This window comes from Lithobates pipiens, unplaced genomic scaffold (assembly GCF_037356315.1).
Source record: "Lithobates pipiens isolate NorthernLeopardFrog02 unplaced genomic scaffold, aLitPip1_a1.2 Scaffold_19, whole genome shotgun sequence".
In the NCBI taxonomy this organism is placed as follows: domain Eukaryota; kingdom Metazoa; phylum Chordata; class Amphibia; order Anura; family Ranidae; genus Lithobates; species Lithobates pipiens.
This window is the reverse complement of record NW_027507764.1, coordinates 496,942,962-497,015,050: the sequence shown is the minus strand read 5'-3', so window position 1 is coordinate 497,015,050 and position 72,089 is coordinate 496,942,962. Positions and strand designations below refer to the sequence as shown.

Here is a 72,089-nt window from a genome sequence, read left to right as displayed (position 1 = left end):
TTGTAGTTTCAAAACAGCTGGAGAGCCGAGGTTCCCTACCCCTGCTATACACATACCACCCAATTCCTGCCTATCTACACCACCCACTCTCCGGTGGCTTGATAGACGATCTTGGTGAATCCTGAAAAGAAAACACACAAACAGAAACACAAAATATATAATACACTCTTAGAAGGCAAGATCCCATCCCATTCTCAATGGGGTCCTCTCTTCTAAACTTAAAACTTTTTCTTTCTCTAAAACAATAAAACCAACTTTTTGTGCCAACCCATGCCACTTAGTGGTCAGATTCACTGAAAATACAAGTCCTTTCCCTGAAAGCAAGTACTGGTACCCAGTGAGTAGTCTTGACACGTACCTCTCTAGCAGCTAACCCTATCTATCTACCCCACAGTCCTTGTTCTTTCAAGAAAAGCAAAAAGGGAAGAAAAACTCTTCTTCCATTCAAAAGACACGCAGTTCAAGTAACTCTTCAGCAGTAAAATCTTGGATCTGGCAGAGTCAAGTCTCTTCCTTTCGCATCCACGGTTGTTATAAAGTAAACCGCACTGTCTTTTTTTGGCCTGCAAACGACAACTTTATCTGCATAGATATGCCGACCGTAGCTCCAGTGCTGTAGACAACCCACAAAGCGTTCATACATTTCTGGAGAAAATGCTTTCTTGCGAAGTGGCTTTGGAACTTTATGGTAGTTCCAGACGTCCTCTGCGTACCACTACTCACGATTCTCCTCAATCACATCCATTATTTCCCTGGGCACATATGGGAACTCTAGTCCATACTCCATTACCACCGGTTTGTTTAAAAGTCTCTGAGACCTTGCAAGTTTAGGCAGGGCTCGGGCAGTTCCATCCCCGGGAGGTATGCACAAATGTGGGGATTTATGCACCAAAGCAGCAGAGTCTCTCTTAAGTATTGGCAAGTTCATGGGTTTTGGCAATGTCACATTAACGGTGGTCGAGGTTTACACCCGTGGCGATATGCTCCCTGAAGTAAGGGCTAGCCAGCCCGAAATGTCAGCACAGGTAGTGACCACATCATGCCCACAGGCCCATAGCAACTCTTGAGACATTGTTTCAAACAACTCATCAATGGCCCCAGTGTTAGAAGAAGAGTCTGAATCAAAGTCCTGTACCTCTTCTGCTAGCAAATAACTTTTCAAAGTCCCGCTCCCCACCATTTCCCCAGATTTCTCACCGGTAGACTGTGTTGGCTACTCCAGGTAAATCGCCTCCTTCTGATGAAGTCCAGCCGGACTGGGAGGTGGTCCTCTACTGCATCAGCGGGAAGTCTTTACACGCTCCACATCCTCCAGAGCAGGCATAGCAGTAGCAGTGGTGGTGGACAAAGCCATGTCCATAACCTCAGGGGTAGCTTCTCTAACACAGGAAGAAGAAATGTATTTTTCCAGAGTACCGGCAACAGTAGATGATGCAGAAGCTGAAGGCCTCACCATCGGAGTGTAGACAATGGACTCCTCAGTGGCTACGCCCCCTGGCCCAGTCCATGTGGTAGGCCCGAGGCGACTCTGTAGGATGTTCCAATTTAAACAAATAGTCTCCGCATCTTTGGCAACGGGCAAATGGCTGGTGACTTGTGACCAGTCCCTCACATCCTCCGCAAAGCATGCCGAGGGCCTTGATGTCCCCGGAGGTATAGAGGATAAATGGCAGCAGGCGGATCACCATGTTAGTCAGCATGGTACCAGACGACCTCACACTCCTAGGACCTCCTACTGACAGCATCCTGGGTCCCGGAACAGACAATGTCCCTGGAACTCGGAAAACATTCTTTTTCTTCCAATCAAACTTTTGTCCGTACAGCAAAAACACGACTGGCTTCGTTCTCCTCCTACAATACACTCACGCGGTGCCTTGTGCAGGGAAAACGAAACAGGCAAGACTCCTCCCACTGGTTCCTCTGGCTGCGCAACTCGCAGGCTTTTCCAGGGCTCCTCCCATGCTTACGCCCCAACAGTGAATGTTTTTCACCTTTCACAAAATGGCGCAGTCCAAAAAAAACTTCTACCCTTTATCCCATAAACTCACATGTACAGTTCTTTTCGTTGCGAGGGGTAACAGTAAATCCCGGACTGCGAGCCCCCACATGTAGCACTTACCCCCGAAGGAGCGGCTGGTTATTTTCTTGGGCTTACCGTTACCTTCTTCACCTTGTGTGCGTCTAGGGGTTTCCCGAGGTAGATGGCCCAATGAACTGTAGAGACTGACACTTGATCCACTTTAGGGATTTTTATTTGCAAAACGTTGAACAGAACATAGTCTCTCAGTAGGGAAAAGAGGGTATGGGTAGTAAAGCTCAGGTACTCTTGGAACTGCTGACACTTGAATGTCTCTCTCTATGCAATCCAGGGAATTCGCCATTCGCAACTGGATATTACAACTATCGGATAAATCCCTTTTAGTGAACTTAGCAAACGACAGGTGATTTAGATAAAGCAAAGTCTCTGCCACAGACTCGGTTGTAGAACTTTAGAATGAAAAAGTCTCTCTCACAGACTTGGTTGTAACTGAAGGATGAAATTAGAGTACTCTTATATGGTACCAGTATCTTGCAGCCGGTCCGGCGATACCGTAAGAGCATGGATTCACCTGGTGTCCTTTCCAGCTTAGCTTCCAGGGTCTTGCCGAGCAGCCAGCCTTGTGCGTGGCTCTCTTCTGAAGAGTCCTCCCCTGGTTTCGTTTTCAGTTGCTGGGCCTCTCCAAAACCGAGACGGCAATGGACCACCTTGGAACCCTCCTTCCAGTTACTGTGCCTCAGGCTAGCCAGCCCCGAGACTCAGAAATGGATGGCCATGAGGGCCTCTGGGGGCTGGTCAGGAGGACCATGACCAGGGAGTCAGAACATACTTCTGGAGCAGAAACCTCGAATAACGTTACCTCAGCACCTTAAGTACCCTCTCCCAGAATACAGGGCGAGACAATGCACCCACTGATTGGCTCCGAGAAAGATTGGCACCGAATGCGTCAAACCAGACTGCGTTCCAATGCCTGCGAAAGGTGACACCCACACCTATGGCCAGGCAGAGCACAATACAGTCCAGCCAAACTGATACTGAGACCATAATTTACTACAATTAACCCTAAAACCCAACTATGGTCTTAGGAAACATTTAAATTGACAAAAACATAGCACGTGCTCTTCAGGAGCCCGGCGCTACACAGTTGTAGGAACCAGCAGCCTCAAATTGCTTTTAATGGGGCTGCCTCCAACAGCTAATCGCAGGAAATTCAGCTAACAAACCTCTGAACTTTTAACGGTGTCAAATATAGAGGTCAAAAACGCCAAAAGTAATATAAAAATATAGGAATTTTATTACAAAATAGTAAAGACATGAGAAAGAAAGAGCAATAATACATCCATAACAGAGGATAAATAGATTATTCAAACATGTGTGTATAAGGCACTACCACTCTTGACATGTTCCACTCGGGAGATTAATGGTATGACTCTTTTATATTCTGAAATAACAAAATAGAGTAAGAAATGTCACAAGGTTTTTCACCTTCCAGCCCTGTATTCTGAATTTTCTATATTTGGGATGTGGTGTCTTACAGTTTTGACGTCTTCATCTTGCTTTTTATCAAGCTAATCGCAGGAACTCCCTCTGGAGTTCTCACATTTAATTGGAGTGTCGGTTCATTTGCAGGTGTTAATTCTCCCTAAGCAAATCCAATACCAGAATCAGAAGTATTCTTGTGACTGGAAGCAGAAGTCATGTACTTCTTGCAGGATATGTTAATGGGGACACACTTGGGGCGGACTTACTCTAACATTGTTCAAAAAACTTTACAGTCAGCCAATACAGCTCCTTCTGAAAATCATCTAAGATAAGAAATATTTGTAAAAAATGTAGGCATGCTGTGTGATAGACAAAGACAAAGAAGAAGCCTTATCCCATACCTCCCAACAGTCCCGGATTGGGCGTGACTTTCCCGCATCTTCACCTTTGTCCCACGGTCCCGGTGTACAGGAGGTTTGTCCCGCTTTACTGTTTTGCCTGGCTTCTGTGTTTGAAAGTGAAAGTAAAAACTCTCCCACAGCTCCTACAACAGCCTCCTTGCTCTGCTTGGGGGACAAGTGCTGGTCTGGCAGAGTGCAGCAGAGGGGGGGAAGAGATTGGTGAGCTGAAGTGTGATTCCCATTCTCCTACCTGGTCGGGGAAGTTCTGGAGCCGACAATGAGTGTGCACTGAAAAGGAATATTTTGCTGCAGTGGATGGAAAAGCCAGAAAGGTAACCATGGGGAAGATGGTGATGCTTTGGGGAGGGTGGAGGAGCTAAAGATTAGGGCAAAGGAGAGGGGTTGTGTGGGGGAAGGGAGGGAGGGGGGTGCAGAGATTTTTGCTAGAGGGGTGTAGTAATGAGATGTGGATGGATGGCAAAAATCATGAAATTTTTTACTGACTCTGCAATAAAGTACCTACAATGCCTGATTTCAGTGCTAGACAGTGCAAATATCAATATGTAAACTATAAGGGCCAGTTCACACTGCAGGCGAGGCGAGGCGACACCGACTTGCCTCGCCGCGACCTGCCGCGACCTCAGCGGCAACTTGCAGATGACTTCTGTATAGAAGTCAATGCAAGTCGCCCCGAGGTCGCCCAGAAGTAGTACAGGAACCTTTTTTCTGAGTCGGAGCGACTCGAGTCGCTCCTCTCAGAACGGTTCCATTGTACAGAACGGGGGCGACTTGTCACACTGCGGCGAGGCGAGTCGTGTCGCCTCGCATCGCCCGCAGTGTGAACCGGCTCTAAGTCCATTCACACAGGAGCAACTTTGGATCCGACTTGAAGTCGCCCCAAGTTGCCTCAAGTCGCGCAACATGATAAAATCAATGTAAGTGAATGAGAGCCGTCTTAATGTACACTACTGAAGTTGCTCCGACTTCAGAAAAGGTTCCTGTACTACTTCAATCCGACTTCTAGGCAACTTGTTCCCATTGATTTCAATAGAAGTTGCTTCCAAGTCTGATCCGTTGTCTTAACTGAAGCAACTTTCCAGGAAGTAAAAATAGTTTTCTAGGCAAACCCCTCCCTCCCACAGAGCTGATTATTATGTGATTGGCCACTGGTAAAGTCCCCTGTCCTGGAAGCAACTTCAAGTTGCCTTGTAAGTTGCCTCAAGTCGTGCTGTGATTCATACTCAAGTCGTGTCCAAGTTGCCTCCCAAAGTCTCGCTCAAAGTCGTGTTGCCCCTGTATGAATGGACCTAACCATATAACTAGTGCTATTAGCAATGTGTTTAAGTTAAACAAAACTCAAAAAACATATTTCTTATTTTTTCAGAGTACAGGGGTCAGAGGCTGTGCGGACAGACTACAGGGGTCAGAGACTGTGTGGACAGAGTACAGGGGTCAGAGGCTGTGCGGACAGGGTACAGGGGTCAGAGGCTGTGCAGACAGGGTACAGGGGTCAGAGGCTGTGCAGACAGGGTACAGGGGTCAGAGGCTGTGCAGACAGGGTACAGGGGTCAGAGGCTGTGCAGACAGGGTACAGGGGTCAGAGGCTGTGCAGACAGGGTACAGGGGTCAGAGGCTGTGCAGTAGGGTACAGGGGTCAGAGGCTGTGCAGAAGGGTACAGGGGTCAGAGGTGGCGCTGACAGGGTACAGGGGTCAGAGGCTGTGCAGACAGGGTACAGGGGTCAGAGGCTGTGCAGACAGAATACAGGAGTCAGAGGCTGTGCAGACAGGGTACAGGGGTCAGAGGCTGTGTGGACAGGGTACAGGGGTCAGATGCTGTGCGGACAGGGTACAGGGGTCAGAGGCTTTGCAAGCAGAGTACAGGAGGGGGTCAGTCTCTGCTCCTGCTCAGTCACTCTATCTGTCCTCCCTCCTCATCCATATTTGGCTCAGTATAGCACAATACATCTGAGGGAACGTCTGACTGACCTGGATGGATGGATGGATGGAATTTGAAGCAGCTTTCATTTTCTAGTCCTTATGGATGCTCTGAGCACCAGGAAGCACCTCTGCATTGTGACATCAAGATCCTTCATGTTGTTTTGCTGCCAAGTAGCAGGACAGTGACCCTGCAACATGCTGACCCAGTGGGCACAACGCACTGAGATCCCAGCTGAAGATTGTGCCCACTGACACATGCCATGTCTAGCCAATAGATGGTTGCAGGCTGACAGAGCTATTGCGCATGCACCGTTCTGAAGCCTGCCGGGTTTGGGAGTTTTTGAATAGCTGGCACTTGTTTTTGGTGGTACCTCACCACAGCAGGGGTCCAGGGATGTCTATGATGCCTGTGCCTGCTGATGTCACCCTCCTCCTCCCCAAGTTTCATTTGAAGGGGGGGGGGGAATTGTGAAGAATTGTTCTTGCCAAACCAATCTATTAACCTTCTATGAGGAGGTGAGTTGCCATCTAGATAAAGGAAGGCCCATAGATGTAGTGTATCTGGATTTTGCAAAAGCATTGGGCACAGTTCCCCATAAACGTTTGCTGTAAAAAATAAGGTCTGTTGGCATGGACCATAGGGTGAGTACATGGATTGAAAACTGGGTACAAGGGCAAGTTCAGAGGGTGGTGATAAATGGGGAGTACTTGGAATGATCAGGGGTGGGTAGTGGGGTCCCCCAGGGTTCTGTGCTGGGACCAATCCTATTTCATTTGTTCATAAAGGACCTGGAGGATGGGGTAAACCGTTCAACCTCTGTATTTGCGGAAGATACTAAGCTAAGCCGGGCTATAACTTCTACGTAGGATGTGGAAACCTTGCAAAAAGATCCAAACAAATTAATGGGGTGGGCAACTACATGGCAAATGAGGTTTAATGTAGAAAAATGTAAAATAATGCATTTGGGTGGTAAAAATATGAATGCAATTTATACACTGGGGGAAGAACCTCTGGGGGAATCTAGTACGGAAAGTGCAAGCTCCTGAAGAAGCGCTTAAGGGCACGTAACATGTAGAGTTTTCTTCACTACGTCTCTACCACCAACTAGCTGCTCCTTCCATTTGACATCATCTCATTTTGAAACATTCTTGATTGATCTGTTCCACTGTGGTAATGGTTGTGTTAGGTGGTTTCCTTCTTTTGAATACATTTTGCAATATATTTAGGATGTTGGCACACTCATTCCTATCTGCATCCACAACACTATCTTGTGGTGATACATTTAAATTTAAATTTTTAATAAAGCAGCAGTGCCCAACCAATTGAAGAGCAAGGGCCACTTAAGCGACTTAGTAACCAGTCGGGGGCCACAATGAGCAGATGACAGTTCTGCGTCCACTCTGCGTATGCAAAGCAGACACAGACACAGCCCACTCTACTCTATGGGCCCTCTCATCTGATCAAATGGAAGGGGACAGATCCACTTTTTTTTTTTTTTTTTAGCAGATCGGATTGGAAGGAGGCAGGTATAAACGGACACAAGTCTGTTTACATCTGCTGCTCCATAGAGGTGAATGGAGGGTCGGATTGGCTCAGACCAGGGGCGGAATGACCATTGGGCCACTCGGGCACTGCCCCAGGGCCCTGTGCCACTAGGGGGCCCCATCAGGATTGCCAGCCTCAGTAAAACCAGGGAAAGTATGTAAAAATCTGTGTTTTTTTTTTACATCTGTCTCTGAAATGTACCTTATCCTTTTGGTCTAAAAATCCAGAGATTATAGCTGCCCCACCTCTCCAGTACCTTCTCAGCCAATAGAAGCATGTCTGTGTATACTGTGTGTACATGTATGTGTATACTGTGTGATTGTATACTGTGTGTGTGTATACTGTGTGGCCCCATAATCTCGGATTGCCTGGGGGGCCCATAATCTCCTATTGGCCGGGGGCCCCATAATCTCCTATTGCCTGGGGGCCCCATGAGTTGTCAGTCCACCCCTGGGTCAGACAGATCATGTTAAATGGGCCTAAGGCTACTTTACCTGTGGCTTTCCTGCAGGTTAGCTGTACTTTGCCATAGAATTCTATCATATCCTGCAGGTGTGGTGCACTTTCTGAAAACCAGAAGTCTATGGCTCAGTGCAGGTAAGCCGCAGGTACACAGCGCTACACCTTTGGATCAGTTTAAAAGCAGCCCAGTAACCACTGCAGAACAGATATGTCCATATATGCACTGTGATTTTAGTAATAAACTTGCTGTACCAGGCAGAGTGCATTTGGTATCACTCCATCTATGACAGGAGCTGGTGCTATACAGTAAGCATTGGCTTATGCAGCTCTGCTCCGCAACTGCTTGCTTCCTCTGCTGCTGGCTTCATTCACAACACGAATTCTCTGACATAGCGGATAGGCAACCTGCAATCTGGGCTTGCCAACCCACTATCCCAAAGCAGGAGGTTGCGGGCCACATCAGAGGGCTCCACGTGCCATATGCGGCCCCCGGGCCACTGGTTGGGCATCGCTGTAATAAAGGGTCTGGAGGATATTAGTTATGAAGAAAGGTTGTGAGCACTGAACTTATTCTCTCTGGAGAAGAGATGCTTGAGAGGGGATATGATTTCAATTTATTAATACCATACTGGTGACCCCACAATAGGGATAAAACTTTTTTTGCGGAAGGGAGTTTAACAAGACATGTGGACACTCATTCAAATTAGAAGAAAAGAGGTTTAACCTTAAAATATGTAGAGGGTTCTTTACTGTAAGAGTGGCAAGGATTTGGTATTCCCTTCCACAGGCGATGGTCTCAGCAGGGGAGCATCGATAGTTTCAAAAAAACTCTTAGATAAGTACCTGAACAACCGCAACATACAGGGATATACAATGTAATACTGACATATAATCACACACATAGGTTGGACTTGATGGACTTGTGTCTTTTTTCAACCTCACCAACTATGTAACTATGTAACAACTTTTGCTTCTCAGGCACACCTGGTTGAGTGAGGGCTACTGCAAGCATTTATAGGAACACAAGTGTGGATATCTTTAACTCTTCTGTGAATTAATATCAGGAAATAGACACAAGGCTGTTTAGTGATAAATTACCTTAATGTTTTGGTAATAAATTAGAATAAATGGGGATTTGAGCATAAATTAACACACATAACAGAAGGTAAGTTCAGGCACAATCCGCTAGGCAGTAGAGCTGCACGATTAATCGTTAAAAAAACAGGATCTCAATTCACCCCCCTGAGATCTCTCCTGCTGAGAGTAGGCGATTCTTTCATATAAACAAGTGGAGAGATTATCTGCTCACTCAGCTGTCAAAAGAAAGCATCCCGGGCAATCTGCCATGTTTAGAACTTGAAATATTGTAACTAGAGCTTACTTCTTAGATCAAAGGGATAGAACTTCTTGTGTAAAAAAATATTCTGGGCAGTCTGCCAAGCTTTCAAGTGTAAATGCAGGAAGTTTAACCACTTAAAGTCCAAATCTTTTTCTCACACTTCTTTCTTAAGTTAAAATCAATATTTTTTGCTAGAAAATTACTTGGAAACCCCAAACATTATATATATATATATATATATATATATATATATATATATATATATATATATATATATATATATATATATATATATATATATATATATATAAAGATTTTAACAGAGACCCTAGGGAATAAAATGCCAATTGCTGCAATATTTTATGTCACACTATATTTGCCCAGCAGTCTTTCAAATGCGATTTTTTGGGAAAATGCAATTTCGCTCTCCACCTTCTCTGAGACACACAATAAATAGCAGCTAGACCTAAAATCAGTTTAGTGTATCAGATCAGGCAGCAATTGCGACTGGTTGCCAGAGGTTACAGCACACCATTACTGCTTACTGACTAGTTGCTAGAGGTTACAGCACTCCTTAAGGCTGACTGATTAGTTGCTAGAGGTTGCAGCACATTTCTGCTTGTTGATTGGCTGCTAGAGATTGCTGTACAGTAATACTGCTCACTGGTTGCTATAGGTTACAGCACATCTTCTCCTCACTGCAAGGGGGCATGATAAACCTATGAATGCCACCTTTATTTACATATCAATGCAGTTGGCCTCAGCTATTTACATATGCATGTCACTGCTAATTACATATGAATGTCAGTATTTACATATAAACACAGGTCTGCGGGTGAGTCATCTGTACACAACAATAGGGCAGAGCTGGGCAGTAGTAGCAGCACAGGACTAAAACTTCAAGGGACAAGGGAATGTAAACTGGGATAGTTGGCAAGTATGAGGCAGCTGCTTTGGGCCCCACAACAATGACAGGGCCCATGGCAGCTGCCCCCTTTGCCCTGCCTTAAAGACGGCCCTGCTGGTAGGTTAATTGGCTTCTGTCTAAATTGGCCCTAGCATTTGAGTGTGAGTTTAGGGACCTTAGATTGTAAGCTCCTTGAGGGTAGGGACTGATGTGAATGTAAAGTGCTGCATAAATTGACAGCACTATATAAGTATGTTAAATAAATAAATAAATAATACAGCATTTATATAGTGCCAATAGTTGGCACAGCTCTTTACAAGGGGAGACAGTACAGTTTCAATACAGGAGGAATCGGAGGGCCCTGTTTGTTCTAGGAATGTTAGATTGAGAGCAATAATTCCAGCGCTAGACCTCCTCTGTAGCTCTAAACAGGTAACCTGTAAAAATGTTAAAGCGTTGTCTATGGAGATTTTTACATATTGTAGTTTGTCGCAATTCTACGAGCGTGCGCTATTTGAAAGCGTGACATGTTAGGCATTTATTTACTTAATGTAACATCATCTTTTATATTTTACCACAAAATTGAGTTATAAATTGTGTTTATTTTTTGCACTAAAATTGATTAAGCCAACATTCACACTGAGGGTGGGTTTGAAATGGTGTGAATTCATCTGAACTCACACAATTTCAAACCGGCATTTCAGTCCAACTGAGGGGGTGATTTGACAGACTTCTACATGGGATCATGCACAGATGTCTATTAAAAACGCTCCCAAAGTCAACAAAAGTGGTGCAGAAACAACTTTTTTGAAACGGTGCGGCATTGCAAAGTTGGCGTTGCATTGCTTCAGACGGTGCCCATGCTCCGATTTGGCATTCGTTTTGATATGTCAATGTGAACATGGGCGAAAGTGTATTTTTTACAGCATTTTAAATGCAGCTGTGAACATACCATAAAACATAAAATATTGCAACAATTGCCATTTTATTCTCTAGGGTCTCTGCTAAAAATGTATATAAAATGTTTGAGGGTTGTAAGTAATTCTCTATCAAAAAATACAGATTTTTACAAAAAAAAAGTGCCAAAAAAAGCCGGAAGCTGAAGTGGTTAAAAATCATTCCAGGACAGTTTTCATTTACATGATCCCACCAAAAACACGGCGGTAGCTTCTCCAGACCGGCGACACTTTCCACAAAGGGGCGGTCCCAGACCAATCCAACATCGGATTGGATTTGCTTTCGACTCTCGCTCGGATGTGATTCCCACTAAGCGGAAACCACGCCCACTCACCTGCCCGCCCACACCAAACATGGCGGGTGAGGCCGCAATGGAGCTGCTGTTTTTAGATACCTTCAAGCACCAGAACACGGAGGTGAGAGGAGGGAGCGGGCCGGGGACGGGTCCGGCGGTCTCGGGGGGGATGGCCGGTGTTGCCTGGGAGCGGGGAAGGCGTGTGTAGTGTACCGGGGCAGGCGGGGAGGGCCTGAGGCCTTGATATCCTGAGAGTGCTGCCTCCTCCTATGACATGGGCAGGCTTGTGCTGTACACCCATCACTATACCTGGGGGGGGGGGGGGATCACTAATATCATATACACATCACTAAGGGGGGGGGGGGTACTAAGACTGGAGCAGCTGAGCAGAGTAACCAATCAGCCTATAGCTTTTTAAAGGATAAGCTTTAAAAATAAAATAATAAATACAAATCTTTTTTGCAGGTAAACAAAGTGCATTTCTTATTTCTTTTATTGGGAGCCTGGAAAGCATTGCAGCCACTATCAGCAGATCATGTGTGCAATGCAGAATCATACATACGTTACACCATAAGGCTGCATTCACACTTCTTTCATTTTGAATCGCGGGCAGATTTGTCGCAATTCTACCTGCGTTTTTAAAGCACCGAGGTGTAAGCGACAACCCGTAGATTGCACATTCTGAGATGCCATTTATTTAAATTGAGCTGTTCTGCCGAGCCATAAATCGCGGTAACCCACATCACGTGAAGCATGGCACCCAAAAGTAGCTTCTGAACCTTTTTTTTTTTTTGGGTGACGCTTCACACAATTCGGGTTTTCCAGTGATTTATCACGCCAGAGCCACACTGCGACTTTTTTTTTTTTTTTTGCCATTCAAGTGACTGGCATCTCAAATGTGCGTTCTGCAATTGGTCATTCACGCCGTGTCGTTTTGATATCGCGGGCAGAATCGCGGCATATCTCCCAGATTCAAAATGCCGGAGGTGTGAATGTAGCCTCACAGGAAGCGTCAATGAACTACAAGCCAACAGCTGCCGGATCTTGTAGGTTTCCATTCACAGGACTCTGATGTGGGCGGAGCCACGCACAGCCACATTAATTGCAGATTGTGACAACGTGCGGGGACAGAAGATCCCCCGCTGCATGTCACAATGGGGAGTTGGAGGGGTGCGGGGGCGAGTGGATTTGTAACGTGTTTCAAAAGGTGAATGTGTCCTTTGAGTTTGAAAATGAATGCTAGAAGCTGATTGGTTGCCACGGACAAGTGATCCTGTTTGGAATTTTTAAAGGGATTGTAAAGTCTCGTATTTATTTTTATAGGAAAAAAAATGTTATACTTAGAGCAAGTTCAAACAGGGGCGACTTGTCAGGCGACTTACCTGTTCTGTACAATGGAACCGTTCTAATCGGAGTGACTCCAGTCGCTCCGACTTAGAAAAAGGTTCCTGTACAACTTTGGGGGTGACTTGCATTGACCTCTATAGAGAAATCATTTTGCAAGTCGCCACTGCTGTCGTGTCCAGGGCACCTGAGGCAGTCGCGCTGCAAGTCGTGATGCCCCTGTGTGAACCGGCACTTACCTGCTCTGTATAATGGTTTTGCACAGGGCAGCCCGGATGTTCCTCTTCTCAGGTCCCTCTTCTGTGACCCTGGCCCCTCCCTCCTGTTGAGTGCCCCCACAGCAAGCACCAGGAGCCAATGGTGCTGCTGCTGTGTCTCAGCCAATCAGGAGGGAGAGACAGCTGACACTCGTGAACATTGCTGGATAGAGATGGGGCTCAGGTAAGTATTAGGGGGGCCGAGGAGGGTTGCTGAAAACAGAAGACTTTTTATCTTAATGCATTAAGATAAAAAACCTGACTTTACAGCCACTTTAATGTAGAAGAGACACGCTATGTCTTGCCTGCCTCTCCTTCCCCTAACTAATCACATGTGCAGCACCATGGTAACTGTGGATCAAACTGAGGCTAAGATGACCGCTTCCTTGGCTGTAAAGGATAAGAGTTTAGATCCACCTTAAAGCAGAGCTCTGCCCAAAAGGGCAAGCTCCACTTGTCTGCCGCCGCCGCCTCCTCCTTTCTGCTGCCACGTTTGGCACCTTTGTGGGGGAGGGGTACCAGGTTTTGACAAGTACCCTCTCCCACTTTTGGCTTGGTTTGCTGCAGCAATGTGATCCGGAAGTTCAGAATCTTACATTTTGAAATGCTACTATAGGTTGTTCATGTGAATACAGATTTAAAGGATTTGTTCACCTTTCATAACATGTTACGCCCATATTCAGGGTGTAACATGAAATGAATTCACTGCCCCCCGATCCATGCTGTGACAGCAGATCAGGGATCTTCTCCCTGTGTCTGCTGCCACAATAAAAAAAAAAAAACGTGGCTGAGTGGGGCTCCGCCCACCCGGCTGCGTTATTCACAGTTCTCTGTGAATGGAAAACAACAAGGTCCGACAGCCTTTGCGGCTGTTGGCTTGTGGTTTTCAATGAACTATCATTGAATCTTCCTGTCAAAATGTATCGGCTTGCAAAGGACGCACAAGCCGATACACTGACAGTCTGCAGGAAACCTGCATGGCATCAATGATATGCTGATCGCTGCTGCAATGCTTTCCAGGTTCTTATAACAAAAAAAATAATAAATGCACTTTTTTTTTTTTTTTTTACCTGCACATAAATAAATAAAAAAAATGCATTTATTTTTTTCAAAAGGTGTACTTATCTTTTAACCACTACAGATCCGCGCTATTGCCAAATGACGGCATTAGCGCGGACCTACATTTCCGGGACTACGTCTATTGACGTCGTCACCGGATACGAGCGGCCTGCGCGCCCCCTGAGGGGCGCGCGCGGCGCGCTCTGTGATCGGCGAGTCCGTGAGACTCGCCTGATCACCGATCCGTGCAAGGGGTCGATCCCGACCCCTTATCACGTGATCAGCTGTCAGCCAATGACAGCTGATCATGTGATAGAACGGAGCCGGTAATCGGCTATTATTCCTCCTCGCGCTGACAGCGCGAGGAGAGAAAAAAAAAGCCGATCACCGGCGGCCGTGATCGGGACATCAGTCCCGATCACGGCCAGCAATACAGCTGACCACCTGCCCCCTGCCAGTGCCCACCTGCCCACCGCCGTGCCATCCTGAATAAAAGTAAGTGCCCCCCATCAGTGCCCCCCATCAGTGCCCATAGTGCCACCTACAGTGCCACCCACAATGCCACCCACAGTGCCATCCAGCAGTGCCACCCACAGTGCCCACAATCTGCCTCAAAGGTGCTGCGACCCAGTGCCGCCCATCAGTGCCCAGCAGTGCCGCCCATCAGTGCCCAGCAGTGCCGCCCATCAGTGCCCAGCAGTGCCGCCCATCAGTGCCCAGCAGTGCCACCTATCAGAGCCACCTATCAGTGCCCATCAGTCCCATCTATCAGTGGTACCTATCAGTGCCCATCCGTGCCACTTATCCGTGCCACCCATCCATGCCATCTTATCTGTGCCCATCTTTGCCCATCAGTGCCGCCTTATCTGTGCCCATCGGTGCCGCCTTATCTGTGCCTATCAGTGCCCACCAGTGCAGCCCACCAGTGCAGCCCATCAGTGCCCACCAATGCAGCCATTAGTGCCGCCTAATCAGCGCACTTCAATGAAGGAGAAAAATGACCCGTTTGCAAAATTTTATAACAAACTATTAAAACATGATTTTTTTTTTTTTTTTGCATCTTTTTTTGTTTGTTTAGCAAAAAATAAAACTCCGAGCTGTAACTAAATACCACCAAAAGAAAGCTCTATTTGTGGGAAAAAAATGATAAAAATTTCATTTGGGTACAGTGTTGTATGCCCGCGCAATTGTCATTCAAAGTGCATCAGCGCTGAAAGCTGAAAATTGGTCTGGGACTGAGGGGGGTTTATGTGCCCAGTAAGCAAGTGGTTAATGATGGTTATGGGATTTTTTTTCAAAATCTAGGAATGGTTTGTGAAGAGCAGCTGCATGTTTGTGTTCAGTAGTAAGTCTCTGCCTGTGTGTAATCATGCACTAGAATGTCTGAGGCTCACTCTTACAATGTTTTTCTTATTTTTTTTATTAAGATATAACCTGCTTGTTTATTTGCATTTGTAGCAAAGCAACAATGTTGACGTGGTCCGATTTCCATGTGTAGTCTACATCACGGAGGTTCGGGTCATCCCGCCAGGAGTTAGAGCACATAGCAGCCTGCCAGACAGCAGAGCCTATGGGTGAGTTAAGTTTTCATAGAACAATGAAATATGTCAAAATTACATTTCTTGTTAAAAATCGGGCAGATCGAATACAATATGTGGTTGCCTTGTATTAAGAATTTATAAGTTGGAACATGTACATTTTAAGTGTAATTCCACTTTTTTTTTTATATTGAATAGCTAGCATAGAGAAGGGTTAACACCCCCGTAAGGTTTGTTTTTGCTGTCTGTGCCCTTGTTCAGAAGATTTCACCTCACTTTCTGTCCCTGTGACAATTGGATTTTGAAGATGTTGGGTTGTCATGGAAACAAACATTAAAGCTTCAGTGGAGGCACACTCTATCTCTGCTTCTTTGGGATGGGACCTTCCCTTTATGCCTGGCCGGTCCACTGCTAACTGCCCTTCAATCCCATTATCAGTTGTTTGCGTTGCTTAGCTGGCTGCAAGGAAACACATGTGCATGCTAGCTCCCTGCAGGTGCTGTGTGCATCCATTGGAGCACATAGCACCCAGGAGTCTTATCCCCGCTCCCTCCCCCCAGTCCTGACAAAGAGTTGCAACTCACTTCTCCTCTACAACCAGGAAGTTTGGGAGAAATGTGTAAATTGCGAAGGACCCAGCTGTGGTGACAAGGACAACAGGTAAGTGATTGGGGGCTAGTGTAATTGTAGTGGAGCATTTTTTTTTTAGCTTTTAAATGCTGTGATTGCATTAAGGTAGAGAATGCTGAGCCCTTAGGACTACTTTAAAGGAACCCATCAGGATAGAAAAATAGTTGCTGACAAGCCTTTGAAACTGGAAGTTTCAGAACTGTTATTCTTATCCCCTTCCTTCCCAGGCCTGGAGCATGTACTTCTAAAAATGAATCAACGATAGTTAACTCTTATTTTACTGTTAACAGAGATTCTTTTCCCATTCTGAATTCATTATCGCTGTATAAATCAGTGAACAGGAAATCTCCACAAAAGTTAATCGCCTCTAATATTCTTACGGTTACTTTCACACTGGGGGGGGGGGGGGGGGTAGCGCTTTTCAGGTGCTACTTTTAGCCCTTTGAGGTGCTTGAAAAATGCCTCCATGTGAAAGGGGTCTAATACTTCACCTGCAGGATGTCCTAGATTTCAGTATTTGTTTGCATGTGCAGTTGTAGTGAGGACACAGATCCTCTGTGGCAGTTGGTGAGCACTAAAATAATTATTACAGATGTCTTCCTTATCTAAAATTGTACAGTAAAAACTTTCTACCTCCACTGGTTATTTTCCAGGTTTGAATCTGATTGGTAGCTATGAGTTGCCCAAGACAGCTGCTCACTCAAATCATTATTACTAGCAAAAAAAGGCATATATGGTAATTTGTGATATGTATATCTCTATCTATCTCTACTATATCTATATATATATATATATATATATTTTTTTTTTTTGTTACAGTGAGACCTCTCCACACACGTTTCATTTAGACTTTTTCTTCAACAATGTCAGCAAGCCAAGTGCCACCGTATTTGACAGACTCGGAAGGTGGGTGGTATTATTATTTCTTATTTTGATCTTGAAGATCTTCTAATTTTATCAACAAGAACCTGTCAGGTTTAAAGTGAACTTCTCTAACTTTTTAATTTAATCCAAGCATATGAAAAAGTGTGTAAGCAAAGGTGACCTGTAGTGAAAACCCAGAATCAAAACTATCAGTAGATCCAGAGAGGCAACTGGTGTATTTCCATGCAAAACTTGTGGTATAAAAAAAAAAAAATCATGCTTGGCTGTGCTCCGTTTTGCACTGGGGGAGCTGAAAAGTCTGCACTGGTAAATTTCTTTTAAATGAGGCCAAACTCCAGGAAGGCCGATTCTTGTACATTGAAAGTGAGTCTAGGCACGGTGTACTCCTTGAACCAATGTGAATCTGTATATACCATACCTGGCCAATGCCCCTTGATGCTGGAAATCGCTGAAGTAGACATCCCTTCTCCAGTAATCCCCACTTGCTTCTGGGACCCTTGCCAAGCATCTGCCCTGCTGCGTTCTAAACACAGTAGATCAGCTGCTCAGCAAGGGTGCCACTTAATTTTGTATATAATATTTATACTTCTTTTCTTTTGCCCCGTTAAAGTTTGCTTTAACCACTTTCTATGTGTGTGTATGTATATATTTGGCCTCAAGGGCAAGTGGTTATATCAGGACCATCGCTGCAGCTATGATCCTGTAATCATTTTCAGATAAGTGATCCAAGCAGCGCTACAGCCACCCAATCACTATTACATGACTCAGCAGGGCCCCCCCCCCCCCCCCCACCACCACAGGGGAGCCCTGGACCGTTTTAAGCGGTTAGGCTGCCCGCATATGAGAGGGAGGAATAACCACTCTTCCATCTCCTCTCTGATAAAGCCAGAAGTGGCATAGATCTTGTCCCTTTTTATAGTGCAGTGTTTCTCTGGCTGGTATTGTGTGGGTGCCTTGGAGGGCAGAAAAGGAATTGAGGGACCCCAGATCTCTCCATAAAAAGTACCTGTCACTGCCCAAGCTATCACGAGGAGTGATGTTCACCCCTTGTCATAGCAATAAAGCTGAATGAAAGAGAATGTATATAAAAAAAAGAAAAAAAGTTAAGTTTAATTCTAAAAGATTGTAAAGAACCCCCCATGCTCACACGCAAATGCAAACAAACACGTAGATCAAGCACACATATGTAATCTGTGATTGCACCACACATGTGAGGTATTGCTGCAAACTTCAGGGTTTCGTGCCAAATTACAGCAGCCATGATTTTAATCTCACGGGCCTTTGCTTTCAGAAAATATATAACGTTAGGAGGTACTAATTCATTTTCTAGGAAAAGAAATGCTGATTTTACCATACATCAGGGAAATGTCAGATTTCTACTATGTAACTATAGGGGATATGATTTAAATTTATAAATGCCATACTGGTGACTCCACAATAGGGATAAAACTTTTTTTGCGGAAGGGAGTATAACGAGACATGTGGCCACTCATTAAAATTAGAAGAAAAGAGGTTTAACCTTAAACTACATAGAGGGTTCTTTACTGTAAAAGCACCAAGGATATGGAATTCCCTTCCACAGGCGGTGGTAAAAATCTATTAGATAAGCACCTGAACGACCGCAACATACAGGGATATACAATGTAATACTGACATATAATCACACACACAGGTTGGATTTGTCTTTTTTTTTTTTTTTTTTTTTTTTTTTTTCCAACCTCACCTACGATGTAATAATTGCTCTAGATGGCAAGTAATTGAGTTTTTCTAACGTTTGCAGGCTTGCATGACGCTTAGTAACTCTAAGTTTCAGCTCCCTCCATTTTTCTATGGGATTAAGGTCTTGCCACTCCAGGACCTTAATGTGCTTCTTCTTGAACCACACCATAGTTGCCTTGGCCATGTGTTTTGGGTCGTTGTCATGCTGGAATACCCGTCCACGACCCATTTTCAATGCCCTGGGGAAGGAGGTTCTTTCCCAAGAGTTGACAGCACATGGCCCCGTCCATCGTCCCTTTGATGCGCTTAAGTTGTCCTGTTCCCTTAGCAGAAAAACACCCCAAAAAGCCTAATGTTTCCAACTCCATGTTTGACGGTGGGGATGGTGTTCTTGGGGTCATAGGCAGCATTCCTCCTCCTCCAAACATGTCGAGTTGAGTTGATGCCAATGAGCTTGATTTTTGGTCTCATCTGACCACAACACTTTTTCACCCAGTTCTCTGAATCATTCAGATGTTCATTAGCAAACTTCAGACTGGCCTGTACATGTGCTTTCTTAAGCAGGGGGGTACCTTGCGGGGCTGCATGATTTCAGTCCTTCACAGCGTAGTGTGTTAACAATTATTTTCTTGGTGACTATGGTCCCAACTGCCTTGAGATCATTGACAAGATTCTCCTCTAATTCTGGGCTGATTCTTCACTGTTCTCATGTTCATTGAAACTCCATGAGGTGAGATCTTGCATGGAGCCCTAGACCAAGGGAGATTGACAGTTATTTTGTTTTTCTTCGATTTGTCAATAATCGCACCAACTGTTGTCACCCTCTCACCAAGCTGCTTGGAGATGGTCTTTCAGCCCATTCCAGCCTTGTGTAGGTCTACTGTCTTGTCTCTGACATCCTTGGACAGCTCTTTGATCTTGGCCATGGTGGAGAGATTGGAATGTGATTTGCTTCTGTGGACAGATGTCTTTTACCCGGGTAAAGATCCTTTTATTTGGGCGGTCCACACAGGGGATTGCTCTGCTGATCCCTGCAAAGCAGTCGGATAATACGTCCGTCTCCACTCATCCGCCAGACGGAAGGAAAATAGGGTCACCATCCGTCTGGATTTAATGGACAAAATCGCATAGCGGGTGTCGGCGGACATATCACCACTGACATCCGCCACTCTATAGGAGTGAATGGACTGTCTGATCAGGTTTGCCTGAAAAAAACTGACAGGCGGACTTGATCAGAAAGCCCATGTGAAAGAAGCCTAACCAGCTGATGTTAGGAGCACTCCTAATCTCAGCTCTTTACCTGTATAGAAGACATCTGGGAGGCAGAAATCTTGCTGATGGGGGATCAAATTACTTATTTCACTCATTAAAAAGCAAATCAATTAGTAACTTTTTTGAAATTAGTTTTTCTGGATTTTTTTGGTTATTATTCTGTCTCTCACTGTTGTAATAAACCTACCATTAAAATGTTATATACTGACCATTTCTTTGTTGGTGGGCAATGTACAAAATTGGCAGGGATCAAATACTTTTTTTAAATAATGTATTTATATTATTTAGCTGTACTGTGTCTGAGCCTTACTGTTTTCGTTTGCGTGTCATGGGTGAGTAGTTACAATGGGGGTTATTTACTAAAGGATAATCCACTTTGCACTGCAAGCGCACTTGGAAGTAAAGTCACTGTATATCTGAGGGGGACATGCAAGGAAGCATTTTAGCTTGCACATAATTGGATGATAAAATCAGCAGGGCTTCCACTCATCTCAGATCTACCCCTTAGATTTAGAACGACTGCACTTCCAAGTTCACTTTCAGTGCAAAGTGGATTTGCCTTTCGTAAATAACCCCCAATGTCTCAAAGTTCTGAGAGTATATAGCAATGTCACATAAACACAAGCACATCTGCCAATCCCCTTTTGGATTGTACAGTGGGCTCTACCTCTTCAATTTTTCCTGTCTTGTAAAAGGCAGATAATGCAGTCAACTTTAGGCTGTTTTTTTTTTTTTTTTTTTTTAAGTCAGATGTGCAACTGCTAGTATAGATATGATGTAGGTCATATGTAATGTTAACTTTTTTTGCATTTATTAACAGTTTGGAATATGATGAAAACAACTCTCTTATCTTCCGACCAAGTACAAAAGTAAGTTTTCGATTTTTGCTTGCCACATTCTTCAAAATCCTTCATAAAGGAGCAAAACCTTTTCAGTTTCAAAAATTTGTTAGAATAATGTACAAGCAATTCCATACAAAACCTTTCACAGTCTGCTGCTTTTCCATAATGGATAAACTTGATAAAGATGTGTTATGTGATTATAAACTGACCTGTCTGCGATGTATCTCTATCCAGCATCACAAGTGCCTCGGCCATCCAGGACTCTGTCTTCTTATTGGCTGAGCCGCAGAAGCGGCACCATTGGCTCCCACTCTTGACAATCAGTCAGTTGGCCAGTCAGGAGAGAGAGGGGGCAGGGTCGAACAGCAGCTCTGTCTGCATGTTCACACAGAGCTGCAGCTTGGCTTGAGTGCCCCCATAGCAAGCTGCTTGCTGTGGGGCCACTCAGCAGGAGGGAGGGGCCAGGAGCACCGAAGACAGACCCAAGAAGAGAAGGATCCAGGCAGCTCTGTTCAAAACCATTTTACAGAGCAGGCAAGTATAACGTGTTTGTTATTTTTATAGAAAAGAAAACCCGAGACTTTTAATTTTAAGCTTTAAACCTTCTATGAAAAAAAAAAAAAGGTTTTGTATGGAGTTGAGCTTTAAAGTGGACTCAACTCAAACAGTGATGATTTTCTGTGATATAGTGACCTTTTTTAAATGTTAGTAGTGCTTGAGAGACTGAAAAATTTACCTTTTTGTCTGCGATTCCTCCTTAAAGGGGTTGTAAAGGAATATTTAACTTATTTGTTATTTAAAAAAAAAAAAAAAAGTTATACTTACCTCCACTGTGCAGCTCGTTTTGCACAGTGGCCCCAAACCTGGTCTTCTGGGGTCCCTCGGCGGCTGTCTCGGCTCCATCCTGCAAGGACTCCACAACTTCATGCAAGCTCCCTTGCATGATGTGGAGTGCTTGCGATCGCGCTCCCGTGATACAGCCGGTGGCGATAGCCGCTCACTGTATCACTCGGCCACGCCTCCCGGCGTGCCTCATCATTGGATGTGATTGACAGCAGTGTGAGCCAATGGCTGCTCCGCTTTCAATCCATTCACTGTAACCAATCAGCGGCCAGGCTGCTCGGCGAAGAGCATGTCGGGGACGAGGGTGGGACTTGCGGGGGGGCTGGGGCCAGAATTGTCAGATGTTTTTTCACCTTAATGCATAGAATGCATTAAGGTGAAAAAACTTATAACTTTACAACCCCTAGCAGTGCATTACCTGGTATATGAGGATCTCTAGGAACTTCTGTGCTTAGAGCCTCATGTGGCTACCAGTGTTAAGAGATTTAGTGATGTCACTACTGTGTTGCTCAATGTTCTCCTTGCTGGAGTCTGACATGATGAACCAAAACCCTGCTTCTACCTAAGATGACCGCCTCCACACCGACACAGCACACACTGTAAGTCATGTAGAGAGATCAGCTTAGGAAAAATCAGAAGGCAATACTGGTGACTAATAACCCAAACAATAATAGTGTGCTTGGTAAAAATGTTGAAATCACCTTAATGAATGAACTAAGTAGCAAATAATGTTAAGGACTGCTGCATCTAATATCAGACACTCGGCATATCTGTACATTGAGTGTCATAAGCTGATTAATTTGAACTTATGTGCGATAATTTGGTCAAAAATACATGAAGATTGAGAAGCATTTTGATAATGTTAGATTTAGAATGACAAATGAATGCGGGGGACACCCTATAGAGATACGGAAAATACCAACAATATCCTCAGCAGAGACCCCCAATTGAAGGAACGTACCTTGAAAGAGATGATCCTTTGTTCTGCATAAGTTTGGATAATTATACATTGCGTTAAAGCGGAGGTCCACCCTAAAATGGACCTCCGCTCATCGGAATCCCCCCCCCCCCTCCGGCGCCACAATCGGCACCTTTCAGGGGGGAGGGGGGGTGCAGTTACCTGGATAATCCAGGTAACTGCACCCACTTCTGGGCTAGCTCTCTGCGGAAAGGGGCGTACGTTACGCCCCTTTCCGCAAGCGCCCGCCCCCTTCAGCAAGTGCCCCGCTGCCTGCTGGGAAACACACAGCTCCCAGAGGCAGCGGGGACCGTCCGGATTGCGCCGCGCGGCTCGCGCATGCGCAGTAGGGAACCGGGAAATGAAGCCGAAAGGCTCCATTTCCTGATTCCCATACCCAAGATGGCGGCGGCAGGACCTGACAGACGAGCGAGCGATCGGCTTCGGGTGCCGACATCGTGGGCGCGCTGGACAGGTAAGTGTCACTATTTAAAAGTCAGCAGCTGCAGTATTTGTAGCTGCTGGCTTTTAAAAAAAAAAAAAAAAAAAAAAAACGCGGAGTCCCGGTGGACTCCCGCTTTAATTTATAGTGTACGAATTCATAGTTACGCACTTGTACTCCTTTTTGTGAAAATTTGAATAAAAATTATTGAAACAAAGCACTGCTGCATCCAAACCACCAATCTAGGTAGGTTGTGTAATAAACTTAAAACAATATTCTAGAGTGCTCTAACATTATAAAAAAATCAATGCATCTCTTAATAAACACAATAAAAGTGCATTATCATATTAGGAAATGCATAAATCGGGTACATGTGTGATGTGCAGAAATTGTGCAAAGTTTAAGGTGCAATAATATATTGACATTTCTTTTATCTTGTGGTGAAAAAATGTACACCACCACGCAAAGTGCTACCCAAAAGGGTTCGTCACAAATGGTTAAATGAGCTCCTTACCAGCTGCTCTGATCCCACAAGGCGATCCCACAAGGCAATCCCTAAGCGCCTTGCTACACAGGAGCCACATACACCACGATCCAGAGTACAAAAGCTCCCCAAATTCCTAAGTCGAAATAGACTCCAAGGAAGGAATTAAGATGAGGGAGATCCACAGTGTAGTATTTGACCAAATATTTAATAAAACAATGAAATTATAATTGCAATCAGCAAGGAATTATACAGCATGTGATACAAACTGCCAGCAGTTCCAATTGTTTGGCCTGACTTGTGAATGTCACATGCGACGCCCCACCCAACGCGGGATGTCTAGGAATCAAAAATTGCTGTGCAAATAGTGTGACATAAAAAATTGCAACAACTGGAATTTTATTTCCTAGGTCTCTGCTAATATAAATAAATTGTGTGTGTGTGTGTGTGTGTGTGTGTGTGTGTGTGGGGGGGGGGGGGGGGGTCTGAGTAATTTTTGAGCAAAAGATATTTTTTTACAAGTAGGAGAAGAATGCCAGAATTGGCTTGGGCTGGAAGTGGTTAAAGCGCCCCTGTGCATACATGCGAACGCATATAATTCCCCATTTTTTTTGTAAAAGACTTAACACCAAATAAAGAGGTACCCAACGTGTCACACTTTAACATTGCGTCCCCCCATGGGATGGCGCCAAACTATGGTACTTAAAATTCTGCATATGCATCTCTTTAAACGCCCTTACAGGTTAACAGTTAAGTGTTACACAGGAGGTCTGACACTAGACTTAATGCTCTCGTTCTGCCGTTTATATATATATATATATATATATATATATATATATATATATATATATATATATATATATATATATATATATATATATATATATATATATATATTGTCCAAGTAATTTTTTAACAAACTAGATTTTTACTTGTCTGAGAGGAGTGTCCAGAATTGGGGCCAGTATTGAAGTGGTTAAACTCATGTAAACAATATGCTTATGATCATGAGCCTTTTCTCAGTTTTCTTTTGACATAAGAAAACAATTGTCTGATTTGGTTGCAGTTTAAGAAAAATATGTATTTTTCTTTTATGCATGAAATATGCTAAGAAACATTCATCTTTATTTAGTGATGTGTTTGTTTTCCTTTTAATTAGGTTAATACAGATGGACTTGTGCTGAAGGGATGGTACAATTGCCTCACTTTGGCTGTCTATGGAACAGTTGACCGAGTGATCATAAACCATGAGCGGGATTCCCCCCCTCCCCCGCCACCGCCTCCACCTCCCCCACAGCACCAGCAGATTGGACTGAAGAGGAATCCAAAGCATGGTTTGAATAAACTTGTATATTCTTATTGTTTTTGTATGTGTTTTAATAGTGAAGCTTTTGTTATTTTGCTGTTGTAGTTTAATTTAGTAAAGTCACGGTATATGCATAATCTTTTTCATCTTTCACCCCTTTTTATTTATTTTTTGTATTGACATTAAAGTAAGTAAGCACTCCCCCCCCCCCCCCCCCCCCCCCCCGTTAAATCAATCTCCGTTAATTAATTACACCAAAAGTAACATGACCTTCCTATTGGATAGTTACCTTCAGAGCTGACAGTCATTTGCTCTAACTGAACTCTGCACTCCCATTTACAGAGATGTCCAATACATTTATTTGGCAACGTTATTAGTCATTCTATTATCATTTTTGTATACATATTTAAATGTGCAGTAGGAAGACAAAATCTACCTATTTGAAATGTATCCAGCTAGTTTTGCAACTTTGGTAAAAATATAATCAAAGCCTATTGCTTTGCTATTTCATTGTAAATTGAATGCCTGTGGCTCCACATTGGAATGTTTTTATTTTGTTCTCATTCTCCATTGTTAGTTGAAGAAGAGAAGGAAGACCAATACAATGGTAGTCCACCAAGACCACAGCCAAGAGGCCCACGGACTCCACCAGGTCCTCCCCCACCTGATGACGATGATGATGACGAGCCAATGCCAGCTGCAGGTACTGGCCCAGTAATTGGTTCATTAGATTTTACTGTTCTTTTCACCCCAGACTGGTTCCTGTGTTTGGAGTGGGGCGAAGGTTGATCTTTTCTCTGTGTCCTTATTGCTGTTCAGCATAGGAGATCTTCCTCAAATCCTTTTTGGTCTGTTGCTTAAGTGAGTTCTTTATATATTATATTGCTTGGAGTTAGTGGAGGGTCACTGAGTGCCCTGTAGTGGAATTTATATGAGAATATGTAAAGAATTCAATCTTGTGATTGTGTTCACTGAAAATCCATGCTTGGCTTAAAAAATGTGTCAAGGAACTAGCAGAGGTCTTCCTTTTGAGGTGCACATGAAACCTTGGCTGTCCAAAATAGAGGAGAAATCCTTTTTGCGTAGACTTATTTTTCTCTTCTCTCTCAATTTAGAAAAATTAAAGTGGTTGTAAAGGCAGAAGGTTTTTTTTTTTTTAATGCATTCTGTGCATTAACCACCTCAAGATTGCCCGCAGTACATGTACATCATTATTTTGATGTTAAATACTGCTGTTATGGCAGCAGCTAGCTGCTATAACCCCTGTATTTTCTTCTGCAGGCGATTCAGTGCCGAATAAAAGTGGTCCTGGCAGCAGATTCGCCACGGGATCACTTTTATAGGCACTGGAGAGGTGAACTCTGTCCTTGGAGAAACAGAGTGACGTCACTGCCACCTTCCGGCCTTGAAGGAATTATTTTTTTCATCCTTTTTTGCTTTTAAGTGTAAATGTGACATCAGGTCTTTTTGACCCCAGATCTTGCAATAAAGAGGCCCTGACATGCCTATTTCTATTACAAAGGATGTTTACATTGTAAAAAAATTAAGGGACCGTGTAAAAAGTAAAATGTACAAAAATGTAAAGCGCCCCGTCCCTCCGAGCTTGTACGCACAAGCGACCGCATACATAAATCGCGCCTACATATGTAAATGGGCTCCGGCTTCTGTTAAGTCAGTCAATGAGGAGAAAAAGGGGGCTGGGCCTGACTGAGGCTCCGTGTCTGAAAGCACACCAGGAGCTGTGGCTCAGCTCGGGTGCCCCCATAGCAAGCGGCTAGGAGCACTGAAGAGGGAACCAAGAAAAGGAACATCTGAGTTGCTCTGTGCAAAACTACTGTGCAGAGGAGGTAAGGATTAACATTTGTTATTCTTAACTTAAAGAAAACTAGACTTTTTAGTATTACTTTTAAGCCCTATTAAAGTTTTTTTTATTTTTTTTTTTTTTTTTTTACTTTTTAATATATTAACCACCCATAAAACCGTTTCTTTAAAAGAAAAGTATGGCCAATGTTTTCTTTTGGTCATACATCTCTTGTGGGTCACAGGGAGTGTACTTTTGTTCTCCTGTGATCCAGAATCAGCCCATAGTGGGCTATTGCCTGCTATCGGCAGACGAGGCAGAGCCATTTCAGGACCTGGACGGATCCTAACAATGTTGATTGCCAGATGCCTGATGGGTAGCCGGCTTAGCCTCTCAGTATGCAGCTGCTTCCTCCCCCTATCCAGCACAGAGCTCCAGTGAATTCTGGAGGAGCAGAACTGAGAGCGGTGATGCACCACTCTCCACTCTGAGTAGACCGAGAATTGAGCAATCCGGCAGTCATGTGATTGTTCAGATCTTGGTCTTGGAGCCAATATGGGACAGCTGCAGCATCATACCAATGCTGCACCATAGAGGTGAGTATGTGGTTGTGTTTTTTTTTTTTTTTTTCTCTTCAAATCTCACACTTTAACCACTTCAGCCCCGGAAGGATTTTCCCCCTTAATGACGGGCCATTTTTTGCGATACGGCACTGCGTCGCTTTTACTGGCAGTTGCGCGGTCGTGCGGCGGCGTACCCAAGCAAAATTGATGTCTTTTTTTTTTTTTCCTACAAATAGAGCTTTCTTTTGGTGGTATTTGCTCATCTCTGCGGTTTTTATTTTTTGCACTATAAAAAATGAGCGACAATTTTGAAAAAAACAATTTTTTTAGTTTTTTCCTATAATATCCCCAAAAATATTTTAAAAACAAATTTATAATTGGGCTAATATGTATTCTTCTATATATTTTTGGTAAAAAAATCCCATAAAGTGTATACTGATTTGTGCAAAAGTTATAGCGTCTACAAAATATATATTTTTTAGAGGGACTGTGACATTGCGGCGAACAAATCGGACACTTTTGACACATTTTTGGGACCATTGACATTTATACAGCAATCGGTGCTATAAAAGTGCACTGATTACTGTGTAAATGTCACCGGCAGGGAAGGGGTTAACACTAGGGGGTGATAAAAGGGTTAAATGTGTTCCCTCGTTAGTGTTTCTAACTGGGCGGGCATGGGACTGACTAGGGGAGGAGACATGTTGCTATTCGAAATTGCTGCAAACAGCAGATCTGGCTCTACTCCTGTCAAAATCCCCATTCTGGCTCTCGTGCTCACTATCGCTGGTGGCCCACAGCAATTGTGCCCGCTGGCCACGCGCATCGGGTGCATGCCGGCTACGGCTCTTAAAGGAGCCGCTGTACATATTCGGCGATTTTGCGTGAAAGCCATCTTGCCGCCGTATACAGTATGTACAGGAGCTCGTCGGCAAGTGCTTAACTATGGACAATAACACCTAAACATAGATGTTATTGCAGTCAGTGGCTCCACATCACTCAGCATTGCCTCCCAAAACATCCAGTTGGGAAGTATAAACTGAGCATGTCATATGAGTGGCAGCTGTGCTGTTACATTGGAGGGCAGGGCTTGCATTTTTAGGCTTACCGCCTGTGATTGTGCACACAGGCAGTGTATGGACTGATGCCTTTAGTTCAAGCCAAAATTGTGCACACAAGGGTGGTGGCTTCATAGGACTCTGCAAGGAAATAGAGCCACATTAAAACCAGAATTAAAAGTGTGAATTTTGAGAGGCCTAATACAAAGCAAAGACAGGCTTTCAGCATGGTAAGTGCTAATGTAAGCTGCATTATATGCAGGGTTTGACAATTCTGCTTTGAATCTAGTAGCCAGGTAAAGTCAAAAGCCAGTTTGTGCGCCTGCATGGCAGTATGTAGTGTGTTATGCAATCAACGTTTTCATGTCTCTTATTTCTCTGACTTTTTAGGCGGTGAAAAAGAAGTTGAGCGAGAACCAAGAGAAGGTTACTTTGAGCCCATATCTCCTGACAGAGTGTCTATCCACCCTGATGGTGCTTACTCTGATGAAGAAGGGGATGATGATCCTCAGGATGATGGAGAGGATGATGAGGAGGAGGAGGAGGAAGATGATGAGGATGACCTCAATGATGAAGATGAGGATGATGTTCAAACAGAAGACAGCCTTGCTGATGAAGAGGAGGATGAGGAAGAAGATGAGGAGGAAATTGAAGGTGCCCCTTATATTTATTTTTATTTTTTTGTCTAAATGTTTTATTAGATGAATAAGGAAGTACATTAGGAAAATTCCAAGTATAGTACACAATAAAAAAGAAATACATGTTGTTACATCATCAGTTCCTGTAAGAAAATGGGGGTGATTAAACGTAGTCACCGAAAAAGAACACAACACAGATTTGCATCAAGAAATGGCATATAAATTGTAAATACGTACTTAAGTATCCACTATAATAGAAGTCAGCTGACTGGTGAGGAATGTGAAGTGGGAGGAGCTGGAGGAGACCCTATCTCCTGATTTCGGCATAGGTGTCACTGCTGCAAGACACCACAAAGTCAGAGACCCAGTGAGCAACACTACCTGTGATTCTAGTTGCCATTAAAAGTCCCCACTACAGTTCTCAAATCAGCAGATGACCTTGAACAAGAGCACCTAAGTTGGCTGATCAAAACTTCCCCCAGCACTGCCACGCATCCTAATAAAAATGGAGAATACATGGAAGGGAGAGGAACAAAGGAAAAGGAAGAAAAAGAGAACAAGGACGTCTAGAGAGAGGGATGGGGGGGGGGGGGGGGAGAAATTAGGATTGAGAGAGATAAAAGGGAGAATAAAGAGAGAGGTACATCCTAAAATGTACCATAAGGGGTTTTAATCCTGTACGAGTGGAAGGGACTCGGGCAGAGCTAAATGTCTGTGGGTTAGGGGCACAAATTACTTGTCTTGCCTTGGGTGCTGACAACCCATGCTACGAAAATAATTTTACTGTTGGGGATCCTCACAACTTGGGAAAAATTTATCAAGGGGTCACGGCACTAGAGAGGTTAAGAACCACTGCTCTAAGGCATCAGTCCTTTCTGGACACCTGCCAAACACACACAGGTTATATATTTTTTTGCCTACTACTTCTGGGTCAATAACTTTGAAACCAAACCTTTGAGACAGCCAGGTAACTTGTTCTTGGGAAAGGAGAGGTCATTAATGGCAGCATACACATTTCCTTCAATGCAGGTTTTATTGAAGTCTTATTTTAGAAATGGTTCCCTAAAGAAAGAAGTTGTGTTTTATGTTTGTGCTGGTTGCCACCAGTAGATTGTGTGGCAGTTGAAATCTGAAAATGACATTTCCAACGGAAGGAAAAACCCTGGAGCTCTAAGAGAATTGGACCCCTATACATTAACCTCTACTGAAATGTAGGTTGCCATTGTTGACCTATCTTGACAATGCTAGTTGTCTAACTGTCTTTGGCTTCAGTACTTGGAATGACTGACCTTTAGCAAGCATGCACATAACTCCCATATGTAGCATATCTTTTTTTGAATGATACTCAAAATGTGTCAAGGTAGGTAGTTTTGTTCTTGCTCTTTTATTATTTAGACCTGTTCCTGACCAGAGTTGTTCTTTATTTCCAGGAGATGACGTTTATGAACAAATCTCCAGTGATGAAGATGGAATTGCTGACTTGGAATCGTTTAAATATCCCAGTTTTGATATAGATTACACTCCTGAAGACTTAGCAACTGTGCCCACCATGACTTATGATCCTTATGATCGTGATTTAGGCCCTCTCCTGTACTTCAACTGCCCATACAGAACTGCTTTTGAGAATGAAGTCGCCAAGCTGCGAGATCAGGACCTTGATAAAGAAACCTCTGGGGCTAATGAGACATCTTTAAAGCTACTGGAATTATTGGATCTGTATCAGGATGACAGAGGAGCAAAGTGGGTTACAGCACTAGAAGAAGTACCCTGCCTCATAGTGAAAGGATTGAGCTTTCTGCAGCTTAAAGAACCTGGACGGGACCATCTCAGTCAGTTAGTTGATTGGGCAATGCAAGCTTTGGATTTGCAGCTGGCTCTGCAGCAGCCTATAGCCTTGAATGTCCGACAGCTGAAAGCTGGCACAAAGTTGGTGTCCTCCCTGGTAGAATGTGGCACTCAGGCTGTAGAGTCTCTAATAAAAGCTGATGTTATTGACAAGTTGTATGACTTGCTGTTTGCAGAACATGTGTCCTCTTCTCTCAAATTAAATGCTTTTAAATCCCTGGACAGTGTAATCAGTACAACTGGAGGCATGGATGCATTTTTAAGGAACCATTCAGATATGCAAGTGAAAAGCGGTTACCAAAGACTGTTGGAGTTGATCTTGTTGGACCAGACTGTTAGGGTTTTCACGGCTTGCTCTGCTGTGCTACAAAAATGTCACTTTTATGAACTTCTTTCTGATGTAAGGAGAATGGCAGCTCAGTTATCTGACACCACACCATCAGCTCCCTCAAACGCTAGAGAGCCAAATCAGCAGACAGCCCCTGCTGCAGAGAGACCAAACCGTGACTTTGATAATGAAGCTGAAGTTCCTATGGATATGGACCATCTTTTGGAATCTACCAATGTTAGTGAAGGGGAATTGGAGAGATTGTTGGGACTTTTGAATGAGATTTTTCATGTTTTGGAAACAGCACCACACACCATGATCCAGCCTCCTGTAAAGTCCTTCCCAACAACTGCCAGAATCACTGGACCTCTTGAAAGGGATGACCCTTATCCTGTCATATATCGGTAAGGTGGAGTTTTGATATCACTGCAATGTTGGATGTGATATCATTGTGCAGTGTTTAACCATGTTCTTCCCAGAGAAGCAACTTTTAGCTTCATGTGATTAGTAGGCAGGCAAAACCTTTGTGTTGTAAAGATCACAACTGCATATTTAGCTTGCTAATCAAAATTTGTTACAAAAATCCATATTCTCTGTATTGTTATACCTCCCAATACAACTGTTTGCCCATAACGTAAAACACCTACGCTATTAATGCAAAAACAGGCAGCATGATGCATGTTAGGAAATAAGCTGAAGGCAATGTGATCCAGGTTTTGCTTGCTGTAGTTTGAAGGTTGTGCTGGTGGCTTCTTCTATCCTGAAATTTAAGGTTATAGGTTTTCTATTATGACTTATTTGGCTGGCAGTAGGATCTTCCAATTTTTTCTGGAAACTGCCATTTTAAAATAACCATTGACTTCTATGAGTCTTTTTGCTTGTGTTACCTAGTGTGCAGAATTTTTTTTGTGGCATCCCTTTTTCTATATAAATTCTTCTTAAAAAGGTGCTTCAGTTATATTTTGAAAAACTTAGTCAGCAGAGCCCAAAAATGTAGCTGCTGATTTTAATAGACACTCCTCTGTCCCAGGATCCTGCATTGTCCTCACCCGGCCAGTTTCTTTTACAGGCTTCGGGTGCATGTGCTGGCATACTAAGTGTGAGCAGCCGGCTGTGACTGCTTGCTGCTTCACAGCCAACTGCTCACTGCACATCCATGAGCCAGCCTGCACCATCTGATTGGACCTGCAGTTTTCTGTGTGTGACATGTCCCAGAAGACTGCAGGGGAAGGAGGGGGAAGGAGCAAAACTGGGTAGCCGCTCCACCTTCCACCCCCCTCAGGAGGAGGAAGAGAAAAACTTCCCCTATTGGGTGTAGTTCCACTTTAAAACCGTAGTAAAGGGGGGGGAAAAAAAGAAAAAAAGGTCCCTCTGTGGGCTAATATAATGTGCTAATATTTTGAAAAATGTACCTGTAAAGCAGATCCCTCCAGAAGTGAGCTGTCATTGCTGATGGGGCTTCATCTTCACCCAGTGGTCTTTCCACATTCATCGGCCATTTTTGAATGGCTTGGCCACAATGATGTCACTCCCACAAATGCATATGGGATTCATGATCGCAGCACAGCACTCTAAAGGGACGGCACACTCTTAAGTGTGCTATCCCTTCAGAGCACATTGTGGATGCACCAATGACGTCATCGGCTGCTACGGTGCGCGTTTTAGGAGATTTTCACCATACCTACAGGTAAGTTTTTTATAGGCTCACCTGTAGGTACAAGTGAAAAAAAATACTATTGCTACTTCTTTAAGACTGTTCCAAATACCTTATTTAGGCCTATTAATAAATGTAAGTATGTATTTTGTATTTTAGCATCCCCCCTCCTATAGTTTACTTTTTTTTACAAAAAAAAAAAAAAGTTGTGAATAGTTCTTCAGTCTTTTTCCTAGCTGGTCAGTCTACTGGAAAGCAGATGGCAAAATCTCTTTACTGGGTCCTCTATTCAGTTCTTGATGTGACTATTTGCATACCTCAATGTAGGCCAGAGATATAGTTAACTCGGCTTCTTCCCAACCACGCTCTAACGAATAACAGAGCTATAACATGGAGGTCCTCCCAGAACCACACTTTTGGACAGAGCTGATCAAAGATCGGGGTAAAGTGCTGATCACAATGTAAACACACTTGCCGGTTATAGATATTACTTTCCTCGCACGCTGTTGCGGCATGAGAGAAGAGCCGGTAACCGACATGTGTGACATGGAACATCTACGCTGATAATCATCTGGTCATCATTGTCCTGATTGTCAGTACAGCCTCGTCAGTGAAGGATAAGCATTACTTATTTGCAGAATTTGATAACAGAAGCTAAAAAAAACGCTTTGTTTTTTTTTTTTTTTTTCTGAATTTTTGGTCTTTATTCTTTTTGTTGACAAAAAATGAAAAACCCAGTGCTGATTAAATAACACCAAAAGAGAGCTCTATCTGTCTGGAAAAAAAACTTGAAAAATGTCATTTGGGTACAGTGTTGAATGACCGCACAATTGTCATTCAAAGTGTGACAGCGCTGAAAGCTAAAAATTGTCCTGGGCAGGAAGGGGGGTAAAAGTGCCCAGTAGGCATATATCAGCCAGTTTTTAACTATTTTTCACCAACCTCCACCCCATACTTTCTTTATCCTGTGTAGCCATAAAGCGCACTCCCAGATACATTCTTCCCATGGCTCAACAGTGTTTACAGGCCTTGGTGTACTCTCCTTGTTCTCTCCAGCCTATGTTTGTAGGATTGGGATGGCATGAGGGTGGGAGGTAGGTACAGAAAAATCACCTTATCGCTGCGGAAAAGGGGAACTGAGATTTTTCCCTCAGGTCCCACTCCTCTTCACAAACCTGTGTTGTTGGTTTATGCTTTTTCATGAAATATTTTATATTTATATATTTTTTCTCATTCCAGGTTCCTGCACAATCACCAGTTCTTGGAATCTGCAACGGTGCTTCTGTCTCTTCCAGGGACAAGCTCTCACCCTGGGATCGTTCATACTGTAAGAGAGATATTGCGGTTTCTGGCACAGTCACAGAAGGGCCTACTGTTTCTGTTGTTTGAGAATGAAGCAACAAACCTGATTGCCAGAGCCCTGTGCCAGGTGTCTGAGCAAGACCAAGAGGACAATGTACAGACGGAGGTGAACAGTGATGACTCGTGTTCCTTGTGGCTCCTGCATGCTACCCAGGCTTTGCAGTACATCTCTGAACTCTTCAACCATTTCCAGCATTGTACAGGAGCAGAGGAAGCCGATAATGCTAGTTTACTGGGGATCCTTCACAACCTTTACTTGATCAGCTTCAACCCTGTAGGCAGGTCTGCTGTGGCCCATGTCTTTAGCCTGGACAAGAATCTACAATGTCTCATAACTTTAATGGAGTTCTGCTCAAAAGAAGCACTTGGGTAATCTATTTTCCCTTTATCATATTCTGATTTAGATGGGGCCATCAGCAAGGACAAAACATGTAACTAAACATGTTTTTCTGTATATGTAGCATTACTAAGTAGTGTTCACAGCTGATGTTCATCTCTTTACTTTTTTAATTTATTTTTTTCTACCCATTTTTTGAAATCTACTAATTTTTGTGCATGATCTGTACACAATGGAGCCCCAAGGTTTGCAGAACAGCATTGACACCGGATTCCTTCTAACCTGATTCTAGCTACCAGTCCTGCCTAGTGCTGCTCGCTGCATGCAAGAAATTCTTGAAAGGAACTGAAAAGACAGCATTTCCCCCTGAACATTTGGCTGTGATTCCAGTTAGATTCCCTTTAGTTCAGCTTTATATGAAATTGGAGGGTTATCCACTCTCAGTAAGAGATTTTTATTTTTTTATTTATTTTTTGTGTGATAGGAGTGGGACATTGTTTAATGTCATGCTGGGTCATTACTTTCATCCAAGTTCTTGGTGGGGTCACCTTATCACACGTGCCGTATGGATGTCATAGACCAGGGGTGCCCAACCAGTGGCCCGGGGGCCACATGTGGCCCTCAGAGCCCTCCTAATGTGGCCTGCGACCTCCTGCTCGGGCATGGTGGTTTGACAAGCCCAGATCGCAGGTTGCCGACCCACCATCCCAGAGCATCAGTGTTGTGAATGAAGTCAGCCGTAGAGAAAGCAAGAAGCTGCAGAGCAGAGCCACATGAGCTGATGCTTCCTGTATAGCGCCGGCTCCTGTCACAATCGATACCAAATGCACTCTGCCTGGGACAGCAACAGCCGGGGAAAACTAAATGGAAGACTGTTATTAAAGGTGTGTTTGTTACTGAAATCAGTGTGTGTATATATGGGCATATCTGTTCTTCAGTGGTTACTAGGCTGCTGTTAAACTAATCCTGCACCTGTGGGTTACCTGCACTGAGCCATAGACTTCTGTTATTACCTGTGGGTTTGGTGCGCTTTCAGAAAGTGCAATATACCATCAGGGTATAATAGAAGTCTATGGCAAAGTGCAGCTAACCTGCAGGAAAGCCACAGGTGCGCAAGCAGCCTTAGGACCTAATTGGACCTTCCATTCACCTCTGTCTATTTACACCTGCTTACCTTCAATCTGATACGCTAAAAAAAAAAAAAAACAGAAGGGGAGCCGTCCCCTTCCGTCAGATTGAGTTGGAGGGCCCATAGAGTAGCATGGGCTGTGTCCATATCCGTTCTGCATATGCAGCGTAGATACAGACCTGTCATCCGCCCATTACACTTATTTTGGCCCGCGACTGGTTACAAAGTTGCTTTGATGGTCCTCGCTCCTCAAAAGGTAGACTAAGCTTTGACTATTGATGTAAGCTTATCAATCTCGGTGGCTTGGGTATGTTCCATGAGAATGCAAGTGAGGGCAGATAATGCATTTTTTGCACTATATCCGCTAATGGATTCACTTACAAATATATAAAACACTGATTAATGACGTTGACTGTCTGTAAAAAATCCAGACAAGACTTGTGACTGATGTATTTGGTTATTTTTTTTATTTTATTTTTTTATTTTTGGGCTTATTCCTTGCTTTGCCAGAAAGGTCAGTTTTTTGTTTGGAGCAGCTCTTTAGTACGAACACCTGTAAAATTACACATCACTTACTAAACTAATTGTTACAACGTGTAAATATTATTTTCAGTGATGCGAAATCGAAGAAATCTGTGGCCTATAGCTATGCCTGTCTGCTTGTGTTGCTGGTGGTGCAAACCTCAAATGATGTTCAGATGTTGGAGGATCACTCTGCATCTCTACTCAAATTGTGTAAGGCAGATGAGAACAATGCCAAGCTGCAAGGTAAGTGCTGCTTAATTCGCTCCAGTTAGTGTTTCTTTTTGATTTTGTGCAAATCTCCTGAGAAATTCTTTATACATTCCAGAAGATGGATGCATTGCATGCTTGGATTGCATGAATTGCATCTCTCATGTCCATTTTATTAAGCAAGGAGGAAAAGTAGCTATCGGCTTATTAATTTACTTCCAGCAAGAAATGCAAGGGGTAAACAGACAGATAACACAACACTTATTTTTCACAGCTAGCAAATTGCAAGTAATTTTACATGTAATGTTCTTTCTACTAGGCAGGAAAGCCAAATGGGGCACAAGGGTTAAAAAATAAAAGTGTTATCCAAAATGTGCACAGCGACGCAGCTTTGTGTAATCTTTCAGAATGAGCGATCTGTAATGTTGGACTTATACATGGCGCAGGTCCTGACATCAGTGATTGCTCATTCATAAATGGTGAAAGCTCACACAGCGCTCTGTGATCCATAAGCTGGGCTGTGTATGTGTACAAGCAGCCTTCATAGACAGAGAGCCACAGTGCTGAGTGTTCTTTCGCTGTTATGAATGAATGGTCAGTGCAACTTACTCATTCATAATAGCAAAAAATCACCCAAAGCTCAAATCTGTGTAATATATCTGCAGCTGCTTTTACACACCCCACATGCCCCATACACACTGCAAATACTTTTACTCGGAGCAAAAGCTATGAATTATGTTTCACTAATATAAATGAGTAAGCAGCACTTATTGTTCATAATAGTGACCGTTCACTCTGCTTAGAGAGGGAGTGGGGCTCTTTGCTGGCTGCGCCTTCATACTTATGAATGCCTATCATTTTGGCATCAAAAGGGAGTGGTGCTATAGCCAGAATCTAGAGGTGTGTTTAAACAAAAAGAATTGGTCGCACACTGGAACTCCAAATTATCTCAATGTCATCTTTATTGTCAAAAGGGTCAGACGGATACAGGCAATGGTAGACGTTTCACAAGAGATAGCTTGCGTGTTCATAACCCACAAGCAAGCTATCTCTTGTGAAACGTCTACCATTGCCTGTATCCATCTGACCCTTTTGACAATAAAGATGACATTGAGATAATTTGGAGTTCCAGTGTGCGACCAATTCCTTTTTTTGTTAATCTTCCATGGTGGTGAGCTGAAGTCTGTACCTGTGATCCATCCTGCACCTGATTTTGCCTGGAGCGGTGTGCTTCCCTTTGCAGAGGTGTGTTTAAAGCCTGGTGCACACTATCTGTTTGTTTTTGTTTTGTTTTCCCCATTCAACCCAGTGGGCTAAATGGGGGGAAAAAAACTCACGAGCTCAATCCAATGTTAATATTCCCCTGCTGTGCTATTTTGTTCTGACAAGAGGATGCCACCCCTCTGCCAGAACACAGTGGTCAGCTCCCCGAGCGGCTGAGGGCCCTTATCAGGTGCCGATTTGGCAGACCTTTTTCAGCCATGCACCTTCAGCTGACTTCTGTCGGACCGGCTGTCTATTCTATTAAACCAGACACTGCCGCCTGATTTATTATTTTTTTTTTTTGGCCCTTTAGGCTGTGTTCACGCTGTAACCCGCTGCGGATCGCAAAGAAGCGGTGTGCAGGGAAGAATCAGGGGCCGATTCTATGCCTAAATTCGGCCCTGAAACGGAGCTAAAAACAGTTTTTCTGTGCAGTGCTGTCCACCGCCGCAATGGAGATGTGAAGTCACATTCTCCTGCTATGCGAATTGGATGCGGAAAATCCCACATCTAATTTTTTTAGGTGTGAACCCAGCCTTAGGAACAAAGTTGCTAATCAAAACAGGACCAAGTTCTATATTCAATTGTTCTCTTGGAGTTGTATACATCTTACAAAATTGATGATAGTTTTTCTTTAAGGTTTCTTGGGTCAGGTGATGTGAAGATAGGTCATCATTGTGCAGCAGAAACGTAGATGCAGCATGTATCTAATAGTCTTTTTCTAATCAGTGCACTATTCCACATATTATTGGGGGTCAGAGTGAAGATTAAGGAAGAACGAGTAAAAATTGCCCCAACATCAATCTGGAAAGGGGAGAATCTGGACACCTGTTAGTGGTAGAAATATTAGCTTTTTTTATTTTTGTAGCGAGGTTCCTATTGATATTGAATCTTCATTTTTTTTTATTTTTTATTTTATTTTATTTATTTAATAAGAAAACAAAGTATATTTATTGTCCTTTGGAGAACACGGTCTATAACAGTGATGGTGAAGCTTGGCACCCCAGATGTTTTGGAACTACATTTCCCATGGTGCTCATGCACTCTGCAGTGTAGGTGAGCATCATGGGAAATGTAGTTCCAAAACATCTGGGGTGCCAAGGTTCGCCATCACTGGTCTATAACCTTCAGGTTATACATCTGCCTATATTAGGATTGGACACCTGCCAAATTTTTTTTTAAAATAAAACATCCTTTACCGGTTTTTCTCAGTTTTTTTTTTTTTTTTTGCTAATGTCCTAAAAAAAAAAAGTGGGGGGGGGGGGTGCCTTTTTGTACAGCTGTTGTGTTAAGACTAATGCCGCGTACACACGACCGGACTTTCCGGCAGACTAGGTCCGAAGGGATTAGTCCATCGGACAATCCGATCGTGTGTGGGCTAGTCCGATCACTTTTCGAAAAAAAAAAAAATCTGACGGACCTAGAAATAGAACATGTTTCAAATCTATCCGACGGACTAAAATTGGGAAAACCGTTTATCTGTGTCTTGGTTCGATGGACCAAATAAACCACAAGGGAAGCTATTGGCTACTTGCTATTGAACTTTCTTGTTTAGTCCCATTTACGTCATCACGTTCAAAATGAATGGACTTAGTCTGTTCATGTGTGGCCAAGTCTGTTCGTTTGGAAAGTCCATCGGGAAGACCATCGGACCTAGTCTGCCGGAAAGTCCAGTCGTGTGTACGTGGCATTATTATTATTTTTTTTTTTTTAATACAGATTAATTATTACATCACTGCTGGAACTTTGTCTGGTCGATTTTAGCTTCCTCAAATTGTAGTCCTCAGTCTGGGAGTGCCGATTCCGGACCTCACTGGACATGCAAGGTTGGCCTGTGTGTGACCTTTGGCTGCTGGGCTCCACACTTTCCAGACTCCCCATTCCTAGTGATTTTTCCACGGAAGGGGCTACACTATAGGACTGATGTCAACCATTGAGTATGGCATCACTCATTCTCTGTGCTCCTTTTCACAAGTTTCAAGGAAGTTTCTCTTGCTGCTGCTCCCACTTGCAAAGAGCTACATGGAACTTTATTAGTTTGTGCTATTTGCCTACAGTGACTTTTAGCCACCTCTGCTTGTCCGACCCTCACTGGCTATCAGCTGTCTGGGTTTCATGAGTACCTGGGGCATTGCCTCATACCCTGTGTCTATACCATGTCTGATTCCAGACTTGTGGTGAACAGTTCTGCTTTACTGGATGCCCCCAACTCACATTCTGCTAGCAGATCTGGTGGCGTGCTGTCTGACATTTGCAATGTCTGCAGCCTGTAATAAGACTATCCTCCCAATCTTGTGTTCTGTCCATGGAGTTGATGATATGGATTGTGCACATGGGCAGTCTGGCCTTTACATCGTGAAAAAAGCTGGTGGTTTAAACACGAGGAGTGCATGTGCAGAATACAGCCCGCTGTTGGCTTCCTTTCAAAAAGGCAGGCTGAATGCTGGTAATTTTGGTTTAAAGTTTTCTTGGACCAGGTAATGTTGTGTTGCCGACCCTTCAGTTGGACTGCAAACCCCTCAGACTGCTTTTGGACATCTATCCTCTCAGTCCAGGGTGAAAGCCCGAGTGCTTTCTCATTGGAGCAGTGCGCTGACAGGACGGTAAGTGTCCTGCAAGCAGCATCTTTGCAGCGCTGTAGGAGCGGTGTAGACACTGCTCCTAAAGCTCCCCTGCCCATCGAAATCAATGGGCAGCGCCGGCAAAGCAGTGCTTTGCATGCAATTGTAACCTTTTTTGGCCACTAGCGGTTGTTAAAAGCACCCGAAAACCTCAACAAAAACTAGGGTTGTCCCAATATTAGTATCTGGACCGATACCAAACTTTTGCGCAAGTACTTTTACTCGCACAAATGCTCCCGATGCCTGATCCGATACCTGAGAGACGCGATGTTTCATCAGATTAGGTGACCCAGCTCAACCGGAAGTCAGCATGTGGAACAACGGAAGTGACGCTCGTGTCCACGGCAGCTTTTGGACATCCCGATGCCCATCTTGGTACACCCTGCACTCGGCTGCAGTAAGCCAGCAGCAGACATCTTGTTACACCCAGCCTATATAGTTCGAGCTGGGTGTAATGAGATAGCCACTGCTGCTTTTATGTGGCCGAGTGCAAGAAGTACCAAGATTGGCATTGCAGGCAGCGTTTCCTTTCATGGCATTTCAGTGCCTGCCCATTGGTGCCCAATGCCCAAAAGTGCCCCTGTCGGTGCCAGCCATCTGTCGGTGCCCATCAGTGCCCATCAGTTCCACTTAATCCTATCAGTGCTGCATATCAGTGCCACCTAATCTGAATTGTGCTCTGAAAACCGTCACATGACATTAAAAGAAAAGTATCGATAAACGGTATGGGCGAATACTTGAAAAAAAGTATCGGGACAACCCTAACAAAAACGACTGTAAAGCACCACTAAAAATGGCGGCGCTTTACCGCCAATGCCCCAGTGTGAAAGTAGCTTTATGGTGGGTAAAATAGTCCTGTTTTCTGCCTTGTGTAACAAGCTTGTTTAAAGAGATGGGGTTACCACCACTCCAGGTAGGTCTGCTGAAACAACAAGGTTTTTTTTATCCAGGAAATGAAGAGACCCAGGTGTCGGCATATGAGTAAGCACTACGTTTAGTGTGAAACGCGCCGGCTTTTTTTGGTTCTGTATTACTTTGCTGTGACATATACAGTGTGATCCTAATGTTCTAATAAAGGCACGAGAAATTTCATTTGGAGTGCGGCTGTACAGAATTTTCTACTCGCCTTGATAAGCTTGTTTAAAGTGGAAGGCCCATGCTAAAGCTAAAATACCTGCTACTATGGACACCCATGGTCTAACACTAACCTGCCTAGCCCTGTAAAGAAAAAAATTTGTATACATACCTTTTTTTTTCTGAACTTCGCCAGTGGTGGAAGCTCTACAGAGGATATGGCCAACAATGGCTGTGACATGAATGGGGTGTGATATCGCCCATAGACTTACTATGCGGCTTTCGTTGTCGGACGTGTAGAGAGCAAAGCCACAGCTGACAACTCCGCATGGGATTGGGTCGGATCCGCTTCAGAAAAGGTGTATATATACTAATTTTTTTTTTTTTTTTTTTCTTTACAGGGCTAAATAGGTTAGTGTTGGATCATGGGTGTCTAGCTGTGGGGATTTTTTTTTTTTTTTTTTAGGATGACCTTGCACTTTAAGCACAGTGTGTCTTAGTGCCAGCTAAATATGTGTTTTGCATGAAGTTTGTGATATTTGTCCCTCGACAAGGATGTGATGTGTAACTGCATAATATATGGGCACATAAAATGTAGACTAATGCTAACTTGATATTATTTGGATTGGTGGTAAATACTCAAGTGTTCATATTAATATCCAGTTATTGGTTACTGAAATATATCTATTCTGTGTAATGTGTTGTTTTTTTTTTTATTTTATTTTTTTTTTTTTTTTCTTATAGAGCTTGCTAAATGGTTAGAGCCATTGAAAACCGTTCGCTTTGAGATCAATTGTATCCCCAACCTAATTGATTATATTAAACAGGTAAGTTGCATTGTTTGCTTTTGGGTTTAATACCGCTTTAACCATTGATAGAAAAAGCAAACATTTGTTATATTGCAGCTTACCAGTTCTTGTGATGGCTGCATTTATTGTTTTCTTTTAGGCTTTGTTTGATTTTTCACCTAGTGACCAGAAAGTTAGTAGTTTTTCAAGAGAACAAGCTGTCCTGTAGATATAGCAGGTACAGAAATGAGGGAAGCGATCTATCACTGACGGGTGCTTTCAATAATCGACTTTTATTCATGTAAAACCTTTACCCCAAAATGATCAAAGCTGTTTGCTGTAACTGCTTATAAAGAGTTAGCTGAAGTTAAACTTCAGTTTGTTAGTGTATCTAAATCTGCTAGACTGCCTTACGCTCTTCTAGTGTATATATTTTGTCAAAACAAAGCTTTGGATACTCCACTTGGTTTTTGTTATGCAGAACTAAGATGTTCCTGTTCTTATTATGTGTGTTCTTATTTGTTCCACTAGAATATCGACAATTTAATGGCCCTGGAGGGTGCAGGACTGCTGACTGCTCTTAGGATTCTTTGTCATGTAGCTTCCCCACCAGCTGCTGTTGAGGGTATGTACAAAACCTGTAAATGTAAACACTACTGTCACCCATACAGCTGAATATTTTCAGGATGTGTAATATTAGTCTGTAGAAACGGATGAAAAGAACAGTTGCAGTAGTCAAACAAGAATTACAGAGCAAAAGCATAAACCTTTTTATGGGATCTGGGAATAAGAAGTGAGTTTTGCTTATTTTGGAAAAGCGGTTCGATGGTTCAGTCTTTTTAGGGAAAGAGACAGAAATAAAACACTAAAGCTCCATACGCAGATTTTCTGCTGAGATACCAGATTTACCAAAACCATGTAGTAGAAGGGTCTGCCTGATTGCATACACATTTAATCTCCTAAGGTTTGACCTCATATTATATGGTTTTGGTAAATCTGAAGGAAAAAATCAGCAGAAAATCTGATGGTGTGTATGAAGCTTTATAATGGAAGCGTATGACACGGCCTGTAAACGTAAAAAGATTGTGTCGCTCGACCCTTAAGGTTACGGTGACCAGATTTTTAAAATGCAAGTAATGAAGAATATTTTAAATAGAAAATTGGTACCACGTCACATAAACACTCGTACTTTTAAAAAGCCAATTGTCCACCTCGTGTGTGTGTGTGTGTGTGTGTGTGTGTGCGCACACACACACGAGTACACCGCTCACATTTTTGTAAATATTTTATTATATCCTTTTCATGTGACAACACTGAAGAAATAACACATTGCTACAATGTAATGTAGTGAGTGTACAGCTTGTATAACAGTGTAAATTTGCTGTCCCCTCAAAATAACTCAACACACAGCCAAAAAAGTGAAAATGTCCAAATTGGGCCTAAAGTGTCAATATTAAATTTTTCCATATGAGAAGGTTTGAGCTTAAATCAGGTTTTTTTTTTTTTTTATCCTCGGTTATTACTCCAAATGTGCTAACAGTAGGAAAGACTTAAGGGGTTATGATTAAAAAAAAAAAAATGCTTAAACTGTTTGCCTACTCTTCTTTGTGTCAGGAATGTGAAACATGCAGTGCCTCCCAAGCACAAATTGTATTCGCTGCCAATTTACCCTGGTTCATAGTGCCATGACTGCCATTTATGTTTGCTACGTCACCCTGCAGTTGTTAGACTGCATGGGCAACAAAGGAGAAAGCTTGACAATCTTTGAGTAAGAAATGGGCAATTGGGAGCCATGCTGGCATGCTGTGGCCTCCTGGCCGCTTGCCATAGAATGATCAGTTAGGAGGGGCTTTACGTGCTGGGTACAGTAATAAGCAATGCAGAGTTTAGAGGTCATTAGGTGTTTTCACAGATTAATATTAACCACTTCAGCCCCGGAAGGCTTTTTCCCCTTCCTGACAGAGCATTTTTTTTGCGCTACGACACTGTCGCTTTAACTGACAATTGCGTGGTCGTGCGACATTGCACCCAAACAAAATTGGTGTCCTTTTTTTTCCCCCCACAAATAGAGCTTTCGCTTGATGGTATATAACCACCTCTGCATTTTATTTTTTTTTTTTTTTGCTATAATTTCCCCCAAAAAATATAAAAGTAATTTCTTCCTCAGTTTAGGCCGATATGTATTCATGTTTTTGGTAAAAAAAAAAAATCTCAATAAGCGTATATTAATTGGTTTGTGCAAAAGTTATAGGGTCTACAAAATAGGGGGTAGATTTATGGCTTTTGTTTTTATAAAAAATAATTTTTTATTAACCACTTCAGCCCCGGACCATTTTGCTGGCCAAAGACCAGAACACTTTTTGCGATTCAGCACTGCGTCGCTTTAACTGACAATTACACGGTCATGCGCCGTGGCTCCCAAAATAAATGTCCTTTTTTTCCCCACAAATAGAGCTTTCTTTTGGTGGTATTTGATCACCTCTGCGGTTTTTATTTTTTGCGCTATAAACAAAAATAGAGCGACAATTTTGAAAAAAACGCATTATTTTTTACTTTTTGTTATAATAAATATCCCCCAAAAATCTATAAAAAAATAAAAAAAATTTTCCATCAGTTTAGGGCGATACGTATTCTTCTACATGTTTGGTAAAAAAAAAAACGCAATAATTGATTGATTGGTTTGCGCAAAAGTTATAGCGTTTACAAAATAGGGGATAGTTTTATGGCATTTTTATTAATAATTTTTTTTTTACTAGTAATGGTGGCAATCAGCGATTTTTTTTTTTGACTGCGACATTATGGCCGACACATCGGACATTTTTGACACATTTTTGGGATCATTGTCATTTATACAGCAATCACTGCTATATAAATGCAGTGATTCCTGTGTAAATGTCATTGGCAGTGAAGGGGTTAACCAGTGGGTGGCAGTGTAGGGGTTGTGTTCCTAGGGGTGTGTTACTAACTGCTGGGGGCTGGGCTTTAATTTAGTGAACACTGATCTCTGCTCCAATCACATGGAGCAGAGATCAGCATCACTAGTTGCTAGGCAGAACGGGGAGATGCTGTTTACAATGGCATCTCTCCGTTCAGCCTCCCAATGTAGGGGGGATGGGCTCACTAGAACATGACAGAAATCGCTGCTCCCAATGACAGGGAGCAGTAAATCCCTGTCATGTTGCTAGGCAGAACAGGGAAATTCCTTGTTTACATGGGCATCTCCCAGTTTTGCCTCTGTGTGTAATGATCGCGGGCCGCCGATGGACATCAAGCCCACTGGCACATGTTGCGTGTGCCTACTAGCCTGCGATTTAAAGGGGATGTACAGGTACACCCATTTGCGCAGCTGTGTCATTGTCCCGATGTATATCATTGTGCGCTGGACGGCAAGCATTTAATGCAGAGTGCAGGGGTCAGTAGTAGTGCATAGTTCAGGGGTCCAGTAGTAAGTAATACAGAGGGCTGAGTAGGGTGGATTTGATTTAAATTGAGTTTATTTTTAAATCCGGATTTAAAATACTAGTAAAAAGGCAAAAATTTTACAAAGTTTTACAAAATTTTTAACATTTTAGCAGTCCCATTCATTTGAATTGGACGGCTGGTGATGCGGCAGTGACACACCAAGGTGCCCGCTAACAGGCGTTGCCATGAGGGATCTGAAATGACAGGTGCTTTTTAAATGTAAGGAGTCATTCTTGCTGGTAGTTAGAATCTTTAATATTTACCAACAAAATTAAAGGGGTTGTAAAGTTTAAGTTAAATGTTTTTTCACCTTAAGGCATTTTATGCCTTAAGGTGAAAAAACATCTGACAGTGCCTGCGCCTCCAGCCCCCCGTTTTACTTACCTCACCCCTCGAAAGTCCCGCGCTCGTTCTCGACTTCCTCTTCACCACTCAGCCTGGCCGCTGATTGGATGGAGTGGATGGATGGTAAGCAGCGCAGCCATTGGCTCCACTGACGCAGAGCGCCGGGGGCGGGGCCGTGTGATACAGCCGGCGGCTATAGCCACTCGCTGTATCGCGGGAGCGCGCCCGCAGATGCTTCTCACCATACGAGGGAGCTCGCATGAACGTGAGAAGCACCTGTGGGAGGAAGCAGAGACAGCCGCCGAGGGACCCCAGAAGAGCAGGTTCGGGGCCACTCTGTGCAAAACGAGCCGCACAGTGGAGGTAAGTATAACATGTTTGTTATTTAGAAAAAAAAAAATGTTTACTTTACAATCCCTTTAAGTATTCCTATGTAGAATAATAAGCTGTCGGGTTAGTAAAACAGCGATATCGGAACTGATTCAATCATACAGTTTTTAGTGTACATCGTTTAAAACAATGGGTTAGAGGACTATTGCGGAACTTTGTTTTATGTCATGGTTATTGTGAAATTGTGTGAATGCATCAATGCGGTACATGTACCAAAAATGTAAATATTTCAGAATATACAGCCTCATGCTACATAACTAATAATTTAGTTTATTCAGCATGAACTGAAGCTTAATGTATCCTAAATAGAAAACTATCCTTTTAGATATATTTTTACTCCAAAAGCATTTTATTAAAATTAAATTTGATAAAAATCAAAAATCTTAAATCATTGCTTTTTATCTACACTGGGGCTGAGGTTGGTATTCATGAAGACTTCAGAGGTCAGTAGTAATTTAACAGAGGTTAGTAGTAAATAAGACAGTTTTAGGGGTCATGAGTAACTCGGGGATCAGTACTCAATGCAGAGGGCAAATGTCAGTAGTATATAATGCATAGATCATTGTTCTGCATGCAGTCACAGGCAACCCCACCCCCACCTTGCCTTAGGTTCTCTGACCCTCACAGTTGCACACAGGCATCCCCTGGGTTCAGCAATCTGTCCATCTTATGCCCCCTTTTCCCTTGTCCTGTCCCTGCTTACTTACCAGGACACAATTACAAGTGGGAGCTGGTGTCTTGATGGTGGGAAACCAATGGATATGGATACTCCATTCCTTCCTCCTTTCTAAACAAAGGAAGTTTCCAGGCAGATTACTCTGCAGCGCATTTGGGCCACTTTGTGGATAGTCTCCTCAATTCAGGGCAGTATGGTCACACAACGACAAGATGGTACTGCACAAAACCATTTTACATCCCCAGTCTCTTTTACACTTTTTTTTTTTTTTTTTGCAGCTGTGACCTGCCTGTGTTTCAATTGATATAAAGGGTTAGCATGGTCAAATAATTTATAGAATTATATAAATTAAGTCAGTATTTTAAAAATTGACAAATTTTGCGGGCAGTACTTAGAAATATTATGAGTCCGTTTATAATATTCGTATTTCAACCAGTATTAATATACTAATACTAACCTGTATTCTTCAGGACAACAAAAGGATCTTAAGTGGAATCTTGCAGTCATTCAGCTTTTCTCAGCCGAGGGAATGGACACTTTCATTCGCATCTTGCAGAAAATGAATAGCATCCTCATCCAACCATGGAGACTCCATGTCAACCTTGGGACCACTTTGTACAGGGCAATCACGATCTCCGTGGCCCGCTGCACCCTGTCTCTCCTCAAGACAATGCTGACTGAGCTATTAAGAGGTGGCTCTTTTGAGTTTAAGGACATGCGTGTTCCATCCACATTGGTCACCCTGCACATGCTCCTCTGCTCCATACCTCTTTCTGGAAGGTTGGATGGTGAAGAGCAGAAGATCCAAAGCGATATCATAGACATCCTTCTGACCTTTACTCAAGGTGTAAACGAGCAGATGACCATCTCTGAGGAAACACTGGCTAATAACACTTGGTCATTGATGCTCAAAGACGTTCTCTCCTCTGTCTTAAAAATACCCGAAGGTTTCCTCTCTGGACTTGTCATATTGTCGGAACTATTACCCTTCCCACTTCCAATGCAAACAACACAGGTAAAAGATTTGGCCTCTGTGATCAATTAAAAGGCCAGGTGATTGTTCCCCAAAGAGTGGCTTTTGATGAGGGTCTGTATTGTCTTTCAGGCTTTTGAACCAAAGGACATTGCAGTGGCTCTGAACACCAGGAAGCTGTGGAGCATGCACCTACACGTTCAGTCTAAGCTGCTGCAAGATATTGTGAGGTCCTTCTCTGGGGCAACTTGCCAGCCTCTGATGCATATGATAAGGCGAGTCTGTATCCAGCTGTGTGACCTGGCCTCGCCTACTGCGCTTTTGATTATGCGCACAGTATTGGACCTCATAGTGGAAGATCTGCAGGGGTAGGTGTGAATTCAATCTTCTCAACGTTTTTTTTTTTCTGTTATTTTTCAATACGTCAAGTGTCTCACCAGAATTGTGGTCCAAAGCTGAACTCCAGGCAAAAAGCTTATTACACAGGAGAAAGACCTATAAGGAAGCTATTTTCCTTGACAAAGGATTTGTTTTTTGTTTTTTGTTGTTGATCCAGTCGTCAGATTCGCATATTGGTCTACCAAGGGAGGGGACCTGTTCTCTGCGGCAGTTTTACTTTAACTCACAGGTCCCACCCCATGCTGTGACTGGGCAATGAAAGTAGAAGCAGCAATCTGATGAGCTCATCTGACACTCTTCTGTCTCCTTCAATCAGCATGCTTCTTGCACTGCAGCACACCTGATTGGCTCCTCGTGCTGCTTTTTTCTCTCCCTTTCTAAACTTTGTTACAGACTGTACAGCAGACTGCAAGAAGCTTAAACCATGTAAAATTCAGGTATTTATACTGCTTGCATTACAAAAATACATTTAACAATGATGTGTTGATTACAGTGCTGCAATTATTTGTGTGTTTCCTATCTGCCTGGAGTTTAGCTTTAAAGAATGGGGGCTCAGAATGTAAAGCCCTATTGTCTTTACCAAGTTCTCTTCAGGAAACCCACCTCAAATCTGCTTCTAAAGCCTCATACACACGATCAGATTTTTGTCTTCAGATTTACCAAAACCATGTAGTACAAGGGCCTGCCTGACTGCATACAATTTGAAACTCCTAAGGTTTGACCTCATATTATATGGTTTTGGTAAATCTGAAGGAAAAGATCAGCAGAAAATCGGATAGTGTGTATGGGGCTTAAGAAGGTTAAGATATAGATATAATACCTAAATCGTAAAAATTAACAAATGTCAGACCAGACCCAATAGTATTTTACTTTATCCAGTTAATACACTGCTGTATATCCACTATTGTTTGTTTCCTTTCATCTGAGCATACTAAATAGATTGCTTTTAAAGACTGGGGTTGATTTACTAAAACAGGAGTGTGCAATATCTGGTGCAGCTGTGCATGGTAGCCAATCAGATTCTAACTTCAGCTTGTTTTCAGTGCATAAGGGCCAGTGACCACAGGTTTTGGGCTACAAATGCAGCACAATCTTGACATTCATTTTGAGATCATTATGAAATTGAGAATGAATTTCGGGTGCATTTTACCTGCAGTTACCCTGCTTCAAGCTGATCTTTCAATCCCATTGACTTGTATAGGAGAACATCTGTTCTGATGGGAACAAAATCCTTTCTACACGGGCCCTAACTATACTGAAGAGCTAATCTGATGCATGCCCCTAGTTGGCTAGTGTCTGGATTAGAACTTGAGTGCAATATACTGTAGCAGTATAGTCTCGATTCCTCGTATTTGAGGCTGCAGGTGCTCCCCCACCAAGGGACTGCTGTGTCTGCCAGTAAATGATAAAATAAGCCAATCTGATTATTTTATTTCAGTGGTCCGGAAGATAAGGAGAAGCCGTGTACAGGTCAGACAGCTCGACTACTTGCACTCTTGGACTCCCTAGCTGCCCACAGAGCTTGCAAAGTTGCTGTTCTACATCTTATTAATGGAGGTAAAGGTGATGAGCGCTATAATGAACTTTTCCAAAAGATGCTGAACATCATGAAGTCTGCAGGTGATATCGCCCACCAGCAGTGTGCAGAATATATATCCTCCATTGTGCAGTACCTCTGTGACCAGGTATGGCTCTCTGACCAATCGTTGTACTAGAATATGATCTTTACACAAATTGTTTTAATTTATAACCATAACTTTCTTCTTCTCTTGTAGGATATTGCTCTCATTGTGCCAATCTCCGGGGAAAGCCCAGTGTCCGAATTAGAACAGCTTGCCAACTCCCTGCCTAGCAAGGATCTCCTTCCCTCCATCTGTGAAAGCTTGATGGAGACTTTAGGCAATAATGACAGCAGTTACACTTCACTTCTCACCTGTATCCGCACTATGATGTTCCTCTCTGAGCATGATTATGGCTTTTTTCACTTAAAGAGGTAATGAGACCAACATACCGTTGTTTCTTTTGGGAAATCTAAAATATGCTTGCAATGTGGCGAGTATAGAAGTAGCAGATTAAGTTACAATTATTTTGCTTTGCTCTCCTGCAGCTCTTTTAGGAAACACGGAAACGCACTCTACTTGTTGTTGAAGAGAATTGTGTGTGGGTTTGGTAAGGACATGGGAGAACTGGCTTCTTCATTCTTGGATTTCATGAGACAGATCCTGAACTCTGACTCAATGGCAAGTAGACCTCTTGTTTTGCTTTTTCGCTTATTCATTTAAGATCATTTTATACAGGCAAATCAGTGTATTATGCTGTCAGCAGAAAATGGAGCACATTTTGAAGTTCCCCATATGTTTAAATTTAAACATGTCTCCCCTATTCTTTGAGTTCTTAGTCCTATCTCCTAAGCCACATGAGTTGGTGAGTACGGTACCTTTTTTTAAATGAGAAGCTCAGATTTATACTGAGTACTCGCCTAGGTGGGTGCTAATCACTCACTTCTCAATCTTCAAAAAGACTATTTTAATCTGGTAGCTCTTCAATTGCATGGATTAATTTAAAATATTTATCCTTTGGGAGAAAGATCTTTCCAGTGAACGGTTATGAGCATTGCTACAATAGGATTGGTCGGTCTTTTAGTAGGTGAGTTAAGCCCTTTAATGAGGAAGTAAATTTTCCTGTATTTGTACCAATAGGGCTTACCTATAGGTACTGTAAATATCTCCTAAACTTGCACTGTTTAGGAGATATTTACTGTATACGCCTCTGATGGTGTCATCGGTGCATGTGCACTGAAGAAACGGCCACCCGTGCCATTTCTTCAGAGCCCTATGCCGTGACCGACGTCACACGGCTCCAGCAAGTCACACAGCTGGAGTCCGCGGACCTGAAAGGAAGATGGGCGAAGATGGATGCGGCCTTCAGTGGTGACAATGAGGGCTTCGTATGCAGAGGAGTTTCACATAATGTGCTAGTATGTGATACCTTAACTTTGCAGGTCGGCAAAAAAAAAAAAAGGCAGCGTTTACTTCATTTTTAATGGGCTGTCCAGGAGCCACATACAAAGGGGATTAATGAAACTGGAATGGACCAGTGATGTCAAGTAGCAGTCTCAATTATTTTGCAAATTGCTGGGTTCTTGGACAAAAATAAAAAAAGACAAAGCTGAAGATTTCTGGTTTGGTCAAAATTCTTGCAGCAAAGGTGACCATGTACTTAGTCTGGATTTATGTAATTTTGCCTTGGTGATTTCACTGATGAAAATAACCTGCCTTGTTATAGCCTCCATGCCTAGTTTCTGAAATGTGCATTCTTCCGATTTTTTTATATAATGATGAAAAGTGCCTTCTATTGTTGGCTGACCAAATCGAAAACTGCGATATTAGTAATGTTATCATTTAAAAATACTTATTACAGCCATCCGCATAAAAATATAACGTACACTATACAGAGATTGTTCAGATATTTTTAAATGGGTTGTGATGTTAAAATGATGTCCTTTCATTGTTTAGGCTTCTGGGGATGATGGATTGATGGAAGTGGATGGATCTCACCACTCAAAGACGATAGGGCTTAGCCCTGGAGAGATGAAGCAGCTGCTTCTCAGCAAGGAAGACATGACTCAAAATCTAGTTCTTGATCTGGAGAAACTTGTCCTGGTATGCTTGGGGGAAAAAATTATTTCCTCCTCTTCTTTCTTTTATTTTTTTAAACTATATTGTATACCATTTTAGAACAGTGTTCTCCCAATGGTGTGACCTGTGACACTGTCGACCTGTGGCACCAAAAGTCAAACATGCACTACTTTAAAACCCACAGCAACTGGATTGCACAGTACTACTGTACCATGCGATCCAGTGCAAGCAAATGCACTGCGATTTTTGCTACCTGCGTTTGACGCATCGTTAGGTGTACCCTGGCACCTGTTTTAGATCACAAGTGCAGTGCGATTTGAGCGTGTTGGGGGGAAATGTGAACTGGTCCTTTTAATGTTGCTTTTTTTTTTTCACCCGGTGACTCGGCCAGTAACACACTTCCTGTGTTGGGGTACTCCTGGATGGAGAAGCAGTGTGGACAGCTTTTGCACATTGAATATTTATATGGACTTGAATAACAAATTAAATCCACACTTCATCCAACACGTTTTAGGCCACTAAAGCAGCAACTTTTGAATTTATTTTTTTAAATCTTTTGGGACACAGATTTTACATAAAAGCTGGCCATTGTAAGCATCCCTCTCTGTGTGTTTGTTTTTTATTTTTTTTAAATCTCTACCTGCCATTTTTGCTGGACAGCTTGGTTTAATTAAGTTTGCTAAAGGATAAGTTCACCTTTCAAAAAAACAAAATGTTTTATTTTTTTTTGTTTTGTTTTTTGCAGGTAAAAAATGGGCATTTAGTTTTTTTCGAAGGAGCCTGCAGAGCATTGCACCCACAATCAGCAGATTGTGGGTGAAATCTTAGGCCTCTGCAGATTTAGCATAGCTGTTCATTCGTACCTGGTCTAGGCAGACAGTTACCGGAGAGCAGGAAGGTTAAGGAACTTTGAGAATGCTCATCAGCACCCTTGCAGCTCGTGGAGAACTCAAGCCGTCGGCTGCAATGGCTGACGGTACTTGTCAGCATTTATTCACAGGCAGGAAACTGAATAAATTATGTGGCCGTGATTTTTTTCTAATTGCGACAGCGGGTAGAGGATCCCCTGCCAACTGTCACAGTGATGGGGGGAGGGCAGGCAGATGCTGGAACATGTTATGTTCCACCCTAAAAACAGGTGGAACATGTAACCTGTTCCAAAGGTGAATTAGTGAATAGTTTTAATGTCCCTTTAAATGTAGTTTGCAGTTCAAATGCACCTCAGCAGGATATTCTGCGTCCAAAGAAAACGAAAAGCAGGTCAAACACTTCCTCTGACCTCTGTCACGTGTGCTGCTCAGTCGAAAGAGTTTTGCCAACATGCATTTGACATGCCTTCCAAATGCAGGCAAAAAAACTCCTGTTGTCATAAGAAGTCTGTAGGAATGCTTTGTAAATGCATATGAAAAACTAAAATTTTCTTTAAAAGTACCTAAAAGCACGCTTCCTCTAATTTTGTACATGTTTCTGACACCTTAGTACCATATCCTTTATAGTGACAGCAAGCACTATAGGGCACATGGTGATTCCAGCATTGGTTACAAGTGTTTGCTGCTGTTGCCAGCTTGGCAGCCACCATTGTTGAGTCTGCGGAAGGACAAGCATGGTTGCCATTAAAGGGTTGGAAAGGCTTTGCAAGCATTCCAGTTGTCTGTCAGGTACAGTCTGGTACAGCTGAAACATAAAACTACCACAGTATAGGTAAGTAATGTGAATAGATTGTTAGGATTCCTTTCTAAGGTCCAAATGTCAGAATTGCATAAGGCATTCGCATGGTAAAACTCATGATGGCGCTACTTAATTGGCTAAACTTTGGGAATCATTGTTCTAACGAATTATTATTATTATTTTTTTTTCGGTTTTAGGAGCAGTCAAAAGAGGATGATAGTTTGGAGTCTTTACTGGATAATGTGGCTGGATTCAGGCAAATATTTGAAACTGTGAAGGAGCCACTGCCACTCAGTGACCAGGAGGTGGAGCCAGTTTTATCTGCACCAGACACTCTGCAGAATCTATTTAATAACAGGTAATGAGGAATAAACAATAGTACTATACTGTTTAGTTCTATGTTTAGAATTATTGAGAGCTCTCTAGTATACTAATAACTTTTCATAAAACTAAGGAAGGTTGGATTATTTTTTTATTTTTTTATCTGGGAGGTTATTGGCTACCATGGAACTTCAGGTTTAGCCCCGTTCACACCAGTGCAACTTGTCATGTGATTTCGCAGATCCAAATCCCATGACACGTTGCACCCGATTATTGTAAATGGAACTGTTCAAATCACTGTGACGCCGACTTTACGGTGCTTCAACCGATTTGAAACAAATTCCTGCACTATTTTTGGAGATTTCAGGTGTGACTTGCATAGGCATCTGGGCATGAAGTCACACAGATGTCAAGACCTGAAGTCCCATACTAGCTCATTATGAATTACTTACCTGAAATCGAAGCCCCCGCATCGGCCCTGGTTCGCCTCCTTCTCCAACACCATCTATCCCGGAGTGACTTCTGGGTATCGCGACTCCGGCACTGTGACTGGCTGGAGCCGCAATGACGTCACTCCCGCGCATGCTCGTTGGTGCCACCACTAACTGCATGATCACCATTAGAAATGGCATGCTCAGTGCGCCTGCGTCTCATGTCTACACTGCGATTTCTGCAAATGTCTCCTAAACCTTTTAAGTCTTATTCTAGGCTTACCTGTAGTTTAACCACTTGGTTCCCACACTACGTCTATTGACGTCATGGGGTTTCGGGGGTTATATCTAAATGATGCCTGAGGCCACAGACATCATTCGGATATTGCCGTTTTCAGCCGGCGATTCCCTGCACCATAAGAATCATCATAGCGGCTGTTCCGCCGCTTGATTGTTCTTACGGGCGGCGGGAGGGGATGCTCCCGCCGCCCTACGGTGCTTCTACCGACTCACCGTTTCCATCGGTGAGCCGGTCACAGGATGCGCCGGCCCCAGCAAGTAATCATAGAGATTTCCGGCGGACTAGATTGTCCCCGGAGTCTCTATGATCGTTCGGAGGCCGGGCGCGATGTTATGAGGTCACGCCCGGCCTCGGTATTCAAATTAACGGCGACGATCTGGCTAGAAAGCCAGGATCGGTTTTTATTTTATTTATTTTTTATTCTTCCCAGCCTAGAGGTGAGATATGGGGTCTTATTGACCCCATATTTCACTGTAAGTGCTCATGCACACGGACGGTTTAAAAAACTGGCTGCAAAGCTAGCTCCGATGCCTGGAAAAATCGGCGTTAAAAACTTGATTTTTACTGCGTTTTGCATTGGCGTTTTTGCGCGTTTTTTAGCGTTAAGTAGCGTTTTTAAAGAAACACATCTCTTGGCTATAGCACTCAGAAAACAAAGAAAATATGTTGCGTGTTTATGCGCCTTTTTGCGCGGTTTCCCGCGATTCGCGTTTTTACAGCTCTAGCTCCGCGCCACAGAACGCACTGGTCCTGGTTTTCTTTTACAGCTTAAAAACGCCTATGCCATTAGCAGCTCAAAAACGCCTAGGTGGGCATGAAGCCATAGACTAACATGGACAGGCGTTTTTAAGCTGCAAAAAACGCTCAAAAAAGCGGCTGTAAAAACGTCCGTGTGCATGAGGCCTTAATATGTCCGATCGTGCCATATTCCTATTACAAGGGAAGTCCCGCCCACATATGAAAACGGTGTTCAAACCACACATGAGGTATCACCGCGAACGTTAGAGCGAGAGCAATAATTCTAGCCCTAGACCTCCTCTGTAACCCAAAATATGTAACCAGTAAAAAAATTTAAAGCGTCGCCTATGGGGATTTTTAAATACCAAAGTTTGGCGCCATTCCACAAGCGCGTGCAATTTTGAAGCGTGACATGTTGGGTATCTATTTACTTGGCGTATCCTCCTCTTTCACATTATGCAAAAAAAATTGGGCTAACTTTACTGTTTTTTTTTTTTTTTTTTTTTTTTTTAAGCATGAAAGTTCGAAAAATTGCTGCGCAAATACCGTGCGAGATAAAAAGTTGCAATGAGCGCCATTGTATTCTCTAGGGTCTTTGCTAAAAAAACATATATAATGTTTGGGGGTTCTATGTAATTTTCTAGCAAACAAATTAGGAATTTTACATGTAGGAGAGAAATGTCAGAAGTGGCCTGGGTGCGAAGTGGTTAAAGTGCTTGTAATGGGTTTACAACCACTTTAAAAAGGAGATCCAGGCTCCTTCAGAAAAAATTAAGTCAGCAGCTATAAACACTGTAGCTTGCTAACTTTTGATATAAGGACACTTACCTGTCCAGGGATCCAGCAATCCTCCCCACCCGAGCTGATTCTTCAATCGGCTTCAAGTGCAGATGCCACAATCTCTAGTAAGGGAAATGGGAAGTGAAGCCTTGCCGCTTCACAGCCTGTTTCTTACTGTGTATGCGCAAGTCACTCTGTGCCTTGTGAATGGTCTCGTCGTCTTTTGGGACCTGTGATGTGTCGCAGAAGACTGCGGGGGAAGGAGGTGGGGCAAACTTCTTACGATGCTTCGTCCTGAGACCTGATCAGGGAGCAGGTACCTGTCGAAACCAAATGTGACCGGGAGGGGGAGGTGGGGAGGTGTGTAAACAAGCGTCACTTTCCCTTTTGGGTAGCGCTCTGCTTTAAGTTGATTTCAGCTGGATTTCGGCCCCATTCACTGGACTCGGACTGTTTGTGTCCAGGGCTAATCATTTTCAGGTCATCGCTCGAATAGCTGCAAGAGCTGTCAGCCTCCAATTGCTTTTGTTGTGGCTTCCACTCGCAGCTACTCGCCAGAAACCCTTGTTGGGTCTCTTGCATCTATTTGTTAACAACCCTATTTCCAAGTGTGAATGTTGTCTTACACTGTTCTGTGTGCATTGCAGCATGTTTGGTAGTACACATGTATAAGTGTTGGGCCTGTAGATCTTTTATTTTTAAAAATACACTTGGCTGCCGCACATAGGTGTGCCATAGGATTTCTGCTTAAAACGCAGTAAAATTTGAGTTTTGCTGCATGAAATCAGATTTACTTTACATCATTACCTAAAAACACACAGCCTGTCAAGCAATCACTATCACATGCAAACACTAGTTTTTCTTTGCTTGCACAGAGATTTTCCAGCTTACTGGCAGATCTGTGTGTGGCTGTTACTTTACGTGTTCCACATTGGCCAAAATGGAAACTAGCTTAGATTGGGTTCCAACTAAACTGTGGTTGAAGAAGGGCAGATGTATTCCTACCTGTCCATGGTGACACACACTTGCCTGTCTTTTAGCCAGTCTTTAGGGGTTTTTCGTTGAATTATGACTGGACTGTTGTCTTCAAGGATTTAGCCTAATCAGCAGCTTCTTTACTTGAAGCTGCGCTATTACTAAACCATTATTAATCTATGTTCTAGGTCTGCGTATGTATTAGCAGATGTGATGGACGAGCAGCTGAAGTCTTTGTCGTTTCCACCATTTCAGCCAGAGGAAGCAGATGTGGACCTAGACATGGTACTGACCTTTCCCTTTTCTAGTATACATTTTGAAGTTATCACTTTTCAAATATTGCTAATTATTTTATTATTATTCTATAAAAGGAAGGAGTACCCCCCCCCCCCCCCCCCCCCACCATGCCAACATCCCATTGTTAGGAAAAAAGGATTAAGAGAGTAAACTAGACTCTCTCAAAAAAGAGCGGATTTTATGGGCACGATATGAGGCAACACATGTAAAAGCATGGATACAATCATAATAAGTACATCGATATGTAGAAAGTAATGTAAGTAGATATCAAAAAGTCAGGTCCACAATTCCTCCATGCGTGCTTGTCGACGCATTTCACAAACATTTACTTCCTCAGGACAGATTGGGTAAGTGCAACAGATTGACCTAGAGAAACCGAACTTGGGCGGGAACAGATCTAGAAAGGACAGATGAGCCTCCAAGTAGAAACTCTAAAGAACCCGATGGCAAAGGGTGTCCAAATCCCACTGTTGCACTAACCTCCCAAGGCGGCCAACGATTTTTGACCAGGCGCCAATGTAGGTTAAAGAGATGCCAAAAAACAGGGATTTTGAAGGAGTAAACCCAGCTATACGTCCAGATGTCTGGGGATATAGAAAAGCCCCCAAAATGGGTGCATATAAAGAGTGTTTAGCACTTGTATGTCCAAAATGGAAGTTTATCCTATATGTTATAGGGGACAAGTCTCCCATGTACTAGTCTGTTCTAGACAGTCACAATTAAGGCTGGTTGGTAACCAAATAACGATGGTGATGTACAGCGCCCATTATTTGTGGGTTCTCTATATCCCCAGACATCTGGACGTATATCTGGGTTTACTCTTTCAAAACCCCCCACTTTTTTTTTTTTTTTTTTTTGGGCCCCTCTTGAACCTACATACGAGCCCTGTTAGAGTGGTCGGACAAATTTTTGGCCACCCTGGGAGGTGAGTCTTGGCACGCCCAACAGTGGGATTTGGATATCCTTTGCCATCAGGGTTCTTTTAGAGTTTCTACTCCGAGGCGCCCATCTGTCCTTTCTGAATCTGTTTCAGCTTGAGGTCAATCAATAGCACTTGCCCAATCTGTCCTGAGGAAGCAAATCTGTGAAATGCATCGACAAGCATGCATGGAGGAATTGTGGACCTGACTTTTTGATATCTACTTGTATTACTTTCTACATATTGATGGACTTATTCATTATGATTGTATCTATGCTTCCATGCCTGTAAATTGTACCTGTCTTAAGACTGTTGAGTAGCAGTTGTCTGTGTGTTTATAGTAGTGTATGGTTTTTAACATTATAAGAAAGATTATCTGCTTTTACAATGTATTGCATCATGTGCCCACAAAATCCGCCTTTTTATTTTTTTGAGAGAGAGTGTAGTTTACACACTCAATCCCTTTTTACCATTTAATTATCTATAGCAGTGTTTCTCAACCTTTTTCCAGTCAGGGCACTCTTGAAAAGTATTTTAAGTCTTGAGGCACCCCTGTCCAAGGCTTGGTTCACGTTACTGTGTGTCGCGGAACACACGCAAAATCGCGCTCGTTTCTGTCACACAAATGCTCTGCTCTATAGGGGTGCCATTAATTCTTAATGGTACCCCACGCATTGACAAACATGGTGTGCTTTTGGTATGATGCAATTTTTAAAAAAAGGTCAGGGCTTTTTTCCCTGCATTTCTGCGGCGTAGGGAAGAGCATTGAAATGGGCTGCCCTACACGCAACCACACAGATGTGAACAAAGTGCTTGTTCACATGTCAGGTTGAAGGGGCGGTAAAACCACACGTTGAGCTGTTTTTACCACCCCAACTTCTCCCCCTTTAGCTGCAGAGGCAGCAGCTGGGGTGTACACATGCTTTGACTGCAGCTGGAGGTATAGCATGGGTGAATGGGGCTACACTGCAGCTGTGTGCATTGCCTCTTTACCGCTTGTCAAACGCCTCTGAAAAAGATCTAAGAATGGATTGCTTTTCAGAGGAGCAGAAGTCCTTGTTGCTGTCATAAACCAGCCCTACACAAGCAGTTCTGATGGTGCAGGAATGGGGGGGGGGGGTCAGGATTAAAAGTAACACACACGTTTACAAATGCGTGTACATGCACGTATGTACAAATACATACACATGTACATACACAGCACACTCCCTTATCTTTCACTTTGCTGAGGCTGACGGGGCTTCTCACAATGTGATGTACAGTTCGGCAGGAGACCAGGCTCCTCTAAAAGCCCTTCTCTCGGGGGCCTGGAGCGGCATGAGATAGGATGCTGGTGTCCTGAACTCCACCGGTTTCATATCCTGGAACAACAATCCTGAGACCCTGATAGCCACTAAACTGCCGATTCCTACAGCCAGGCCATAGAGCCTCCCTGAATCATGTCCAAGCAGAAAAAGAATACAGACGTGGCGGCTAAACTAGATAAATACCGCCAGTTTAGACCAGCTATCCATCATTACTTAATATCATGTAAGGAGGAGAGGGGGAGAAAGGATCTGAAGGTTGGCCTCGTTGAACTGCAAGTGGAGTGTTATTGATGCTCACATAAAAACCACCACTAGAGGCTGCTGTTGCTCAAATTTTGAGATAATCCTCATAACTTTAACCTGCTGCAAGGAAGAAATTTGAACCCTCCATTTATTTTAGGGACAGACCATCTTTTTATTATTCTCTATTTGTCTTGTTTCCTGGCAGAAGACACCACACCAACTCACCGAAGAGCTCACTTTTTTCAGTGAACATAGTCCTATGCTATAATTGGTTAAACAGCAGTTTCCCCCTTACTTACTACACTTGCGACCTGTGTTGGAACATATTGCTAGGCATGCTGACTCTTGCATCCTATCAACTCTTATGTATGTGCCTATTGGTTTTAGTTAGTTCCCTATGCACATTATGGCCTTTATATGCTTTTTTCACAGGTTGAACAATGGTGTACAATTGTTGGGAATTTGGGAGTTATGCCCGCACAAGTTGGGGACAGTGCAGGGTGGAGAGGGGGTTATGTATTATAAGCTGTTTAGAGACATGCACATGTATTACACGCAGGACAGAGGAAAATGGTACTGTAAAAAATCCGATATGTTGATGAAAGTTTCCACCATGCCCTTTATGTGCACACATGCGAATTAGGAAGGGATCTGAGCACCCTGGAGCCTCCAAACTTTTTATTTGCCCTATGCTCCTCCTAAAGTTCCTTACCTGGAATGTGCGGGACATGAACAACAAAATTAAAAGGATGGCTAATCTTTCCTTAACCACTTTCAGACCGGACCAATTTGCTGGTCAAAGACCGGACCACTTTTTGCGAGTCGGCACTGCGTCGCTTTCTGACAATTGCGCGGTCGTGCGACGTGGCTCCCAAACAAAATTGATGTCCTTTTTTTCCCACAAATAGAGCTTTCTTTTGGTGGTATTTGATCACCCCTGCGGTTTTTATTTTTTGCGCTATAAACAAAAATAGAGCGACAATTTTGAAAAAAACGCATTATTTTTTACTTTTTGTTATAATAAATATCCCCCAAAAATATATAAAAAAACATTTTTTCCCTCAGTTTAGGCCGATACGTATTCTTCTACATATTTTTGTTAAAAAAATCGCAATAAGCGATTATTGATTGGTTTGCGCAAAAGTTATAGCGTTTACAAAATAGGGATAGTTTTATAGCATTTTTATTAATAATTTTATTTTTTAATTTTTTACTAGTAATGGCGGTGATCAGCGATTTTTTATTGTGACTGCGACATTGTGGGGGACCCATCGGACATTTTTGACACATTTTTGGGACCATTGTCATTTATACAGTAATCACTGCTATATAAATGCAGTGATTCCTGTGTAAATGACACTGGCAGTGAACGGGTTAACCAGTGGGTGGCAGTGTAGGGGTTAAGTGTTCCTAGGGATGTGTTACTAACTGTGGGGGGGTTGGGCTTTCATTTAGTGAACACTGATCTCTGCTCCAATTACATTGAGCAGAGATCAGCGTCACTAGTTGCTATGCAGAATGGAGAAATGTTGTTTACAACGGCACTTCTCCATTCGGCCGCTCCGTGAGACGATCGCGGGGATGCCCGCGGCGATCAAGTCCGCGGGTCCCGCGACCGGACTCATGGGGGTCCCGACCAGCGCGGGAGCGCGCCACCGGCGGCGCGCTCCCGATGGCAGGGCGGCAAATTTTAAAGGGACGTACATGTACGCCCATTTGCCTGCCCGTGCCATTCTGTCGACGTACATCGTCATGCGCTGGTCGGCAAGTGGTTAAACAACGAGCTGATATTCTAGTACTGGTAGAAACGTATATTGAAGGCCGATTAAAGCTCGCTCCTAAACGCCCTTGGATAGGATGGGCATATCACTCTGTATAAACAAAATAGGGGGTCGTTTACTGATTTGTCATAGATATAATGCCACATCCTTAATCGTCATGAACAAAAAGTGAGCGTCCCCAAATTTGACTTTAAAGGCATTAATATCTATACAAAGGTTATGAGACATATTTTAAATATAGCAAAAGTATTTATTTAGCAAAACATGTTTAAGAACATGATGGTTAAGACAATAAACAGTTGTTTGGAATGTATACAAAGCTGCATATAAGACACCAAAGTTGTAGCACGCGTTTTAGTGTGATCCTTCACCCGACATTTCAGATAGTGGAGTTTGAGGTTGTGGACAGGTCTCTTTTTATACTGATAACAAGTTCAAACAGGTGCCATTAATACAGGTAATGAGTGGAGGACAGAGGAGCCTCTTAAAGAAGAAGATACAGGTCTGTGAGCCAGAAATCTTGCTTGTTTGTAGGTGACCAAATACTTATTTTCCATCAGAAATTTGCAAATAAATGCTTTCAAAAATCAGACAATGTGATTGTCTGGCTTTGTTTCCACATTTTGTCTCTCATAGTTGAGGTATATCTATGAAGACAATTTCAGGCCTCTCATCTTTTTAAGTGGGAGAAATTGCACAATTGGTGGCTGACTAAATACTTTTTTGCCCCACTGTAGTAGGACACATGACCGAAAAGGTCAGTACTTATGCTGATGACACCCTGATATACTTGGATGGCTGAACAGAGAGGCCTTACCCACCACCCTGGCCCTGATGGAACGCTTTTGCTTCTTCTCGGGCCTCAGAATCAATTGGGATAAATCCCAAATACTTCCCCTAGACAGTTTTCCAGTAACCCAGGATCAGGCCACCTTACCCTTACAAAGAGTGTATCAAATCAAATACCTAGTAATACAAATCACTCGGGTCCCATCAGACTATATCGTACTTCATATAAAACCCTTATTTGAAATGCTTAGGCACAAAACTCAGATATGGGTCAGGTTGCCGATAGGAAATATGGGACATATAAATCTTGTGAGAATGGTGGTGTTGCCCAAAATTCTTTTGATAAGGATATGCGATGCATAGTAGTCCATTATGCTTTACCTTTGCAGGGAATGAAAGAGGAAGTAAACCCATTAGGGTTTACTTCCTCTTTAAATCTCATCTACTTCTGCGGTCTAGTGGTGTTTATATTTATATTTTATTACAGATGAAAGTTGATTTGATCGATCTTTCTGCCAAATGCTGCAGTGACTTTGACTTAAAGGCGGAACTGGAGAAATCCTTTTTGTTGGAGCCATCGTCACCTGGAAGGACAAAGACCACTAAAGGGTTTAAACTTGGAAAGCACAAACATGAGACCTTCATTACAAGGTGAGTTTCTGTGTTTCTCTACACTACACTAGGCTAGTATAGTTTCTCGGTAGAATAGAATACAAAAAACTATTTCCTGCAAGCTTACCTGCTAGACTCTTCAAAACAATGTCTAAACTGTTTAAAAAATGTATAATCAAAACCAGCTTTTGTTCTATATATTGGTAAATACGGTACATGTGAAACCACGCTGTCGTGCAAAGGTCCGTATGCAAAGTGTGGTCCCTAACTTGAACAAAGCTCTCACCTTGGTACATATACTGCGTGTGTGTGTATGTACAGTGCCTTGAATAAGTATTCATATCCCTTGAAATTTTCCACATTTTTGTCATGTCAACGAAAATGTATTTCTTGAGGGGATTGTATGTGATAGACCAACAAAAAGTGGCACATAATTGTTACGTGGAAGGAAAATGATAAAGTGTTGTCTAACTAAAATCTAGTGGGACCAATTGCCTCCAGAAGTCACCTAATTAGTAAATAGAGTCCACCTGTGTGTAATCTCAGTATAAATACAGCTGTTCTGCAAAGCCCTCATAGGTTTGTTAGAGAACCTTAGTGAACAAAATAGCATTATGAAGGCCAAGGAACTCACCAGACAGGTCATTGATTAAGTTGTGGATAAGTTTAAAGCAGGGTTAGGTTATAATAAAATATCGCAATTTTTGAACATCTCGCGCATCACTGTTAAATCCATCATCCGAAAATGGAAAGAGTATAGCACAACTGTAAACCTACCAAAACCTAAACTGACAGTCATGTGGGTAACACGGCAAACTTGGAAGAAGGTGCTCTGGTCAGATTAGGCCAAAAAGGTACATTTTGGTCTCAAGGCAAAATGCTATGTGTGGCGGAAAACGAACACTGCACATCATCCTAAACACACCATCCCTACCATGAAACATGGTGATGGCAGCATCATGTTGTGGGCATGCTTTTCTTCAGCAGGGTTAGGGAAGCTGGTCAGAGTTGATGGGCAGATGTATGGTGCCAAATACAGGGCAATTTCAGAAGAAAACCTGCAAAAGACTTGAGACCGGGGCAGAGGTTCACCTTCCAGCAGGACAACTACCCCAAACCTACAGCCAGAGCTACAATGGGATGGTTTAAATCAAATCGTATTCATGTATTAGAATGGTCCAGTCAAAGGCCAGACCTAAATCCAATTGCAAATTGTGGCAAGACTTGAAAATTGCTGTTCAGACGCTCCAATCTGACAGAGCTTGAGCTATTTTGCAAAGAAGAATAGGAAAAAATGTCACTCTCTCTAGATGTGCAAAGCTGGTAGAGACATACCCCAAAAATACTTGCAGCTGTAATTGCAGCGAAAGGTGGTTCTACAAAGTATTGACTGGGGGCTGAATACAAATGTACGCCACGCTTTTCACAGATTTATTTGTAAAAAAATTTGAAAACCATTTATCATTTTTCTTCCACTTCACAATTATGTGCCACTTTGTGTTGGTCTATCACATAAAATCCCAATAAAATACACTTACGTTTTTGGTTGTAACATGACAAAATGTGTAAAATTTCAAATTTGAATACTTATATGTGTACATTCATACATGAGAGCATGTTTGTATGTCTTGCAGGTAGCTCCTTCCTCTTCAAAGGTGCAGATACACAACAGAAGCACAGACTTTCTCAATGGCAGGAGAGCTTCCGTGTGTACCTGCACCAAGTTCAACAAAGTAAAAATGGCAACTGTTTTAATTTATTCCTTTTGAAAGTAAGATGCTCGTGGACACAGCAATTTGCTGAACAATGCAAAACAATAATTCAGATGGACACTTACCAGCTAGTTAGCATAAAAACTGAGTTTAAACTGTTTGCATTTAAGAGGATTTTGTTCCATATACAGTAAAACCTTGGATTGCGAGCATAATTTGTTCCGGAAACATGCTTGTAATCCAAAGCACTCTTATAGCAAAACAAATTTCCCCATAAGAAATAATGGGAACTCAGATGGTTCATTCCACAACCATTTATTGTCCTTCAGTTTATAGTCAATATAAAAAGATTATAGCAATGTGATTGCGTAACCATAAAATGTCCATCCACAAATGGCGGCCTCTACAAAGGGATAGAAGCAAAATCCAGAAGGAGCTACACAGTATAAAAGAGAAGAGAGGCGCCTCTTAGTGTTTTGCAATATAGCTACATTTAATGACTGCACAACACTTAGCAACTCGCATGGTTGATTAAAACAGGCAAGCATCCAGGGTAAAGCTGTCAACATAGACCCTCCTATGCACCGCCAGCTCTCACCACTGTCAGTCTGCAATCATGACCGCAAAGACCACCCTGTAGAAAAGCGATCTGAAAGCAAGCTAAGTGTGGAAGGGATGGCGTCAATGGTGGTGCGGAGGACAGTCTATGTGGACTGCTTTACCCCGGATGCCTGCATACTTGGATGTGCCCGATTTAATCATCAACCATGTGAGTTGCTAAATGTTGTACCTTCATTAAATGTAACCATATTGCTACACTTGGAGGACCATCTCTTCTCTTTTATACTCAGTTGTGATGCTACTTGTATCAAGTCAAAATGTATTAAATAATTTTGCTGCTCTTGCAAAACTCTCTCAAACCAAGGTTTTACTGTATTTGCAAATACTTTTAAAACTGTGCTAAGGCAAGGTACTGCTGGGAATTGTGGTCCCCAACTCTAATAATCTGGCAGAGCTCACATCCTTGGTCATATATATTAAATGACTATATGTGGAAGCCTGGGAGTGAGCGTTAAATACCATGTTGACTAATTTATGCGTACAGCTGGAGATGCTGTTTTGTGCTGGGAGCATGCTCTCTTGTCGCGCCCCAGTACTGTGATAGCACTGTCCCTCTTTACAATCAGGAGCCGGTAGGAGTTGGTGGCATCCTTGCCATCTCAGTTGAGTGTGTTTCATGATCCCAACATTGCCCTTCTCTTTGAGCCAATTGCAGCTTCAGCCACACATTAGAGGGATGTATAGGATATAGTGTTATAGGATAGGTGTCTGCAGTCACATCTAGAAGCAGAGGGAGAACCTTGAAAACTTGTGAGTTTAAGGGTTAAAAAAAAAATTGCAGGTAAATATGCATTTACATTTTTAAAAAAAAATTTTGTTAGCCTGTAAAGAATTGCATCCACGATCAGCAGATTGTGGGTATAATGCCTCGATCCTGCAGACTGATACAGGCAGGCAGTTAATGAATGACAATAAGCTCAATGAACTACCTAGAGCGTTCAACAGCTCCCTGGTAGGTAATTGAGAACTACAAGCCAACAGCCGCAACGGCTGATGGTACTTGTAGTTCATTTACTCACAGGGATCTTTGAATCTCCACCCACACAGTGGTGCTCTTTGACATTTGACAGTGAGTGCGGGGAGAAGATCCCCGGCTCGCTGTCACAAGGAAGGGGGTAAGGGGGGTCTGATGCTGAACATGTTATGTTACACGCCAAATATGTTTGAAAAGGTGAACTTATCCTTTAAGTCAGGGGTAGGCAACCTCCGGCACAGGTGCCACAAGCAGCACACAAAACCTCTTTTGCCGCACTCGACTCCCTCCCCATCAGGAGTGCAGCGCAGGGAACTGCCAGTGAGACACAGCCTCTGTCGCACTAATGCATTCCAATCTCAGAATTCCCCACCCCACATCTGCACTGAGGGGGAGACACTTTGCCCCCACAAATTGTAAAAGATGGGAAACATTGAATCTCAAACTTTGCTGTAGCTGTGATCGGCTCTTGTGATGTGGAAGAGATTGTTCTGCTAGGGGGGCGGTCCCGGTTTCCAGAAACAGGAATGCTGTGATTGGCCACTGCTAAAGCCAACCGCAGTTCTGCTAGCCCCGCCCACTATCTGGAGGAAGATGGCTCGCTTGGTTGCCACTACCATTCTTGGAAGGGATTTCCCTGTGATTGAGAAAACTACAACAACGTCACAATTTGTGGAATTACTGTTGAACTTCTGGGAATTTTGTTGAAATATATAATATATGTATGTGTGCGTCACTACTGACCAATCAGTGCTGGATCATCTACTACCAACCTCTGAACTCAGCATCACTTACACCTGACCCCTGAACTTTGTCACTTATGCCGGAACCTTTGCATCACTATTGAACCTCTGCACTCTGTGTCCCTTGAAGCCACAGCCAGTGTTCAGCGCAATGAAAATCACACCCAACTTTTGCTGCGGTGCTCAGCGCTGCACGTTCCAAGTTGCTGGGGTCCAACTTTTGATCTTGCACACAGGCACACTGCTTTCAGAAAATGCCCGACATGAGCTCAACATTGTGCATCCATTGCAGATGCTTGTATGTGTCATCACATAGAAGCACGTGGGCTGGATGTGGGAGGCGGATCAGCAGGGTTGAGTGTGCCAGGATTGGTAGATATCTCATCTCTGCATCCTTGCACAACTCTGCATATAGCGCATATCATAGATGAGAAGAAGGTCCAGCTGTGGTGCAGATGAGCAGGAGGGTACAGTGTTGGGGAAGATGAGTGGGGTGCTACAGCATTGGGGCAGATGTGCAGGGGTATACAGTGGTGGAATTGAAGGATGTTCTGTGGTTAGACAGAAGAGCGGGGAGGTACAGTAATATGGGAAGATGAACGGGGGGTTACAGTGGTGTGACAGAAGAGCAGGGGGGTAACCAGTGGGGCAGATGTGAAAGGAGGTGCATTGGTGGGGCAGATAAGGGGGAACAGAGGTGGGGCAGATGAGCAGGGGGTGAGAGATGTGCAGAAGGTACAGTGGTGGAGCAGAGGAGCAGATGGGTCAGTGTTAGGTCAGATGGGTCAGTGTTAGGTCAGATGAGACAGAAGAGCATGGGGTTATGGCTGTGGAGCAGATGTGCAGGGAGGTACAGTGGTGGGGCAGATGTGCAGGGGGTTACAGTGGGGGACAGAAGAACAGGGTGGTACAGTTGTGGGCTAGATGTGCAATGTGTTGCAGTTGTTTGACAGATGAGCAGAGGGTTACAGAGGTGGGGCAGATGTGCGGGGGCTACAGTGGTGAAACAGGGGAGGGGTGTACAGTGATCTGAGGTGTAGGAATTGGGGCTAATCCGAGAACTGGAGGTACAGGAATTGGGACTGATCTGAGGCGTGAGAGTGCAGGGTGTTAATTTTTTGGCTCAAAAGGTTGCCTTCCACTGCTTTAAGTTTTTTTTTTTTTTTTCTTCTTAATGCACTTTGTTTTTATTGCGGTTACAATGTATCTGGTATTACATTCACTGGTTTACTTTTATTTGTTGCCTTTTAGCTTCTCTTTAATTACCGTATTTATCGGCGTATAGCACGCACTTTTTTTCCCTTTAAAATCAGGGGAATATCATGGGTACGTGTTATACACCAATCCCTGCAGTCTCTGAGGGAAGGCGAGCGAGTGCCGCTGAATTACATAGAGCCGCGATCTCCTTTGTACCCAGCGTTCCGTCACACACAGCCACACCTCATATGAGCAGGGCCAGGAGGCGTGGCTGTGAGTGACGGAGCGCCGGGTACACAGATCGCGGGTCTGTAATTCCGCGCCGCTTGCTGCTCCTCTTCCCTCGGAGACAGCAGGGATAATCCAACACTGATGAGGCTGCAGATGGGCACTGAACAGGCTGCATTGTTGGGCAATTTAATGGCTGCAGGTGGGCACTGAGCAGGATGCATTGATGAGCTGTGACCCTAATTTTGCTTCAAAGTTCTTTATTTAAAATTGGAATTGGGGTGCTTGTTATACAACGATAAATAAGGTGAATTTTTTAAACAAACAGTGATAAAAATTCTGTTCTCTGAGAGAAAGGAAAAATGCATGTCAAAGAAAAGTAAGCACACTTGGAGAATAAAGAAAATTTTGAAAACTGCTGATGAATATTCTGTCCTCTGTCTTCACAGTGGCAAGTCTGAATATATTGAGCCAGCAAAGAGAGCCCACTTTGTGCCTCTTCCTCGTGGGAGAGGCAGGGGTGGCTTTGGACAGGGTCTTCGTCCCCATGACCTCTTTCGTCAGAGAAAACAAAATACAAGCCGCCCACCCTCTATGCACGTGGATGATTTTGTGGCAGCTGAAAGAAAAGAAGTGGTTCCTCCAGTTGGAATCCAGCCTCCGAAGAGGCCGCCAAAAGCAACTCAAAAGGTGTCATCAAGAGGTGGTTTTCCAGGTAATCGTGGTGGCAGAGGGGCTTTCCATAGCCAGAGCAGATTCTTTACACCGCCTGCTCCTAAAGGTATGTCTTGGACCATACATAGAAAGTACTCTTGTTAATGTTGAATAGCACTGATAATTTATCCTTGATAAATACACTGATAAAGATAGAACAGTGGCATCGTATTTTTTTAGTAGAGTGTAGTCTGTTTTCTTTCTTAAGATGTCTGTTTTGTGTTGCAGTAAACTACAGTCGCCGTGAAGGAGTCCGGGTCATAAACTGGCCTGCCCAAACTGCTCCCAGAGCCACCTATGTGGAAAGCCGAGGAGCACAAAGCAACTTTGACAGAGGACCATTGCCCCCTCTGAGACAGAGCTCTGCAGGTTAGTAGTCAGGGTCACTCATAAATTATTGAACCTTGTTCCAGTGGTAGGAGAGCTTACTGATTGCCTATCTTTGGACCTATACATGAGTTTTACGAAAGCTAAAGGATAGAGTAGAATGGACACTTGATCAACTTTGTATTGGTGTATACCATCCCAGTTTTAATAGCTGTCACTTCTTCTTTTTGTTTTGTAAGATAAAGTATATTCTTTATCATACATCACGGGACACAGCAGGCTATAATCATGACTATCTGGGTTATGTTCCACCTATAGTTGAATGGACACTGGCCGACCAATCAAATGGAGTCTTCCCCTATATAACCCCTTCCATACAGGAAGCTCCTCAGATTTTTCACCAGTGTCTTGAAGATGATGGTCATTGAAGTTAAGCTCGCTGTGAGATTACTGAGGTCTTGAAACAGTTCTAATGGGAATCAAGAGACCAGATAATTGGATCTGCTCAATTGGGTGCAAACTAAAATAGATGGTACCCGAGCCTCATTGGGGAGATGGAAGGATTGCCTGTAATGCGATATTTTGGCACTTGACCCTGCGTTATGGAACCCTGTACAGTTTCAACTAAAGGCGTTTTTCCACAGGGTGCTATACAGTGAGGGGAAAAAAGTATTTGATCCCCTACTGATTTTGTACATTTGCCCACTGATAAAGAAATGATCAGTCTAAAATGTTAATGGGTTTATTTTAACAGTGGAGAGAATAACAAAAATATCCAGAAAGCGCATTTCAAAAAAGTTATGAATTTATTTGCATTTTAGTGAGTGACATAAGTATTTGACCCCTTTGCAAAACACCAGGACAACAACCCTAAACATATAGCCAGAGCTACAATGGAATGGTTTGGATCAAAGCATATTCATGTGTTTAGATTGGCCCATTCAAAGTCCAGACCTAAATCCAATTGAGAAACTGTGGCAAGACTTGAAAATTGCTGTTCAGACGCTTTCCATCCAATCTGACAGAGCTTGAGTTATCTTGCAAAGAAGAATGGACAAAATGTCACTCTCTAGATGTGCAAAGCTGGTTTAGACATCCCAAAAAGACATGCAGCTGTAATTGCAGCAAAAGGTGATTCTACAAAGTATTGACACTTTTCAGATCTTTTTGTAAAAATGTTGAAAACAATGTATCATTTTCCTTCCACTTCACAATTATGTGCCACTTTGTGTTGGTTTATCACATAAAATCACAATAAAACACATTTACCTTTTTGGTTGTAACATGACAAAACGTGGAAAATTTTTAAGGGGGATGAATACTTATTAAGGCTCTGCGAAGATTTATATAGGGGAATCAGGACCCCCTTCCTTCTGCTGATGGCCCCTCTGGTGATATAAAGCTTTATATTGGGGAATTGGGACCTCCTTTCTCTAGTAATACATCCTAGAATTCTATTTGCTTTTCGCACGGCTTGGCAGAAATAAAGTAATACATTTCACTGTAAATCATTACTTCACATTTATATCCATGCATCCTTACTCTGAACACTGACAGTTGTATTTCTCTTCCAATAGGATACCGTCCAAATCCACGTGAAAGAGCCACCAGGGGCCGTGGGGGGCTAGGCCCATCCTGGGTTAACGCAGCAGGTGGTGGAAACCCTTCCCGTGGAAAGTTTTTGGGAGGAAATGGCAGCAGAGGGCGTCATGTACGCTCCTTCACCAGATAGGAGGAAATCTGCTGGACATCTTTATATATGTGAATATTTTCTGAGATTGTTGGCACATGCAGCACTGATGGACCAATGGGCAAAGTGATTTGATACTGTGGCATCTTGCTTAGTGGAGCTGAAGAAAGCAGAATTATTTTGATACAAATGCTCAGTCAAAGTGTAAAACATTTTATTTTTATGTACAGTATAGTAATTTTTTTCTGTGTTTTTGTCTTTTTTTTTTTCTTTTGGAGCATTTTTTAATAAAATTCTAAATCCACAATTGATATTCATTTGTGTGTGTGACACTTGACCTATCATGAGACCTACTGTGTGTAGGATTCAATCAATGAACTCAACTTCTGAAAATACTAGTTACTTGGCCATCATGTTAAGCAAATGATTTCAAAATGACTGTTGGTATACAAAATTCCCCTGTAAAAGAAGGTTGAAAATACTCAGTTGTTCCTGCTATTCCTCCTCCATCGACTATTTATAATCTATATGTAAAAGTGTCACTAAACCCACATCATAGAAAAGCAATAAATGCTGTATTACATGCTGTTCATACTCCGTTACTATGGGATTCGTTTTTTGTTTTCTAGAAAAAAACAAAAACGGTTGACCCTGCTGCTCTCTATCTTTACCTTCTGTTCATGTCCCCACTGTAGCTGGGT

At 43.0% G+C, this 72,089-nt stretch overlaps 1 protein-coding gene across 1 annotated transcript; it reads left to right on the top strand.

The window, feature by feature from the left end:
• Window positions 1-11,396: 11,396 nt before the first annotated feature.
• Window positions 11,397-71,695, top strand: VIRMA (vir like m6A methyltransferase associated). Its single transcript, XM_077493043.1, has 24 exons — window positions 11,397-11,487; window positions 15,485-15,600; window positions 17,014-17,100; window positions 20,891-20,939; window positions 24,799-24,973; window positions 25,523-25,648; window positions 28,758-29,021; window positions 30,436-31,582; window positions 34,072-34,563; window positions 36,274-36,428; window positions 42,095-42,177; window positions 42,670-42,763; window positions 47,482-48,026; window positions 48,117-48,352; window positions 49,822-50,068; window positions 50,159-50,376; window positions 50,491-50,623; window positions 51,899-52,045; window positions 53,887-54,047; window positions 57,424-57,520; window positions 63,059-63,222; window positions 69,107-69,438; window positions 69,600-69,740; window positions 71,276-71,695. The coding sequence occupies exons 1-24, from the start codon at window positions 11,425-11,427 to the stop codon at window positions 71,428-71,430; spliced, it is 5,427 nt and encodes a 1,808-aa protein (XP_077349169.1). The 5' UTR covers window positions 11,397-11,424; the 3' UTR covers window positions 71,431-71,695.
• The last annotated feature ends 394 nt before the right edge of the window (window positions 71,696-72,089 follow it).

Coding starts and splice junctions, on each gene's coding strand:
- VIRMA (XM_077493043.1), top strand. CDS start 11,425: ATGGCGGGTGAGGCCGCAATGGAGCTGCTGTTTTTAGATACCTTCAAG. Junction 50,377..50,490: donor GGCTTTTTTCACTTAAAGAG/GTAATGAGACCA, acceptor GCTCTCCTGCAG/CTCTTTTAGGAAACACGGAA. Junction 69,741..71,275: donor TCTGAGACAGAGCTCTGCAG/GTTAGTAGTCAG, acceptor CTCTTCCAATAG/GATACCGTCCAAATCCACGT.